Source organism: Opisthocomus hoazin, chromosome 2 (assembly GCF_030867145.1).
Source record: "Opisthocomus hoazin isolate bOpiHoa1 chromosome 2, bOpiHoa1.hap1, whole genome shotgun sequence".
Lineage (NCBI taxonomy): Eukaryota > Metazoa > Chordata > Aves > Opisthocomiformes > Opisthocomidae > Opisthocomus > Opisthocomus hoazin.
In genome coordinates, this window is record NC_134415.1 from 39,240,350 (window position 1) to 39,310,465 (window position 70,116).

Consider the following 70,116-nt stretch of genomic DNA (forward strand, 5'->3'; position numbering starts at 1 on the left):
TATGAGTCACAGTTTTCTACAGACTCTTAGCTACACACTAATAAATGCCATCTTGCATTTCTAACTTCTTTCCGAAGTCAGATATGAAAGAAAAGCCACTTTGACATATTTGCATAACAGAAAAAGGAATTAAAACTTAATTAGCTCATTTTTCTGTTGCATCTAGAGGTTCAAAACTACTAGCACTGACATAACTGTATTACAAGATAAAAATTGTATTTCCATAAATTCTTGGCTGTCTATACCTAGAACTTAAAAAGGTAACAATTAAGGTATTGCATTCCTCATTTCTGTTTATTTTAGTCCCACTACATCATGCAATAGAAATTCTAGCCATATTCAACTTCATTTAGCTGATTTTACTCCTGATTTGCATCTGCTAGATAAGACTGCAGAGGCAGAGATGTAAGCAGCAAGACCATTTTACCTAAGGATTTAGTTTTCTTTTGGAGATCTTACTATTCTTTATTTTTAGGCTAGAATCTAGTCAGTTTAATATTAGTTTTCAGTGAAATCTAGGAAAGTTTTATTCTTACACATCCTAGCAACTAGAATTCCCCCCCCCCCCCAAAAAAAAAAAAAAAAAAAAAAAGAGTTGATCTAGCAACATGTATCTGCTATTAAAAGGCAGGAAATTCCTTCCCTGGATCAGACAATTTTACCACGTATAACCTCTCACTTTGGCCAGGCCCAGGTTCTTACCAGCAAGGCCTTTTTTGCTGATTTGCTATTAACTCAAAGCTTACAGTTATGCATTACTGTTTGTTTTGCTTTCTTCTGGTGCAAATTACCTTTTGTTCACCACCCCTTAGTTTCACTCATCACCATGCTCTTAATTTACATTTTTGCTACCTTTTCCTGTGCAATTGCCCTAATTCACCCTTCATTCTTCAAGTCAAGCTCACCCCTTTCCGCAGATATGAAGGCATGCTGAATATCAGTTTCTGAATAGAACTTTCGCCAGTCATTAACAATTTCTAAGAGCCGCATATTTATTGCCACGCTTTGCTTCAGCCTTTTAGATGAGAACTTCTAATCTGTTCTTGAACTTCACAGTCACCCTTTATTTATCTAGTTTCCTGAGCAGCCTTCTGTATAGAAGATTCCCCAATCCTCTTAGCATTTGATTTCAAGATTCCAGGTTTCTCCAGGAACTAATAAGGTAACCTTTGCTAGCCTTAGATCAGCTCAGACTCCCACAAACAGGGCAATGGTAACAAAGCAGTTCCTCTTCCAGAAGGAGCTGAAGGGAGAGGAAATTACCATGTTAGACTGGGAAGCTCAGGCTCAGCTATGGTCCCAAAAAATTAACCTGGTTTTGAAGTAATAATCCAGTCTTCCCTTCCTCCATTAGGGTGCCATTCACTTTGAACTCCGCAAGATTGATTTGCATTTCCCTGGCAAAGTGTCTAGGCATTGTGAGCCAGATAACAAATACCTGAAAAACAACATCAACATGGTACTGTATCTTCTCTTTGGCAGTATTAACATAGCAATATTTTATATGTAATTACTATTTTCACATCACCACTTCATTTGTCAGTGTTATGCACTGTGTCATGGTGCTCCAAAATAAACACATTCAGGAGAGCGAGCACAGAAAGAAAGGCAAAAACAGCAAAGGGAATAGGAAATAAACCCATCTCCACTCTGTATTTTACTTTACCCTTCACAGAGGTTTGTAAAGGTGCCATCTGGCCTACTTAAAACTTTACAATATGTAAAGATCACTCCCTGAGGGCCAGCTTTACTTACGCAAGTAGTTGCATTGCCCTAAATCTTGCCTCAAAGGGGTTACTAAGACTACATCTTTCATCTTAGTCTGCATTCAACTGTATCAGACATTTTATTTCATAAACTATCCAGGATACAAAGCATTATCTACCGGCATAAACCCCCAAACATACACATAAACACTTTTAAGGATTATAACAGCACAATTCCTTTATATAATATATTCCTTCTGTATAGTTAACTATTAACACTACTGAAACACAATACCCGAAAATCTGTAAAGTACTGAGCACCTTCCAGCCTGGATAGCCTCTTGCAATACAACATATTAAAAACCTAAAGAAAATAACAGCCAGAACATAAGGAGAGCAGGCACCACTCAGAGCTACACCCCTGAAGGCCCACCTGTGCTAAGCTTTCTCCCTCCTTGCAGTTTTTTTTTCTTCTGCAGAGAGCAGAAATTAGCACAAGGAAGGAAGCTGCTGCAGCAGGAAGTGCTCCAGCTGCACATCTTATACAGCGGCTGAGGGAGACCAGCCTAAGCAGAGGGTATGTGAGACAACAAAGACAGCCTCCAGAGCACCTGAGGGAAACCCTCACTGGGCAGAGGCCTAAGGGAGCAAGCACAGGCCTATCTTGTGGCAACACTCAACATCCAAGACCTCGCATAAAGGGACCTCCTGGCAGCAGAGCAACCACCCAGCTGAAGCTCCCACACTCAGACCTCCACCCGCCTCTCAGGGAACGCAGAGGGGCAGCCACAGCCCCTCTCACACCCCTACAGCCCCCCAGCCCTTACCGCCCTCACCCCACCGCCATTTCCTACTCCCCTCGTCTCCCTCCCCCGCCTCGCTGGCTGACGTCACGGCCGCGCCCCGCCCCCCCGCGGGGGCGGTGCTCGGAGCGGCGGGTGCCCGGATGTGGGAGGCTCCGCCCCCGCTGCCGAGCGTTAGCGCCGCTCGCGCCCCCCTCCCCTCGCTCTCTCCGCGGTGTTGCGGGTCGGCGCGAGCCACTGCCGCAGTGAAGGGGGAACCGGAGCCGGCGGTAGCTGCGGGCCTGGGGCGCGGCAGCGGCGGCGCGGCAGCGGCGGCGCCGAGCGCGTACAGCGAGCCCGGGACTCGGTGGATTCTGCTGCGGGGGAGACGCCTGACGCCCACCCACCGCCATGGTGAGGACCCTCCCTCGCTTCCTCTCCCCGCTGAGCCCCCCGCTCCCGCCCAGCCGGAATATTCCAGACCGGGCCGCACCGCGGGGGTGGGGGGGCGAGGCAGCGGCCCCGCGGCCCGGCCCGGCCCGGCCGCCTCGCCGCTGCTGCCCTGCCTCTGACCCGTCTCCTCCGCCTCCCGCCCCCGAGCTGTCCACGTCCTCCTGCGGGCGAGCGCCTCGCCGGGCTTCCCCCTGCTTCCCTCCCTCCCTCCCTCCCGCTCGGCCGTCGCTGTGGCCGCCCCGCGCCTCTCCCCGGGGGCAGGCGCGTCCCCCCGCTTCCCCTCCGCCACCCGCGGCCTCGCCCCCGTGCGCCCCGCTGCCTCCCCGCCCCGGCAGCGCTCATCGGGCTCGGCCTTTCCCTCGCTCCCCGGCACCCCCCTCGCGTCACCGCCGCCCACCCGAGCCCGGGGTTTCACGTCCTCCGGCCTGCGCTTCGTCTGTTTCCCAGTATCGGCAGCGGCGCCCCGAGCAAGCCCGGCAGTGCTGGTAGCGATGTCTTGCGGGGGTTGTTTTGCAATCTCGGTAGGGTGTCGTCCGCCCCCCCCCCCCGCGGTGCAGCGGCGTTTCTCTGTTCATGTGCAGACCGGAAAGCTCTGCTGCACGTCGCCCATGGCCAGGGAGACGGGCTAGGTAACGTGTACTTGAGCTGGTCCGGGTTTAGAGAGCCGGCGCTTCAAAATATGATAGGCATGTGGATTTTGAGACCGCAGGAAGAAGGTGTGCGGTGTGTCCAGGTGTGCGTGTGTTGTAGTTGCTCTGTTTTTTAAGTCATGACGATTTAAATTTCCCTTCCGCCGGCGTAAAATTAACCCAGAGGTACAGTATGGAGGCCTGTAGTATTTTACGTCGACACTAGGGGTGTCTCCTGCGTTTTACCGCTGCCAAGAAATCAACGCCCTTTTTTAATAAACATTTATTTTAGCCTAAATTATCCAGTACACTGACTGCAGGAAGACTTTCGCGATATTTGGTTTTATGGCTGGAGAAATACAAGTGGTCTAAACTTTTTCGTTCGCAACCCTTCAAGAGCAAGGCCAGCTGTTTATCCCGTTTCATGCTGGACCTCTCGGGGCCTGGGAGCCGAAAATGGGTTTGTTTTTAAGCAGGGGATCGCAGTCTTTATTTTTAAAAAAATCAGGTTATAGCAGAAACTGATGTGCCATGCTCCGGTTGTCTTTGCATGTACACTTTAATGTCAGTTCGATGTGCATTTGGAGAAATACTTAGAAACGTGTAAAGGTTTGTCTTCAGTTGGGGACTAAACCATTGTGTTTACTGAATGTCTTCACGCAGTCTGGGACTATGTTAAGACTGTGAGAAAAGAAGGCTTGTATTTTGAGAACAAGGTATTAATGATGTTGAAACTTGAAAAAAGTTATGATTAGAAATTATGCCATGGTTGCAATACTGCTGATTGCTGTGACTATGTAGATGAACAGTGATCCTCTTCCACACAACAGTCATGCTCGTACTGCCCTTAGGTGGGTCTTCTGTGACAATTTTGTTCTGAAAGACTTGCCTGATGAGATATGCCAACATGCAGAAAAGGAAAGAAAATGTTGCTTAACCATGATGCCCGTGTCTGTTGATGACCTGTAATGAACCTAGCTTTCATGTATGATTAACTTTGTTGTTGTTTTTTTCCTCAATTCTGTTGTAACTAAAGCTGTCCTAGCATCTTTGGTGGTGTAATCATGTTACTTTGTGACTTCTTGAACAGTATTTGTGTATGATCAATTGCAATGTGTAAATGCAGATGCTGGGGAAGAAAGGTATGCTGAATTTTATCTCTACCAGTAAAAGTGTTTGTTTGCTCGCATAAGCATTAACACCACCAGGAGAGTTTTCACTGTATCTGTATCAGTATTCTGTTTCTGATAACGCCTGATCTTAGGTGCCTTGTAGTCAGAAAACCAAACTAAAACTAAACAGTTGATAAACATTAAAAAAACCCCATTTAATTTAATTTGTTCTTTTTACTGTCATTACCCTGTAGGTGTTTTCAGTGAAAGAGTTCACTTATAATGCAGAAGTAGAGTAGATCTTGTTTCAACCTTTAGTTTGTTAGGATAGAGCAATTCTTTTTCACAGTTTGGAGTAGCATTTGTTTTGTGTTCTTATAGAACCAGAGAGCTGACAGTTATAGAGAAAAGGTGAACGTATTGTTGTGTTCATAATAGGTAGCTTAAGATAAAACACAAATATATCTAGCGAGTCAAATAATGTAGTTCTGAATGCTTTGGTATAGACAGTTCTAAAATAATCTATCAGGCAGAGCATGAGATGAGTCCATTACATAATGCTAGAAGTAATGTTGATATGCTATTTCTGTTAGAGTTGACCTAGCAAGTTTTTCCTATGAGTAGTATTTTCTAGGAAAAGTTAAATAGCACAGGTAGATGCAGTTAAACAATCTTCGCTTTGGAAAGATAAATTCTGTTTTCTTGGGGTGATTTGTCTTGTGGTTCATATCCAGCTCTTGAGCTTTATAGTTGTAGAACCGAAGACACAGAATTCCACAGGAGTCACCCAAACCATGTTATGTGGTGCACTGATCTTCTTAGCTCGACCCTATGCAGTTGTTTTGACTCACTTGAGTAGTGGTGCTTCTGGTGCATTTTCTCTAGTTGAAGATGATCTAACAGTATTTCCAGATTACTGAAGCCAAGAACCACCAAAACATTTTTTTTTCAATAAAACAAAAAAACCAGAAGACCATCTTGAATCGTTGTTCACTGTTTAGCAGGGAGGGTATTAAATAAGTTTATTCTTAGCTGAAGAAAAAACTAGTTATTCCATTACCAAATCATAATTTCACTGCTATCATTACAAACATCTGAATAGTCAGTTGAGTTTTGTAACAGGTGGCAGGAACTGAGTGGCACTCACTTGATCTGTCTTATGTCTTACAGCCTACTGGGGGTCTTCTGCCACAGGTGGAATAACTGGTTTATGATTCAAACTAGTGAAGCTCATGTGTAGGTCTTAAGAAGTATTTGGTACGCTTATTTAAGCCAGTTTGTTTCATAAAATATTCTATTTTGGAAGTAATTTTCAGAGGCACAGTTTAGAGGCCAATTTGAATATGTAAGTTCACTTAACTCTTATGATCTATTAGGAAGACAGATCCTGTTGATGGAGGAGGAAGGAGACTTTAAAAAGTAGTTACTTTTTCACTCTTCCTGCGGTAGAAGTAGAATTCTTTATATGCTTAAACTATTAATTTAACAGTCGGGAGGAATGAAAATTGAGTAGCTTAAGTGAAGATGATTTGTGGTGGGCATGCCTCAGGAACTTCAGAATATTCATCTTCTAGGATATCTGACTTAGCACTAAAAGGGAAGCTTCAAGGCAATGAGATTAACAACATCTAAATCGTGTTTTTTATTCATATCTTAAAGGAGATGGGACTGCCTTTTGTCAATGAGTGCCAGAAAAGGAGGCCTCAGTAATTCTGGTATTTTTTGGGAAACAAATGAGGCAGAAATGCACATTACTTGGTCAACTTCCTCATTTCCCTTGTTTTTGTGTGTCAGAGACATACAAGAAGTTGTTAAGGTGTAGCCAGGGTCCTGTAAGAAAATAATTGAATTTGATTGACATTATGTATGCTTACAAGAAGAAATGAATCTAGCAATGAAGATCTTACAGCTGTCTTGCAGCTGGGTGTTGTATCGGTGCTTAGCTGGCAGTGTTGCAGAAGGAATATATTTTTTTAATTGTAGGTATGCTTAGTAGTGTAATTCATAAATTATACTTGCATAAGATTTTTCAACATAGCTTTAATTTCCCTGCTAGTAAAAGAGTTCTTTTGCTTTCACTCCCCTTCTTTACTGCCTGTGTTCAGCTGAGTTTTGTTAAAGAAAATTGTATCCTCTCCTAAAATGTTGTCTGAATGGTAGTTGAGTATGAAACTGAAGACTTTTGTTTAGTTATATGAAATGGTGACTGAAAATTGTGTTTGTAGGAAAAACTTCTTTGCAATTTGAGCTAATATATGATTTCTTGAAAGCAATTTGCTCTTGATTTCCTTGCCCCTCCTCTTTCTTCCCAAGCCTGTTCCTCCCTGCTCTGGGTAGTATCATTTGTGAGTTTATAATAGGGAGAAAAATTACACTGCACTGTTGTTGATTAGCAGCCAATTCATTTAGTGACACATTTCCCTATTTTCCATCCTTACCTTCTTCTGGCCTATATGCTTTACTCTTTTCCTAAGCTTGTCTGTTCTTGTGCGTTCCCTACAGAAAGACCACAGGGGCAAAGTTGTTTTGTTCCCATGCTTCCTACATGCTAGTTCTTTGCCAGAATTATAACCAGAAATTGGGAAGATGCTACTGTGTGATGTCCTTGTCATAATAAAACTCCTCTGCTTCTGGAGGAGCGAGCACTGCAAGGATGGGGGAGTAAAGATTGAAGTGATGGGGAAAGAATGATGAGAGGCATGGATCTACATCGGAAGAGAGGAGCGAGTGAAAAGCACTTACGCTTAAAGGTTACGCAGTTGGAACCTTATGAGCAGGATATTTTAGGAAAATAAATATCTTGTTTTACTTGCATGCCCATGTTAATAAAAACAGGAACAAAAAGGTGGGACTTCTGGAAACTAAGAATTTTATTGGCCGACTTGATTGTATAAATTAAAACATGTTGTTTCTTTCCCAAAGACCATAAGAGCTTATCTTGCTGTGCTCTTGTGAAGCTGGTAAATATTGTCCTTGTTCTACAATTTAAAAAGGTTGAGGTCATGGTGGGGTAAAACTTATCCAAGGCCCTTTTTATTGTTAATAAGTTAACTTTAGTATGTGGTGTCGGAAATAGATAATGCATTTGTAGCTCTGAAAATAAATAAGGCTAAATCAAATTAGCTGCTGTGAATTTTGAGGTCCTGGGGCTGATGAATTAGTGGAGTTAGAATGCAGTCACTGTAAAACTTGCTGCACTCTGTTCATTTGGTTTAAGACATGTGGTGGTGCACAGTGGTTGAAAGCTTGGCCACACACACCTTCCTTCAACATCTTTGTAGCATTGTGTTAGCCACTTCAAGTGACTTCTTTTGGAGATTAGGCCTGCAAGTGGGCCTTTTATATCCTATAAAAGCTATTCAGTTTCTTCAGTGGCCTGAAGTAATCTTGACACCAGTGGTTTGAGAAAGATCTGCTACAAAGATTGCCTTAATGTGCTGAATGAAATGGGACAGACTTGGATATGGACCAACATCTTTTAATCTGGAATAGATAGAACTTTCAGTATACCAGTCAAGTATTTTGGGAATGTTTTCACTGCTCTTTCCCTGGATCAATGATCAGGGAGCTTAAATGACTTGAAATTCATGATTACGTAATGATTTAAGTTCGAGACTAGAAGCAATTTATTCTCCTTGATGTATGATGTACCTAGATTATTTTAGTCGCTGTGCGATACTGTATTTCCTTAGGAATATTGAATATCGAGCTATGTTTAACCAGGGTTAAACTTAAACTATGGCTTGTCGTTCTATTCAGGTCTGTGCTATATAATTTGAGTGGCAAAAGTTTGTGTAGAGTTTTTTTTTAAGTTACAGGTGTGTCTGAGAATAAACTCCACGTCTTTCCAGTGAATTAATTCATGGAGTGACAGTTCTTTTAAATAAGAAAATTTAATCTTGACATTTTATGTAGCTTTCTAAATGTGCAACTTGAAAATTGAAAATTGTATTTGGGTAACTATACTTCATTAAGCCTTTTCCACTAACAGAAAGACCATTGAAATGTTTTTTGTATTGTTTTTACATTGTACCTAATGCATCCACAAGAACATTGTTCCTTTAACTGCTTGGGAAAACTGTGTAGATGGTGCAAAAGAAGCTGAAGACTGTATATGACCTGCGTGTAACTTGACAGTCAGTTGGCCCTGCTATTGATACTCCATTCCACAAATAAGGAAGAATCCTTAGTGATATAAGTAATCCCTAACTGCGTTAACGAAGTCTCGGAAACCCTTTAAATGCTTTGGATTAAAGGACAGCGTTGCTCATGAACTGCAAATAAAAATCTTGTCTTCCGAGGTGTAAGCAGGTGGTGCCAGTTAATACACTCAGGTGAGGATTTGTGCAGTCTGTGCTGATGGACAGTTTTAAGCAAACTGTTTAGGCAAAGAAGCAGAACTCCCCCAGCAGTCTGATACTGTGCCTATTTTAAAAAGGTTATGCAGTCAACTTGAAGTTCACAAACACTTTATTTCATTGTCTAAGTTAGGTAAAGTAGGAATTAAAAAATGTGGTAAGACAGTTGTTAGTTAAAGAACTTCTGTCAGAATTTGGGAGGGGCAGGTGATGGAGGGATGGGGTAATGGATAGGAAGCGCAGAAATGAAGGCCAGGGTTAATATGTTTCTGGGAAGTAACCCAGCTGCTGGAAAAGTGGATTCAACAGTGAGTCTCACAAGAATATAATCTTAGGGTCATCTTTAAATGCTGTGGAACTTCTTTTCTTCCTCTGGTATATTTGTGACAAATATAGAGGCTTTCTACCCTTCATTTTAAGCATCTGGAAACTTTGGGAAAGAAGACCTCAGCGACAGCACTCCTCTCTCTACCCCTTCTCCATTGTCACCCTGTGAATAGCTCCTCTGTGTGCATTTATCAGGTGTTTTGTTTTTTTTGTAATAGGTAGTAAAAGACAAAACATCTGTTGTTTCACTGCTGACTGTGTAGGTTCTGAATAGCATCGCTGAAGTTGAAAGAAGTCACTTGAATTCCCTCTGCTCCATGATACTATGGCTAGCAGAGAGGACTTTAAAAGGAGGGTTTTTTTTTGAAATAAACTCCATGGGTATGATGTTAGGCCCGAGCTTATGAAGAACAACTTCTCATGTACTTTAAAAGGAGGGGTTTTTTTTGAAATAAACTCCATGGGTATGATGTTAGGCCCGAGCTTATGAAGAACAACTTCTCATGTACTTTGTAGGCATGATGACAGAACAGCTTTTTCAGTGTTGTGTATGTAATGCTGTTCCCTTGGGGAATTTTCATTCAGTATTGAGCCACTGCTTAACAGGCTTAGCACCTTGGTGTCTGAGCACTTGTGGGTCAATTTTGTTGATAACACTGAAGGAACACCTCACAGATTTCTCAGATAAAAGCCTGATTGCATGTAGATCTGCTAACAAGTCTAGAAAAAAAACCCCATGATAAATAGGAGAACTTTTAAATAGCTACTACAGAAAATGCCATATGAATAAATAGGCTTGATTTTTATATTTGACTGAAGTAGACTATCTTAGCACTCTAATTACCGTTCTTCATCTAGTAAAATATCTGTTCCCTACTTATTCTTAAACTTTTTCTGGGGTTCTTACAAAAATGGTGTTAATTTTCCTGAAGTATTTTATTCAAAACACTATGTTTGGTTACTTTAGTAGTAAGATTAAAGCAGTTGCATTGGGTACTGCTCGTGTTAGGTTTATTTCAGGCAGTGCATTGAAAAATCAGATTAGTGACAAATGTAATTTATAAAAAATGGAAGGTTAGTAAGTTTGAATCTTGTGTAGTCCTGAATGTTAGAGTGCAACTCTGGTGTGGGTGCAGCTGAGTTTGCCAGAGTTCAATTATGGCAAATTCTCTTTTAAGAGGCCTTGAAAAAATGAACAGTGAGCTAGAAGGTGGCCAAATTCCCTTTCTTGGGGAGGACACAAAAATCACCTGAGTAAAAGGGACTAAAATTGAGGGTAAATAGGAGATGCTGGTTTGAGATTTAGGTGTTCTATGTAATAATGTAGTAGCACTGTAATTCTCTATATTAGGAGGCTGAGCAGCTAAAGATTCCAGAAAAATTGGGAAGAGTTGGTTTGAGTGAGAGAGTGGGTGATAGAACTAGCAATAGTTTTATCTTGACTGCTTTCTCAGAGGTATTGTTTAGCAACTGTGCACTGTCGTAGATGTTTTGTGAAGTCAATCCATGTTACCCAGCATCTCACAAGGAGCAGTTAAAATACTTATTTTTAAAATTAGAAGTCTTCTTTGATTTGCAGTTCATATTACAGACTGCTGTACAAGTGTACACATATTATATGCTGCCTTTAAGGTTTGCAAGCAGTACATTTTTGGAAGTGTAGCCTATGAAGAGATAAGATGGGGAGTAGCAGAAAGATGGTAGCCTGTGGTTCTGTGGGCAAATTGTGTATATGTGCATAGTTGTGTCAGTCTTTGGGGGATGGATGTGGGTATTTGTGCCGTGCCTGGGACCGGGATGACTAGATTCTTCATTGTGAGCCTCCAGAGCAACTGGTAATTATAACTGGAAGTCACTGGGGCTCTGCAGGGGTGCATCTACTTATTATGAGACCTGTGGACTCTGTAAATAGCAGTAATTTTTGTAATGCTGCTTTGTGCATACTTTTATGCTTGCTTTTATGTACATTTTCAACTTACAAAAATGTATAGCTCTTCAGGACAGCTGTTCTTGATTGTATTTCTAGTTACAGCAATTAGTAAGCTTTGATTTCTGACAGGACGAAAGAGTCTTTTCTTTAGCAAGTGCTATGAATCTTTACAAAGTAAAGCTGGTATTTATAAGTAAATGAGATTTTGGGTAATTCTTCAAGTATTTGACATGTTTGTTTATAAACTGCTGAAACTGGGTTGGAATTCTAATACAATCTTTTAAGTACCCTTTTATTAGCTTCTATCAAAAGTGCTAGATGTCTCTATTTGATACTGAATGTTAAATGTTTGCATTCTTGTACATAAACGTAGGCAACAAGTCAGTTCGTGCCCTTAAGATCTTAACCTAAAATATTCTATCTCTTTAATTGCATTTGAATATTACTTCATATAACCAATTCCTGAGTGGACATCACCTCAGTGTTATGATTAAAAAAAAAAGTCACTGTTTTCTTCATGACACAGGCCGTAAAGAAAATGATTTAAAGATTTTTGCATATTCCATAGCAGTGAAAACCTTAATTGAAAGAACTGTTGTATTTTTCTGTGTCTTACTATGTTTCATTTTGTTTTCCTTTGATTGGGAAATCTGAGAATGATAATTGAAAGACTTTGGAAATTTGCATCTTTTTCAGAAAGTAAATTCCTATTTGCTGGAAATTCAAGAGTGCTGGAAATTTCAAGTGTTCACTTAAAATGGTAGCTGGTAATGCCAAGATGATGTTTAATGTTTTGTAAAATTCTTGATATTTTAATTACAATGGTTTTGATCCCTGTGTAGTGGATCACAGTGTTGGTAGGGCCTGTTTTCAAACCATATGACTCATCTTTATTCTTTACTGAATTCTTCAGGAGTCCTTGAGTGGCATAAACTAAACCAGAGCTTGTTAAAATGTCTCAATTTAATAGCTGACAGCTGTAAGTTCTGATGAAGTAATTTTCCTTTTGAAAAAAAAAATGGAGCTAAGTATTAAAATTAATGTTAACTATTAGAGATGTTTAAGAATACTGGAATACGATCTCTATTTTGCAGATTCTGTATCTATGCAACAATTACCCTACAGCGTAGTCCGCGTCTTCCTTTGATTTGCACATCATGTCCAGCTCTGCATCTTTTCCTCCTTGATTGTTTTCAGTTCTTTTGAGTTTGTGAAATCAGATCCCATTTTTTAACTCTTTCCTGTTTTCACATATGTGTCCTTTACATGATTCTTTGCAATGTTCTTCAACCTCTTTTTTGATAGATCCTGAAAGACATCTTATTAATTGTCTACTTTCCTTTGTGATCTTTTTTACTACACTGTTTCTATTTTATCTCTTCTTGTTGGGCAGCCATAAGATGCATCTCTCCTTTCAAACAGTTTCCCTTTTTTTGCACTAGGTGGTATTAAACTGTTTATAAGCTGCTTAAATGGGAAGAAAGGTCGGTGACAGCAAGTACTTGCGCGGCCTGTTTCTGTGTTCTTAGACCATTTCATCAAGCACTGTACAGTGACCTGTGTGACTTCCCTGAATCTGTTTGAAGTCCTTGTGGTATAGCCTGTGTGAATTGGCGATATTCTCTGAATTGGCACTTAAACTTCCCTGCTCAAGGACGTTTGACTTAAACTGTTGGTAGACTGTTGTGTGAGTAGAACTGCATCAGCTTTCTTTTTTCCTCCAGGCCTTCAGATCCATTTAAAAATACCTGTGCAACTGTTCCCAAAGCCTTAACCTTTGCAGTTATTAGCTCATTGTTGAATTCACTGATGAAATCTAAAAACTTTAGGTAATCGGTTGGTAGAGAAAGATGTGCTGGTCACCTTGTTCTTGAATATTTCCAACCCGTTTCAGTGAATCGGGAATTACATTCAGCTCTAGGTAGTGTTTTACACCAAGTAGTATGTTACTGTTAATATGATGCAGTATAATCTGTTATCTTCATTTCTTAATGTCTGAATGTATCTTTGCTATTTTGTTTCCCCTTTACAAATACCACTTGCAGTAGTACAGTGAATCTGCTATGTCTACACTGCCTGAAGAAATGAAGCCTAAACTTACTTGGGAACTGATACTGATCTCTCATTCTTCGCTTGCACAAGTCGGTGAAAGGTTTGTGGTGAGGGACCTTTACCAGATATGTTTGGAACAAGTACATTAATTTGTATGTTTGTCAGTTGCTGTCGGAGGATAACGTGCTCCATTTCATGTCCAGCTAGGTTCTCATCTTTCATATTTGCCTCACCCTCATGCGTGTGTGAGATACATCTGATCGGTCACAAGCAGGCCTGTAGCCGTTTGTTGCAGAAGTTAGGGAGGAGGCTTGTTTTCTCTGTTGGGGATTCTGTGACTACTTGTAGCTCCTTTTCTGCTTTGGAAAACCCTCTGCAGAGAGAAGTGTTATTACTCCTTTCTAATGCTTGTAGTGTTGCTGAAGAGTAGTGGTGTGAAACTGATGTAATGATTATGGGCGTTCTTCCTGCCTGTAGAGTTAGGGCTTTCGGTGTTACATCTGATCTCGGTACAAGCAAAATCAGGAAGTTCAGAAACTTAAGACTGGGCCACCCGTAGTTTTACTCACTTTTTTTCTGTTTGGAGTGTCACAGAGCATATTTTTAAGAGGTAGAGTTTTTGATTGCGCAGATGTTGGTAACACTTGCCTTTACCTTCTTGAAAGTTGCTCCAAAATAAGTTTAAATTTGCAAGCATGGTAACAAGTACTATACCTTTAAATGATGGTACTTTCTGCAACATACTAAAGCATGTTTAAAAAACAATGCAGAGAAATGAAAGCCTACTGTTCACTCACACCTTTCATCAATCCAGTGGCAGGAGTGCTTGACTGGAAGTACTACAGAGAATATAACTAATTTTTTGACTGTTTCTGTTAATTGTGGAGGGAAGTATTGAACTACCAATTAACTTGACAGAGTTTTTGCTGGGATTGTTCTAGAGAGCTGCTTGCTGAAGCTTCCTAGTTCTTTTTGGTTTTGTAGTACCTGGAAGTGATGCGAATTAAATTGGTATAATTGAAAGCAGCCTCATGAGAGTATATCTCTATGTAGCAAATTATATTTCAGTATGGCTTTTAGGTCAAGTTAATATCTTCTTGTAAAGTAACTGTTCTGTTCCTGTTTCTATGTAGGTCAGCCAGTGATTAATTCTCAGTTTTGCTGGACCACTGTTTTATTGCTTTGTGTTGGAGTGGAAGTTTTGAACAGTGTCTGTTTTCTGGGCAGGCACTTTGGAGAAAAAAGTGCTTTATTTCCAAAAGAATGTTGCAGAGAAAGGGAGAAGCTGAAACAGCTTTAATTGCCTACTAGATATTTTACCTGTAAAATGGGTGTTTTGGGTCTCTTGGGTAGTTTTGTCTTCGTTTGACAGACTATAAGATGCTAAATAATAGCTTTGGTATAATCTGTTTTAATTACTGGTGATAACTGACTTTGTAGTCCCTCCAGGTTCTCAGTGATGCTTGCATACTTTGGCTTAATGTTTTGAATGAAATTTGGTTTCCTGTGTTCTGTATGTTACTTTACTGTTCCAAATCTGATGCTGCTGTTCTTTCACACAAGCATGACACAGTTCACTGTTTGCAATTGCTTGTAGTTTCTATGTTCATATTCACCAATGAAGGTAAAAAATTAGTTCTTATCATTCTTATTAATGAAGTGATGAAATCGGAGAAGATGGTAAGTGGCTGATATCCAACCAATATCCATCAGTGTCCTGAAGAACAAGATCAACATAATATGCTTTGTTTTTTTGTTTCCCTTTAGTATCACATTGAAGTGTAAGTTGATGTCATTTCTTTGTTATTAAGATGTTGACCCTGAACTCTGATAATCCCCATGACACCTTAGTCACTTGTTATAATCTTCAGTCACATTTTATGCTTTCTCCCATAATGTTTATTGTAAGCTTTTGCACTGTATACTTACAAAACAAAAATGCCTTCTTTGAAATGCTCTGTAAAGCTCTTCAGTTCCACTTTTCTTATGCATAAAGATTTATGTGTATTTAAAAAAATTTGTTGTTATGTCTGTTGCCTTGCAGTCTTCTCTCTATCTCCTACCTTGTTTTGTACTTGGATTATGAATTTTCTGTTTGGACAACATGATCTTGTTTTTGTTTCCACTAGTGTGGTGTTTGTCAGTGTAATAGCACGGTCACAGGGAGGATTGATTGGGAAACCGTATTACAATTATCTTTAAAGTTGAGAAAGAAGACTGCTGTGGTCTCATGTGTAGCTAAGGGAATTGAGTAAGTTTCAGTGAAGAGGCTTGTGTAGTGTACCTAGTAAGAGATTTTGTGGGTGAAACCAGTACGTTAACATAAGTGGAACAGATAATTAGTATCTTGCAAATTTTTTTGTGACTCCTAGAAGCAGTGGAGGCCCAACCTGTCTTATCCCGAAGACTTCTTAATGTGAACTCTTAATTGCATTAGAACTTACTTTGATTTAATGATGGCAGAACTTCATTGTTCCACTACTGAAGGTTGAGTTGCTTCAGAATCTTTCTGGGAAACTCCTTTCCTTGGCTTTTGTAGAGTGCATTATTCATTTATGTACTTAAAATTACCGGGTTCTGAGACTTTTCAAGAGTGGTGCAAGCTTTAGAAATGCCAGCTCTGTAATGGTTGCATAAGTAGACTGGATTGTTGCCTCTAAAGAGTAGTAGCTGGGAACTGCCAAAAGTGAAATTGTCTAATGCCACATGGGGAATCATACCTTACCTCATAAAGTTCACGCTTCTTCCTATGACTGTTTTTGTCTCAAGTTTATTTACAGATTGAAGTTCTTATGCAAGTTTCTGCAGTGAGAGCTTTTATTATTCTGTATGAAAACTTACGGTTTCTCATACGTATGAGGTTTTTCTTTTCTCCTTCAAATAACAAGATTTATTTGTTAGTTTTCTAAATCTGTTCTCTGCCTCACCTTGTTTTAAAAACTGCATAACAGTTGTCTCTAGCACTGTTAATTATGTACGTGATGTACTGCAAACTCTGTCAGGGGGATCATAAAATAGAACAGAAAACTTTCATAGTCACCCATATTACAGATGCAGCAATCTAGTTATGTTAAGTTTCAACCAATCCAGTTATTCTTTAGGTTTCTATTACGTCTACATCAAACTTGTGTGAGATGATTTGTTGGGATAGACACGTATCTATTGAATGGTGTTATCTATGTGTGCTCTGACTTGATCGTTCCTGTTCTCCTCCAACTTCAGGAAGAGGGCTTTGAAGTAAAACCATTTTCCATCTTTGATTGTGCTTTCTTAAGCAGTTTTGCAAACTGTTTTCTTTGTTTCTGCTGGGTCCTTTACGTGGCGTTCTGTCTTGGGTGACAAATTTTTTTCTTGGAGATAGCTTTAGTTTGTCTGCATATGAGTAGATAGTCTTATGTGTAGGTATGTATAAATATGTGATTAAACCAAGTACTTTATCATACCTTCAAGATCATGAAAGTTTAGATTTTTGCTGAAAGCTCTGCAGTTGTAGCTGAATTCACATAGGAAAAGCTATGGCATTTATGTATAGGAATACAAATCATGCAATCCCTGCTATAACTGGACAGACTTTACAGATTGCTTTTTGGTCCTGAACACTTCCCATTCAAAACGTTAAAATTTATAATTTTTATTTTGTTTGTGTATATGCAATTTTTGTTTCTGTTTCCTTTAATATTGATAAAGCCAAATGGCATATTAAAGATAAAGGCTGAATCCTCTTACAAGTACACTCTTGATTCCTTTAGTTTTCCTGTCTAGTAGAGACTTTGACAACAGTAGCTATCTCTAATTTTGGGTTTGCTTCTTGCTTCGTTGGTTTAGGGCTTCCCTGTGATAGCCTAGAATAGCTACCTGACTGTGATGGCCTTAAGCCATTAATATCTCATTTTGGAGGAGACTCATTGACAGTGGAGGGTTTAAATAAAATATAGCAGAAGTGACTGGCCAATTGCCAGCTAGAGGACAAGTGGCTTCCCTTGAAATGACTGACAGAGCTTGAGCAGAGCCATGACTGGATTATAGATGGTGACTAAGGAGTAAAGTGCAGGCTTTTCCTAAGACTTGTTCAGTCTTTTTTGCTTCCTGCATCCTGGGGGGGGTGGGGTGGTAGAACCTGATGTACGTCCGAGAGGGAAGAATATTCTAAAGAATCATCGTTTCTTTTGCTTCTTTTGTTATGAACAAATTGAATAAATGTATCCAAAATAAGGTTTTTGTAATTAGGCTTCTTGTTTAAATGTGGCAAAAGGAATTATAACACTTACTCTGCGTACTTGTAAAGAAGGAGAATGCTAGAACGCTGTAACAGCTTTAACCTGACTTGATCTCTACTGTAATCCCAAATCCGGCAATCCCCTTTGCCTTGGTTCATTATCTCTGATGTCTGCAATTTAAATGCCATGTTGAAGAATTAGGTATTAATCTTTTCTTGAGTTTCTTCAGTACTGAAGGTCACAGTGTTTTCTTTAGAGGCAGGATTAACGAATGTAGGCTACTTTGGGGATAACACATTTAAAAGTTGAAATCTACTCCTTCCAAAGGTAAGTTAAAACAAGCTGTGTTTTTTTTTTTTCCATCAGTGCCCCTTTTTTGACTACAAAATGCTTATAGCCTTCCTTGATGTTTGCTGTTGATTAGCATTCAGGTGAGATAATGAGTTAGAATATTAACAGTTGTAAGACCTGTCCCTTCTACATTTGTGGTTTCTCCTTTGAGTAACATCATACCTAAAACCTGAACACTAATACAAGTTCAGTGGTTTATCAGAGTTCTAGTAAACCTTCCAAGAAGCGTAACTGAAAATGTTGGTCAAAAAGTTACTATGGCTTCAGGGGACAATGATTACATTCCTCGGCACGTATAGCACAGTTTATGCTGTAGTCCCAGAATGGAGACTGTAACCAAAGATGAAGGTGGAATGGAAGAGTGTGTTGGCAGGTTTATGTCGCTGGTCTTAAGCAGCTAGGTGGAACTGTAACAGAGACAATTAGGGGTTGTGGATGTATCATGCTAGATAGTTGTATCCTCTTGAAAATTGTGGCTGCCAGAAAATGGCAAATGCTGCTACCTCTTCAAAGAAAACCATAAATTGCTTGGACAACAATGTGTTAACTAAATTGTAAGATTTTTTTTTTTTTAATCCCAAATGAAACTTGTCTGTTTTCTCTAGCTCTTTTTTTTTTTTTTTTTTTTAAAGAGAAAATATAATTAGACCTTCTAAAGCAGTTAATACTTCAGTTACTACATTATCTGGGCTGTTAAAAGAATGCTTCTCAGTTTTTTCAACTCTTGTAGGATCAGTGTTTGGATAATACTTGTGTATGTGAATGAAAAGTAGAGGAGAACACATTAACAATCCCTTGGCAAATTTAGAGTTGAAAAAAGTATACATTTTTTCATTAACCCTATCAATTAGGTGATAGCAGTTTTCCGTTTCTCTGTTTATTGGACACGTTTGGTTTATTGTCCTCATCATGAGAAGCTTCAAGTACTGGGTTGTAGCTGAGTCAGAGAAGTTAAAAATCATTACAGAAATTGCTAAATAAAATAAACTCTTGTACTAGAATAACTAGCCTTCCTGCAACTTTTTTCCTCATGCTTTATGGGTTTTCCTGATGACCAACAGTTGTGGATGGGAAAGTCGGTGTGTTCCCAAAACACTTGGAATAACTTAAAACCAAGTTCAAATGTGGTTTTCTCTTAATATTAGGGTGCATCTTAAAACTTGGTGGATATCGAATCCATTCCTTGTCTCTGTATAACTAGGGAACTCGACAGCTCGTAGGAAGCCCTAAGACCTAAGGTTGATGCATAAATTTCATAGCTTGCTTCTGTAGATGTATCTTGTGTTCAGAGGTCCAGGAGAAAATAACTATATCGCATTGCTTTAATATGTACCTTGTTTCTGGTTGACGAAAGAATTAAAGAAACAAATGGTGGATACTCTTCCATAAAAACACTGTTTATTTTTTTGCTAGTATGTCATTGCAAGTTATTTGGTAAAGACCATGTTCTATGTTTCTTTCATGACCCATGCCAGTCTGTGAATTCAATATATGATGGCAATTATAGCTGTTGGAGTTAATAAAAATCACCTATTTTAATGGGAAGTTTTACTCAAAGAGCAGGGGAGCACAACTCTGAGGTACCAACTGAATGCCTGAGTCCTTTACTGTCACACTTGTAATCTGTGCTACTTACCTGGTACCATTACTGCTGCTTCTAGGTTTTTCTTTCTTGCCTTTTCTTTCCTTGTGTGTGTGTGTGTATTTTCTGTAATCCCTTTTCTGGATAACCCGTAAGAGTTCCTTGCTTGTTTGTAACCCCTTTAATTCCTTCTGTTGCACGTGTGGACAAATGAATGTTAACACCAAAGGGTAACAAGGTGCCCAGATTTGACAATCCAAATGCCAGAAATGAAATGAGATGGTGTCCAGCTTTCAGGTACTATGCTGGACTTTAGGACAGACAAGATGACGGCTGTGAAGTATGTGGTGGGACTCTTCCACAGCTTTCTTCACAAAAATGAATGAGATGTAAGCAGAGCTGAGGTTGTAAAAATTGTATAATTGTGAAGGTTTAATAAACTGTTGTTGTAACTGGATTCAACTTAGAAGTCTTGCGTCTTAAACTGCTGTCATACTATTTTAGCTTAAGGATTAGAGGGGCAAGGAATTGAGCTGCCTCTCAGAAGAGCGAATGGATTTGTTGATGGCTTGGAAAAATATTGTAAGACTGGGCACTGTAGTACAGCATACTGCTAGAAGATACTTAATTTTGGAACTTACTGAATGTGAGGTGGGTGTCAGGCATTTTTATGTATTTCTCTTTTGTGGATCATGATCTTAGAAACTAGGTTTGAGAATTTGAGGTCAACAGTGAAGCTGTCACTTCTCTTAAGTTGCTCGAACTTCTATGTGTCTTCTAATTTAATGCCCTCTAATTTCTTCCCTTTGCTTAATTCTTCTGCATCACAGTATCTGACTCAACATCAGTATGAACATAAGAACCTCAGAGGTAGATTTATTCTTTTAGTATTTGGGTAGAATTCTTGTGCTAGAGAGCTGCTAATTCTGAGGAGCTAGTATTTGGGGGACTTGCACTCTCTGTGCCTGGAATACTTTTATGCAAAGCAAGTACTTAGTAGTTGCTTTGCATAAAACAATGTAAAAGTCACCAAGTTGTTTTAAATGTTAATTTCCAAATTTTAGCAGTTAGTCTGCATGATTATCATCTCTTAAATTAAGTCCAGTCTTGTTTTCTGGTAACTGTGTTGTGATATCCCAATTTAAAGTAGATTTCTTTTAGTGACTGCAATGAAAAGCCGGAAAGGTGACTTCATTACTTTGAGTCAAATCAAATGCCAGATTCCCTAGCAATCTTATCTATGACATCTCCTTTACAAGTTTCATGTTGTAGTGTACAAATAGATATTCCTATTCAATATACTGAAAGGTGATCTGTAACGTATTTTGCTTGGTTCACAGACTCCTCTCAGGCTAAGACACAACTTCTCTTTATTGAGCAGTTTGTTTGAGGGGGTTTTGGTTTTTCTAATGAGATTTAACAAAAAAAGGCAAAACATAGTCACAGTGTTTGTGAATGGGGTAGATTAACGTATTTGTTGTGTTGCTTTTTCTTCTAGTCAAACCTGTCTGTCTTGTTTTAAGCCGTATTTGTTGTGGTGTCTGCAGAAGCTTTAGGCATGTCTTTCATCTGTGCTCTGGTAAAGTTTTAGGCTTTTAATTGCTGCGGAAAGCTGCATATGAAATGTATGAATTACAGTAGGTGAGATCTTGCTTGTTTTTCTGACCAGCAGTTAATTCAGAAATTCAAATATTTAAGTGGCTTAAAGCCCCTGGGCTTTGTCAGATATTCGTTTTAACAGATATTTAAACTACTGTGGATGTGTCTGTCTGGCATGTTCTATTCATGCAAAAGATTTTGCAGCCTCGGTAACAAATACCATCCTTTTTAGCTTGCCAACTTGCCTGGTGGTTGTTGATGAACAGTACAGTGTGAACCTATGACAGCCAAAGCTCTAGTAACTTGTTAAACAAGGGCCACTAAAAAAAAAAACCAACCCCCAAACTTCTCTTCACTAAGCTGACAGTTCTTCATTGTTGGAGCTTTGTGAAAATGGCAGTGCATGGAAAATGAGCTCGAAGAAGGATGAGGAGAAAGAATTCTTTGCAACAGGTAATTTTTATTAATCATTAATTTTGATGGTATGGAGAAGGATGAGAAAAGATAGAGAAGTGTTTTGTGTGTTTGTGGAAGAGGAGGAAGAAGAGTCTTTTGAGTAGGCTTTTTTTGAATGCTAACTGCCAGCCTCTGCCATCTTTCTTCTTTACACTTCCATTCTTTTCTAGTTACAGCGGTGGGTGGTGATGGAAGACAACTTTTTGTGTAACTTGAGAATTTAAGTTGATTATCTTGGTAATCCCTAGTTCTGACCCACAGCTTACATGGCCTGGTTAACTGTTTCACTTGCACACTGCAAGTTTCTTTCTTGTGACAACAAAGATAATCAGTAATGTAGGAGATGCAGGAAGCACAACATATATAGCGTGTTGGCAACACCCCATGAGGTGCCTACGTATAAAAAACACGAACGCAGAGTAGTAATGTTCCGCTTCTGTGGGAAGCTATGGTGCAGAGGTGTGACAGACAGCTGCAGCATCAAGCCAGTGTGCACGTTTAAGGCCATTTACAACAAGGACGAGCTTGTTACACTTTGTATGTTGCTGCAGAAATTATAGTAAATCTCGGACAACTACTCCTGTACCTGTACTAAACAAATCTGAGGAGACCCCTCTTGCCACTTGTTGAATTAATTTATTGCCTGGCTATGGAAACAAGTCAAAAGCTTGGAAACAATCTCACTTTTAAACTGGTCCAGGAGTTCATTTGTATTTGTAGTCTCTCACACATCACCTTTTTAGAACTAAATTTGAGACGAGTCCTAAGCTGACAGTTGTGACTTGCTGGCATTTAAACACATTTTCTGCTTTTATAAAAGCAGAGAACTAATTGAAGGCAGACACTGTAATTTACGTCTCGGAACTGCTAGGTACTCTGTGTAGAAAAGTAGTGTACAATCAAGCAGACCTTGAAAGTGTATTCTAATGTATGCTGAAGATGTTTTGCTGTCTGTCTTACTGTGTACAAGCTGTTTTCTCTAAACAATTTCAGCTAAGAATTTAGATTCTGTTGCTAATTTTGCTAATTGTGAAATTCCTTTTTTATTTTCTATCCACAGCTCTTCATGTCTGTCAGTAAGAGGAAACTTGTCGTGATAATTGCCCTTAACTCTCCTACCTTGGAGGTGCGCGTACAAAATTGATCTTCAGAAGAGAAAGCGATGAGTATTTGAAGTAACTGCCAAAGAAAGACAAATAAACACATTTTTTATGTATAATCTACAGAAGAGATAAAGACTAAAGTCCATTAATAGGTTACATTTAAGCAGTAAAAAAGGCACAGCTGCTGAAAGGAGAAAAGGAGAATAATTAGTAAAGAATAAAACTGCAAAGAACGTTTTTATTCTTAAAGGAACAAACTGCATGTCATACGAACTTCTGGAATACGTCAGTGACACATTTTGACTTCTGTCTAGTAAAATGGTATTTCTGCATTATTTAGAATTTGGTCAGCCTTCTGTTAGTAGGCTCTAGACTGTTCCTTGTAATTATTTCTGTCTGTGAGTCATGATTTTGCTGCTGCTTAACCAGGAATTAACTTGTAGGTATCTAGCAGCATTCAAGAAAATTTTAAGGCTGGTCTAAACGGATAAGGCTATTCCAAATATCTGTAGTATTCCAGCCTCTTCTTCTGATTGTGTAACTCAAGAGAAAAGAGTTGAACTCCAGCAGTATGGTGGTGATACCCAGATGCAGCTGAGGAAAGCGTCTTTTATACTGGACGTAGGTGCCAAGTGAATCTGTGGAGTGTTGATGCTGTAGAAACTGCATTTCTTAACAAACCAAGTGTCCCTCATTTCTAAATGTGCTAATATGGTGTATATGAGAGGATACTCTCACTTCATGTGAGCTATGCTGACTATATATCTGGCAGGAAATACTAATATCATGAGTTTAAGTTTGCAATCTTACGAGCTGTATCAGAATCTTGTTACTCTGCACAGTTGTACAAATCAGCTTCTCTGTCAGAGATGAAATGACATGCTGTTTGGAGATTTTACAGTGACTTGTCTTTATAGATGTGTATCATTATCTTAAAGCTATAAAATAAATGTCCGTGCAGTCTTGGTTTGAATAAGGTTTATATATATGATGATGTTTTGCAGTTATTGTCAAACTTTCTGTTAATGTGTCCAATCGTAAATTAATATTTTTCAGCATTCTTTAGAGTGCTACATAGTCCTGGTGCTAAACTTTGGTAATTCTTTGCATTAAAATTGTACAGATGAAAATGAGTACCTGATATTTTTTTTTCCTATTCTTAAAAGGTTTGTTTGGTATTTTATGCAGTCTTATGGCTGTGCTTCCTGCCCTGCTTTTTCTCATAACACATTAATGTGGATGTAGCTCTGGACCTTCTGTCTTACTGCCTTACCTGCCTATACTTAAACAGCAAGAAAATATTCAACCTATTTAGCCCTTGTGTTTCAGGGCTTATACTGTGTCTCGCACAGCGTGTACGCATACTGATTGTATTTGGGGACAAATAAGTGACATTTTTGTACTGCTGTTCGGAATATGATGAAAAATGCCTGCCCCCAAGACCAAATCATTAATCTTCATTTCCAAGAATCAAGTGTTCAGTGTGGAGGAACACCTTTGTGTTTGTCCAGGTCACAGCTGTGCGAACAGGAGTCTTGGCATGAGTAGCTTCAACATTTATTTGTACCAAAAAAAAAGGAAGGATTCAAATCTTTAGTAGACTTTTGGATTCTCCTGTGAAGATGAACACTCAGCACATCAATAGCAGGTAACCACTGATTTTAAAATACCTTATTTAAATACTGTGTGGAAAACACTGAATAATCATATAATTTTTACATTGTCACTTACTAGATTTTTCCAATTTTTTGTAGATATCCAAGTTCCAGTCCTGGATAGGTAAGTATTCTTAACACTTCGTTTTAACAGTAACTGCTTCACAGAAAAACTAAGCTGAAGTTTGTTCACTTTGTTCTGCCAGTATTTTTTTAGGCTACTTCATGTACATAACTTGATTATGCTTAGTATGTGCATCTAGATGCATAGTAATACTCTGTACACTTAGTTCATGAACTGAAAGAAGTTGTTCCCATTTTTTAATTATTCCTGCACAATTTACAGAAGCACTCTATGCTTCTTGTGGCAGATTGATTTTCAGTAGCCTGTACTACAAATTAACTTTCTCCCAACACCTGAACAAGGATGTAAGTGCCTAGAACAGTCTTCTAATGTAGTTGTTATTGTGTGTTTTTGTGTGCATGTGCAGAAGTGCACTGGTTTTAACTCAACTTTCTCCTTTAATTTGCAGCCTTCCAGTCTGGTGTTTTTCTTGCCTCTTCATGACCTCGTGTCTTGAGCAGCCTAGCTGGATCCCCTGGTTCCTGTTTCTTCTTGTTTCAAAATTCTGCTCTCCCCCATTTTAAATCCCCTACCCTTTTATATTCATATACGTACACTAGGCTTTTACTACCTGTTTTGGTCTTTACTGTTTTTTTTAAGACTTTGATTGGGTTCCATCCAAGACTTTCCATTTGACACTGTTCTCCCGGCTTCCCTGCCACAGTGGAATAAATTTCTCTTGTAGAATATCTCAGTCATGCTTTTGAGGTTTTAGGGACCTGATGGTCCTCATCTGTGTTTCTGTTCTGCTACTTTTCTTGCTGTAAGTAGACGTTGGGGAACAAGTTAAGGCTGTATCTTTGCTGCTCTACTTATAAAGCAAATGTATTAACTGTTTTAAAGAAGCAAGAGGGCTTGTGGGTTGTGGGGGGATAAGCAAAGGGAATGTGTTCTGGAGGTAAAAAAAGGCAAACCAACCCGCTCCCCCCGATCTTCTCTCAGATCTGTGAGAAGAAGTTTGTTCTGCCACTTTCTGTCCTTATTGGGAAATGCAGTCACATGCTTCCAAGCTAAATGTAGTTCTTCCTTTTAATTTTTTCTTCTGTCAAGTAATCTCTGTATTTCTGTTCAATTTTGTATAATTTTGAGATGTCTTTCTGTGCAAATGCTTAGCTATGTAATCCCTTATGCTCCACACTGCAAGAGAATCACTGCTAAATAGAATGTGTCTTAGACTCATCTGAAATATGGTGTGGTTTTTTTTTTTCTTGTATAAAACACCCTCTTGAAAACAATTTTTTGAAAATACTTGTTGTGAATCTCTTCTGTTACCTGGTCACTCCTTTACTGACTGATTCTGAAAAAATATTAAGCGTGTGTGTTGTGATCTTCTCTGGCTCAAAGTGAGGCACTTGGGGAAAAAAATATCAACTTTTAGTTGTAATGTCTTTTGGCGTTCACGTTGCAGTAGTTGCGGATTTCAGTATGTGCAAGTTCAAAGTAACTGTACACTCAAAGTTGTAATATTTCTTACTGTGACTGTGGTATAGTGCAGCAAGGATTTAAAATCTTAGTTTAACTTTCCATTCTGGTACAAAACAGGAACATATTTACATAGTACACTACAAAAATATTTAAATGTAAAGCTGTTACGTCTGAACTTCTGGTCATGTAAACCACTTTTTTGCATCATTCTTCCTGTGTGAATCTTTTTTGTGGGGAATAGGCAGGTGGCTCTGGGGAGAAAATATGCTGCAGTTTTCCTATGTTAATTGAGTAAGGTTTGTCATGGTAATTCATAAGGACATGTCTGTTTGTGTGTATAGAACAAAATGGTAAAGCAGATTATGTGAAATCTTGAAATTAAACATTATTTTAACTAGGAAAGTAGCATTTGCACAATATGCAAGTAATGAGTTTGATTTTTGGAGTTTAGAATATGGGATTGAAGTTCTCATGTGGACTGCTGATATTTTCATGGGAATTCTCATCAGAAGACGCCTCTCAATGGTTTTATATTTCTTCATATGTTTTGGTAACATAGACCTATCAAAATAAAACACTGTCCATGGTTGTTTAGTTTAAAAAATAACTATATTTTTAAATAACTGTGGAACTTGTACTGCCTGACATCTTTACAGTGCTGAAACGTGAAATAGTTCCTCAGAGCTAACTTGGAAATAATTGCAACTTTGTTCTCTTTGTGTTTCAGGGAAATGAGGCAAGCTACCCTTTGGAAATGTGCTCACACTGTAAGTTTTTTTCATTGCTACATTATATTGTTAGAGAGGTTAATCTTATTTGGAGATCAATATGTACAGCTTTTGTGTGTGAATTTACTGCTTAAACAATTATGCAGTTTATATACTAACCAAAAGGGTAAAATTAAAAGATGAAATATTACCTTTGGAAAAATACAGCTTTTGCTAATAGATTGTAAAATCAAAAATCAGTCCATCTTTAAAAAAAAAAAAAACCCCACAAAGATTTTTTCAATTTTTCTGTTAGAATACGAAACAAACTTATGGTAGATTTGATGTCTGTACAGTGAAGTGTTAGTCCCAGTGCCAGTTCCTCGGAGATGTGGAACAGCCTGTGGTGCTGTATGTGCTATGTTAGGAGCAAAGTGCGTTGTCTAAGCTGTCTTTGTACCCGCAGAGGAAAGAGTTTGAGGCTCAAAGAGCAATTTTTTCCTGTGTATGCTTGCATCTAGGCATCTGGGTGAACAGCCACTCAGTGTTACTGTTGGCCACCTGAGCATGAAATTCATTGCTTCGTCTTGTAGGATTAGTCTACCCTGTAAAAATAACAAAGTACTTCTTGCCTAAAGCTGGCCAAAGAAAGGGGTGTCTTGTACAGTGTTCCTGTGGCGTTATGCTAAGTGTACTTATTTTTGACTGCTTTCTTCCCTGAATGTTTTCTTCAGCACTAAATCCTGTGTAGGCCTATGTGTGCATGGACTGCTTGATAAAATTCCCATTCTTCGGTTAATCAGATCTTGTTCTTAGGATAATAAATTCTGCAAGATAGGGACTATCTTCTAGGCTGCTTTTGTAGTGCTAGTCATAACTGAACTCCAGCTCTTGTAAGTCAAACAGTAATACAAAATAAATAATTATGGAGGAATCTCTTTCTAAATAAATATGCAGAGAAATGAGGCTTTTGCTAGCAATTTGCAAATCCTTTGTGCTTAATATACAGATCCACACGAATTATGCTTTGAGTCATGAGTTTGCAAACACTTGACAATCTTACACACAGCACTGCATCACTGTTTTATGCTCTCAGTGTGTATTTTGTTAAATACGGATATGTTGGTGGAAGTGTCATATGATGAAGACTTCAGTAATCTTTTTCTGGATTATATATGTCAATATGAGGTCATTGCTCCATTGGTTAGTTTTTCCTTAGGGACAAACAGGCTTCTGAAGACTTTTTTTTTTTTAACTATATGCATCTCTGCCAGAGTTGCAAGCAGTGTGTTGCCATGCTTAACTTTTGATTCTAGGACAAGCTATATTCATTGGTAGCTACTGCCAACCCAGAAGTTTATTACTGAGCTTGTTTGCGGCTATTTATTGCAGAGGAAGAAGATTTCTGCATTAAATTCTGCAGTTAAGCTGTGTTTTAGGATATCGTCATGTAAATCTGAGGTTTTGCATGATTAAAGCTTTTTCTGCTTTGATGGCTCCTCTCACAGTAGAGGGAAGGTCAACTGCTGGTCCAGGCAACATAACTGCATACACTGGGGAAGATGCAGTTATCGCAAGCGTCTTGTGCCTAATCACTGGGATGAGAGCGCTGTGCTTAAAGATTCTGCGTGCCTGAGTATCCTGAAAGAGCAGGGTTTTTTTGGGGCACAAATGTGTGCAGTAGCATGTCTGTGGAAAAGTCCACTGAGTAGGCATTCGCCTTGTTCTTCGAATATATGTTCATGCTGCATCCGTGTAGTTGTCAGTCACAGGACAAAAGCTTTTCAGGGTAAGAGCAAACAATGTTTTTGAAGCTCATTTGTTAAGGATTTTGAATGGTTAGACTTCTGGGAGACTGTCAGTTAGCAACAATGTATTTATGCTGTCTGAATGCTGGCATTGCATTATAACCTCTGCCTGGCATTGCAGTCGCTATTTCAGGGTCTCATTTTAAAAGAATAATTTCGTTTTAAAATTGGCAGTTACAGGAAGCAATTTCAGGGTACTATGCATAGGATGCATACCATTAAATAGTCAAGAATATTCTTTTTACCCTTCATTTTAGAACATTAGTTCTTTTCAGTGGATAAATTACTGTTGTTGGATTCTTTAAAACAGTATGGTTTTGTTTTTCAGCTGTGAAATTACTGAAAATCTAGTGCTGTTTTACATAGTGAAAATTTGATGTCAGCCAAACTATGTCAAATTCCTGTAAGAAAATTTTATCATACCAAAAAGCTGTGAAGAAAACTATTTTATAGTATAGCAAGCAACACTTTATAGTATAATATTTTGTAGTATAAACAATATTTTCTAGTATGTTTTGGTTTTAGGATAAGGAGACTAGTATCTCTTTTCTAACTTGGGAAATTGTAATTGACACATCTGAAGTCATGAAAAGGATTAGGCCAGCTGCGTGTAAGCATATACAAGACAAGTGGTTGAATGTGTTCTCAAGGGCGTCATCTTTTTGAAATCTGATCCCCAAGACTGAAATGGCTGTCTTGGTTGCTACTCTGAAACATTATATTCCTGAATCAGACAAGACTGTAGATAGAGGTGAGAGCTTTTGCTGAAAGGTCTGTTTTATTTTGAGATCTTGCAATCCATTCTAATGGAGAAAAATATTTTTTTTTTTTAACCTGGAAACATTTAAAGTAAATTTCAGAACATGTTTTATTTACAAAAGTCTTTTTTTTCCTGATACCTTAGCAATGTTCTCATTTATAATGATCTCATATTTGAAAAATGTGTGGAAACAAGGCTATCCATGACTGCGCTCTGGTCTGTTTTTTGGGTTTTTTTGTTAGTTATAACTTTGAGCCAGTATTTTAAGAGTTATTTGAAAAGCTAACCTTTTAAATAGAAATTTAAACACTCAGGTAAACACTTAAATTTCAGAAGTGCCCAGCACCTCTTTCCTGAGAGATGTACAGTTTTTCTGAGGTTTGTACACTTTGCAGATGCCGGTGTTGTGTGCTCTGCAGCAATGGATATACAGTGTTTCTGTATACATAAGCAATTATCATCTTAAAATATTGCTGAACATAGTGGATTTTAGAGATCTGTATTTTTAAGGCATTCTTTACTTTTAACTCTCATAATTAGCAAACTAGCCATACACCTCTACATTGACTATAGAAAAAAATCATTAAATTTTCTGAATTACGTTTTTCAGCATAGAACACATTGCACTCTTGAAATTTGCTTTTAATGAGAGTTTGAGTTGACACTTGAATGATTTTTACAGTCGTATCTGAGCATCAGTTATGTGAGTAACAGCTTGAAACCGGCAGTTGTTGTAAAACATCATGGAGCATCCTCTGCTATTCTGCGCCAGGGGAAAGGAGCGGGGTGTTCAGCAATATGCATCAACAGATCGGAGAGTGTCGAGGTGGAAGATAAAGCTGCTGTACTAAAGTGGGAGTTATGCGGAACATTTGCATGTGGCTTGTTGGACGCATGGAGTTCTTGTATTTTAACCTGATTCATCACATTTTTAGATGTATGCAAATGAATTGAAGATAGGAAGCAGGTATTGTTGGCTCTAGAATTTCAATACTTGGATGGAAGAGGAATCTTTTGAAAATGCTGATAGTTCTTCAACAAAAATCCTTAATGTTGGACCTGCTTAATAAAACCCACGTTCTTGTGAACAAAATTCAAAATGGCTTATGAAATAAACATAAATAATTCTGTGTGCTTTAAAACGGTGAATAATCTGATGTTCCTACTGGACTACCAGCAAAGCCTTTTAAAGAAAAACATTTAACAGATATTATTGCCAGCCAGTCCAGTTAGTGTGTTAGTGAGCTCAGTCATCAGTGGCAAGCTGGTGGGATACTTTCTGATTCTGCTGAAAAGCATAGGAAGCACAGAGCCTCATGTCAGCTGGTGAGCAAAGCACAAAAACAAAAAAAGGCTAAGTTGCATTTGAGGTTAGGGGAATGCTCACTGTAGCCAGAGCTCAAGGAAGCTCAGACCGCTGCGATGAGTCACAGGCAAACTCTGCCTCAAATGATGTAAACAAAGCTTGATCCTCCTTATTTTGCTCAGTGATGTTATCACCCTGTTTACACTATAGTGCACTTGGACCTCCTTGGATTTGCTAGTGTTTTCATCTCTGTCCTGGTCTCCTGAGCTTGTCTTGCAAAATTCTGCCTGCTACTGCCACCATCAGTCCTTCTGGCTCGGAAACCTTCACTGTATCTGAACTACGCTGTACCTCACGTTTCCAGTGTAGCTTCAGGATGCTTGTGTGGGTGCTAGGTTGCCTGTGAGGAGCCTTTAGAGAAGACAGAAAAGAAGTGTTTAGTTCAGGCTCGGAAAACACTGCTCTTCAGTGATGTGAAATTTTAAGGAAGTCAGGCTGTTGCTAAATACTGAGGAAAAAGCATTCTTGAAAAAGGGGCACATCCATCATAGATGAGAACTGTTGTATATGCGTATTCGCGGAGGGAATCTGAACAAAAAATGAACAGGATATTTTTTAAATTTGCTATTACATGTACATGTTCGCTGTTTTCCTTTAAAAATTCAGAATAAATCAGGCAACAAAAAACCACCCAAACCCAGAAAAGCTACATGTTTTTTAGGTATGCTCAGCCTAAGCAGAGAGTATCAGCAGAATTGATGACTGCGAATTAAAGGAAGACAGACAAAAACTATGCAAATTTAAAATGAGGCTTATACTGTAATGCATTCACCCCTTATTTGTATTTTTATTACTTTATTTTTCTAAAGCTATTTTATGAAGATAAAGATGTTACTGAAATAAGACTTTTTAAATAAGCTTTATGAATTTCAGCTAGTGGAAGGGACTTTAAAGGCGGGTGAGGTGGTTGCATACATTTAAGGAAAAAATAATGGGTCTGATACGAAGTTCTCATATAGTCAGTTATGAAACGCCAATCTGCAGATGATGTTTTTACCGTGTATGTTCATTATGAACAGAGGCTTTTATGCTCATGAACTGTTAAAGGAGATTTTCCTGTTCCTGTAATTACTTTGATTTTTCATTGTTTTCTCCTGTAAGTACTGTCATCCATGGTGTATCCATCGCCAGAAACAAATTTTTGGACGAGATTGAGACTTGGTCAGCTTCTGGCAGAGATACTGACTTCTTCAGTACTGTGCTTTGACTTGTTTTTCTCTCCCAAGAGTAGAACCTCTCTCAGCTCTCTAGTGCAGGCAGACCCTTTTCTCGAATGTTTCAGGGTTAGAAATGGGATTACAGATTTCTCATTTCTAGTAGAAACTGCTGCTAAACATCTGTACCTGGACTGTGTGTTGCAGTTGAACTGGAATTGACTGTATGAGCTATGAAATTGGATATGTGTATATGTGGAGAAAGAGTAATTATCATTTTCTAAGCATGAAGACTGTTCTTTAACTTCATAATTTAGGCAGTTGTTGCTTTGCTACAGTTCAGCAAAACACAAAAACCATTCCTGAGAAATATTCTTACATGCCTCTCCAGCTTCTTCCCTTCCCATCATCTGATTCTTGTCTGTATCATCTATAATCTTAACCTCTTTGACTACGACCTTAAAAAGAAAAAAAGAGGATTTGGTGCTTTATCTTCTCTTAATTTACAAGCCAGCAATGCTTGAAGTATCTGGCTATTTGCAGATATAGATACAAACTTTATAAGTCTGGATAACTGAACAGTGGTTCTGAGGCCCAACAGATGATGGCAGAGCATGTATTTTCAGTGTAGCATTGCTTGTTAACATTGTGTGTGGTGGATCAGTTTCTGAATGTCCCAATAAAATGTTCTTTTTAGATTCATATTGGTAGGTCCTGCCAGACACAGATTAGCTCAAGATAAAATCCCTTTCTGGCAAAAGTTTGTTTTCCTAGCACAGCTTGTGTGGAAGATCTTAGCTTTCTACTTCAGGCCAGTGTGATAGCAGAGTTAGTCTTGCCTGTCTTGCCAGCTGTAATAATTTAAAGCTGTGTAGTAGGGTTTGACTGGCCTGCATACGTAATGAGCTCTGCTTCATTGCAGAACATTGACAGAACTCTGGGTCTCACTTTCAGTGTTTCTTATATATTTGTGAGAAAAAATGTTGTGGATTTCAGCTCCTGAACCAGGAAGTGGACTGGAGTAGTGAAATAAGACTTTGCTTAGTGCTGCTTTGGGGTTCTGAGGAATGGTGCCATCTAATGACTGCTGGTCCTCAGTCCCGGCTCAGGGATCTGTTTGTTTACATTCTGATCTGTAAAAATGGCATTGCTGTGTTCTGATACTTGGGGTTTCCTTAAGTGTAAGTTAGAAGTGTTTCAAAACTTGCGATTCGTGAACTCATCAGTTTGTGTGGTAGGGGAGATAAGATCCAGCAATGTTAATTTCATTTTTCTCCATTGTGATTTTCTGATATTGCAGAATTATGAAGTATTTTGGGTTGCTTAGGAGGCTTTAATCTTTCATTTTTTGTCACTCCTAGTCTTTCTATTAATATTGAAAGTGAGATTTCACTGATTCGGTAACAGGATGACGGTGCATTATATACATTATAGTGAATACATCCAATTTGCTGCTTAGTTGTTTTAAAGTGAAGTTAACGCATGTACCTTTTATTGTTTTTTTCCAGTAGGAAATAGTTCTAATAGTAACAGAACATATTTCAAGGTTTCCCAGCATGAGTTCTAGATGCAATTGCAAACTTCTGATTTGAAAAACAGATCATCTGTGAGGGATTTGTCTTAACAAAATAATGAATTGATACAACGACAAAATAATTGAAAGATGTTGCGATTTCTGAGTGGAGGTAAGGAAGCAGGAGAGTTGTGGTTAGACTAGTACAGCATTTTAAACATGACTAATACAATTAGAGAGACTGATGTCATGGCTGTACAAGACAAGGTATAAATTGTTCATGCATTCATTTTACGTATGTAGTGTGACAAGCCATGCTTAATGTTTTTGTGCCTTTTCAGATGCTAATGCTGTGAGGATTTTTTTTTTTTAGGATATTAACTCTTTCTATGCGAGTTGCAAGTCTGGAGTAGAGCTTGAGGTAGAAATGAGATTCCCATGTTAATAGCTTGCCAAGGTGCTGGCTTTGCATTAAACTGGAGTGCATCTGGTAACCTCAGGGCGGCAGGGCAGGGAGTGAGGGTAGGTAGTGCCTACCATTTCAAAGGCTGACTGACTCCATTTACAGTTTTAAGATTTTGAGGAAAATGGAAACCAAGGAGTTTCTGTGGACAGAAGCAAGAGTTGGCACATACCTTCCGTGTATTGGTGAGAAGAAACATTTTGTGCTGGCAGAACTCATAAGCAACTATTGAGGCTAATTGCCAGTGGAGCTCTGCTTTGCCATTCTCTTTTAACACTGTCTTCTTTTAGAATCATGATTATGTTCTACATATAGCTTACCATATGGTGATGCGGCTCCTTCCGCGTGACGCGGAGGGGTTTCTGTGTAGCTCTGCTGACGGTAATGTGCTCTTGACACTGCACCGCAGCATGGTGCTGTTGAGGGCACACCTTCAACCATATTCTAGGTTTGTGCTTAAACTGGTGGCAAAAGGAATGTGGTGTCATTGCAGTCGAGAGCCTAATTAGCTGAAATACCAAACTGCGTACTGGAAACTGAGGAAACTACTGTAAGTATGTGCCTCGTAGAAGTTAGCAGACAATTTCTTTCACTGCTGCAGCAAACGCGCTAAATGGAGCTAAGAAATGTTGAGGAGACCCTTCATGTTAGGGAAGAAGTGGGTACAGGGAGTTTGAAAGGTTCTGTAAGATGTGTTTGCTGTGGTTTGCTGTGTGCTGGCCACTTTCTAGGACTGCCCAAGAACCTCAGTTCCTCCTTCGTAGCCAAACATGGTGAGCAATTTGTGAACTACTTTGGTCTCATAAATCAAGCTGCTGACAAGGAGTTTTCAGGTTGTTACAGGGAAAAAAATTTAAACCTTTTCAGTGGTAATAGGGCACAGAATTTTTTAGTGGTGTTTATGGATTCACAGACTTAGTCTGTTCCTGGCAAAATCAGAGCGGCAAAGCAGGGACTGAGATTTTCTTTAAATGCTAAGAGGATAGATGAAGTGGTACTGCTGCCAAACCTGAATCTGCTTTTGATTGCTGGGACAAAAAAAAAAAAAAAGTACGCAGTCATGGTTACAGGTATGTCTTATTTTTGGTTTGTGGAGGAGAAAAATTGCCTTAGGTTTGTCTGGGTGATGTTTTGAGTGGGTGAGCAATAATTGGTCAACAGTGGGACTGTGTTAACCTGCTTAACTTGGCCTGTGTCCTAGGAGATCTCACATGTTTGGTGTGCTGAAGAAACACTAGTTTTGCTAATATGTTTACTAATGTAATTGTCTTGCTAACTTGCTGTGTTAGTCTAGTGTGAATGTAATGCTAGCTCCTTCAAAAAAAACCTCGGTCTCTTACAAAAACTCAGTCTCTTATTTAATTTCTTCATACCTGGTATTTGTAAGAGCTGTCTGACTAAGAACTAGTTAAGCACCCTCAATCCTTAAAAATGTTGTGTCAGCATGTGGTATTCAGTGAGTCAGAAAGCTAACTGTATTATGGCTGGTGCAGGGAGGAAAAAAGGTAAGGTTTATTTCTTTTTTTTTTTTAAAAAAAAAAGGCTAGTTTGTCTTCAGAATCTGATGTTATCTTTATAATGTTCTGTAAGTGTTTAATAGTTGTAATAAAGTAGGAGAAATTCAGGTAGGAAAGCAATGAAGTGTGCATTGTATTTAACTGGCAAAGGGTTTACTGAAACATTTCTGAGAACAGATGTGTTTTTTTCTTCCTTTCAGTTGATGCTGATGAGATAAAACGACTAGGAAAGAGATTTAAGAAGCTCGATTTGGACAACTCTGGTTCTTTGAGTGTGGAAGAGTTCATGTCTTTACCTGAATTGCAACAGAACCCGTTAGTACAGCGAGTAATAGATATATTTGACACAGACGGAAATGGAGAAGTGGACTTCAAAGGTAAGCCACGGTGCTTTGTGACAGGTGGTGGTATTTAATCGGGATTCCTGGAGCCTTGGAGTGCAAATTTTGCTTCATCTGAGAAAGGAGAGGTGAAGAAAACTTGTTAATCAAAATAAGCTGCTAATTCCTAGTGAAACTGAATACCAGTAAAACTAGTTTCTCTGGTGCATTAGGGCAAAGCACTCCTGGATGAAATGCTTGAGAGCAGATTGTTTAGTAGTAGCTTTCCAGACTATCTATTAAAGTACACTAATTTGGACTCTTAATTGTGGTGCTACCTGAAGTATATTCTTAGGCTGAAGAGACTGAAAAAGTGGGGTAGATTGTGCAAGTGGTGTGTCTGTGCATAAGTTGTATTTACCTAAATGTTACGAGAGCCGTCTTTTGAAATATTTTGAAAATGGTTTTCTAAGTTGTGAAAGTGGTCCAAATTTCTCTGCTGATGCTTCCTTTACGGTTTTCGCTTTATGGTCGTGAGTAGACACTTCAAGCGAAAAACAAAAGTTTTGAGTTAGTACATTCCTCAAAAAATTAGAATTATTTAAAATATTCATGATTAAAAGGGCCAGCAGGTTAAAAGTCTTTGTTACTAGTTGATGTTAAAACAGTCTCTGATCCTTAGGAGCGATAATATCTGGAACTTCCGTTCAAGGTAATACTTACTATCTCTTGTTGCTTATGACTAGAAAAAGTTAATCAGTTTGTCTTGAGGTTTTTTTAATTGGGTAAAGTTATTAAATACTTTTTATATTGACATGCTAACGTTTTAAATAAGATGTTAACATGCAAAAGCTGCTAACCTTTACAAAATCCCATAAATTTCTATAGGAAGAACAACAGTGTTACTGGAATGTTGAGTTTTTGTGACTTCTTGGCATTAGTTTCGAAAGCAGTAATTGTTATATGCAATTGTTCAAAATCCCCTTGTGAGAAATAAGCAGTGATGAAAGATGATGCTATATATTGCATGTGACATTGAGCTGTGATTAGTACAATTATCAGGAGCCGTTCCTCTTGGGTGGGAACAGGAAGTTGTGAAAATCAGTCTTCCATAGTAAAGTGATGCTGTTGCAAGAAGTGGCAATGAATTCTACTGTTGTCATCTGGCCAAGATGGATTCATTTAACTTATTTATTTCTGTCTCAGAGGGAGGTTCAAAGGAAAGATTTTAAACTGAAAGAGGGTGGATTTAGATGGGATATAAGAAATTTTTTACAGTGAGGGCGGTGAGGCACTGGAGCATGTTGCCCAGAGGAGTTGTGGGTGCTTCATCATTGGGTGTGTTCAAGGTCAGGTTGGACAGGACTTTGAGCAACCTGGTCTAGTGGAAGGTGTCCCTGCCCACGGCAGGGGGGCAGGAACTAGGTGATCTTTAAGGTCGCTTCCAACCCAAACCATTCTATAAAGAGGAAAATTTACTAGTGTGAGGAAACTTGCACTCTTTTGTTGAAAGACCCCAAATTTAGATTAATATTTCATTAACAGAATAGTAGAACTCAGGTTACCGGTCAAGCATTTTGTTGATAAGTAGTGTAGGAATTGGTGACTTAGTTTCAGAAAGCTTTTTGAAACTGTAGTAGGCCTTTCAATCTAACGATACATTGCTGTATCTCTCTCTTCTTCCTATACAGTGTTTTGCTTGCAGTTTTGTACTGTTGTCATTTTTACTACCCACAGTTCTAGGAAGTTGAGTTACGGGATCTCATCCAGACACATCACATCCCAGGGTTTTTTAGGATTTTTTTGGCAACTCGAGAGTTTGTTCCTGGGATAAGAACTTCATTGTTAAACAGGGTAGATTTTCTCTTTACCCTGTTACATAAATTTTTAAGTTGGTTTTTTTTCTAGAGCATTTTTCAATTTCATGTAATTCTTGCGTTGAGAAACAAATCTTGGGAGGAGCTTCACAATGAGAATCCCCACTAGATTTAGAGTAGATCTAGTAGAAATCTCAGTAGAATTTTGTATCAGATTCTGGGGAAAGTCTTGTTCAGAATTACTTAAATACAGATGTGAAGGAGTCTGCTCAGTGAGCGTGGTATTGGGTTTGAAGTACTTCTCACTAAAGAATATTAAAGCGTCAAGGTATGTGGACACTTTGGTGTCATGGGGTAAGCAATATTTTAAAGATTTTAGGATAATTTAGATTCTCTTTCTAATTTCTAAAAGCTTCTAAATGTTGATTTTTTTTCTTAGCTTATTAAAAAATGCACCTTTCTTTAAATGTTTTTCTTTATTGTATTCTTTAGAATTTATAGAAGGAGTCTCCCAGTTCAGTGTCAAAGGAGATAAGGAACAGAAGTTGAGGTGTAAGTATTCTGATTTTCCTTAACAAAAATTTTTTGACCCTCAAAAAATATACTTTTGTTAGTTAACATTGAGAAATCAGCAAATCCAGATTCTTTTTAAAAGTGGGAAATCACGAAGGTAGATTGTAAGCCTTCACACATTGTCATTTGTGTGAAGAACTTGCCAGCGCTCTTTTCTGCAGGGAGGTTGCTTCTGATTATCTGCAGTTGCCTCCCACTTTAAAAAAAAAAAAAAAAAGGAAGTAGAGATACTTAGTTCACAAAACTGTGTAGCAATGTGCTTTGCTTTAAAGGGAGCCTAAGAATACTATTAAATTTTTTGCTACCACAGTAGAACAGCACTAAATTCTTGTTTGAGAACTCCATCTCGGGAACACAATGTGACCCAGGGGGGAAGGGATAGGCTCAGTCATTGGTGCATCTTTCGTTAACTGAAGACATAATACAGGTTTAGGAAAGAAATTTGCCTGACTGGAATGTTTAAAAAGAAATACAGTCTTAATGCCAAATGGTTTGCAGCAAAGTAACTAGGTGGGATTTTGATCAATGTGTTCTCTGGAAGGTTGTAATTTTTTCTGCTTGCAAATGAACTGCTACCTGGGTGCTTTCTGAAGTGAGTTTTTTCTTTCAAATTCGATAGTAGCACCATTCATTGTATTTTTTCTGATGTTTCATTTTTTTCAGAATGAAACTGAAAGCCTGTTCAAAATCTCACTTAAAATGCAGTATTTTTCTCAGTTTGTGCAGGATTGTGTCAGCGCTTATTGCTCATGCAAAGAACATGAATATATATAGCTCTTTTCTGACCACATTTGTTACTGGAAGTTTTACATATATGTGTGTGTATATATATATTTTACTTCTGCAGTTGCTTTTCGCATTTACGATATGGACAAAGACGGTTATATCTCAAATGGAGAGCTCTTCCAGGTGCTGAAGATGATGGTTGGGAACAATCTCAAAGACACTCAGTTACAGCAAATTGTAGATAAAACCATAATTAATGCAGATAAGGATGGTGATGGAAGAATATCCTTTGAAGAATTCTGTGCTGTAAGTAACCTCTAAAGAAAACTTTGATAATTTGGAATTAAAAAAAGGAGGAAACAGTGTAAAGGGTAAGATTATAAAAGCAGAGTGTTTCTTCTGGTCTGGCAACAGTCACCCCCTTTGACACACAGCTTTATTATAGGTGGCATTTTGGTCTTAATGGCTTCCAGTAGAGCAACATGTTTTACGGCCTATGAGCAAGGTGGGAATGGTTCCTTCAGGACGCAGACTTTCCCATTGGATCTAGTGTGCTTGAAGAAGATAGCTTTGTTTGGAGCACAGCAACTTCTACAAATCCGTCTCTGTGTCATTTTATGACATACTAAACAGAAGATCAGTCCTAATTATTTTTGTATATAAAGAAAAATGCTAGCTTGACATGAAGGCATATATTGGATTCCAGTCTCTATGTGGGTAGGAATCAGCGGCTTTAAAGATGAGGTGTGACCACATTGTCACAGGAGGCTGTGTCAACAGTTATGTTTGATTAAAAAAGAAACAGCACTTTCAGTTATTTTAAAAGTCTCTCTAGCTGCTTAATAGATTACACTGAGTGGAAAAAAAAAAACCAAACTCAAAGCGTGGTGGGCAGGCATGTACAGTCTGCCGAGGGGGGAACAAAAATGCGTCAAGACAGCTGAAAGCTGTAAAACCAGAGTAGGTCAGAGCAGATCTCGCTTTCAGAAAGTGTCACTATCCGCCATGGTGTGTGGCGGGGAGAGGTGTGTTCCACAGAGGTGAACTTTAGGTTAATCTCCCAATCTCTAAACTAGGTGTGGGCTCCAAATCGCCCTGTAGAAAGGTTTATCCTCACAGGGTGTGGAGAGATCCCGGGGAGATTATCACTATCTGCAGAACAGAGGGATTTTACAAAGGCCAGGGTGGCTGGATTTGTGTCCCTTACAGGAAGAGTAACCCCTCAAGGGCTGCTCTTGAAAAAGCCCAGTTGAAAGGTGCATTTTAAAAACTCTTTGGGTATTACTGAGCAGAATGCTTGAATGTAGCGCTTGAGGCTTGAAATTGTGGGTTTTCACCCACGTTGTGTACTTGTTTAATTAGTTGACAGCAAGTTTTAAATTCCTTCTTGCTTTAAAAAAAGTGACACACTGAAACTTGAGCATTTGAAAATTGCAATAATGAATGTTTACACATTTATTTCAAATGGGGTATTAATGAACATACACCTGGGTAGCACAGTTTGAGTTGATAGGCATTTGAGCATTGCTTTTGTTTCCTACTCCTTGAATTTACAACTTCAGTTCAGACATAACCTGTTCATACACATGATGAATGCAAGTTCTAAGAAAATTAAAAAAATCTGTCCTCCCCCAAACTAGTAAAGCAAAAAGGTTCTATTGTCTGCATTTTTGTTTCTGTTTAGTAGATTTTCATGGCATCATGTGAAAATGTGTGGCCATCTGTAAAGAACTGAGAATGAGTTGCAGCCTGCAAACACCTAGATTAGTGAAATACCTGTTCATTTCTTGCACTGGGCTGTTGTCTTGCAGCCTTCCATCGAGTACGGTGTTACCCTTTCTTTTCTTTTTTTCCTTGGGCTGCTGCCCAGACTTCCTGTCTTGTATTACTGGTTTATTCCCCCCCCCCGCCCCCCTCCTTCCTTCAGTTTTAGTTGACCTCCTGGCAAGACACCTTTCATCCTTGTGATCTCTTACCCTCTTGTTCTTGCATGGCACCTGCTTTGTGCCTGCATTGTGAATTTTGTGCCATCTATCTACAGAAAATACTTTTTTGTTCGTGGCATTTGGCGATAGCACTTGGCCTTTGAAGTTTGTTTTCACCTTATAAGAAGTTCCTCTGGCATCGCACCTTTGTTTTCTTTCTGTGTGCATGAATCGTACACCTTTGAACTCTGGGAATTCTTTTTTGGGTGCATGCAGTTTTGTCAGAAATCCTGCTGCCTTTCCTAAGGCCCGTTGCCTCTCAGGTCGAGGTGCACAACTTTACAGGGTGTTTTAGAAGTAAAGTTAGTGTTTCCTTTAACATGCCGAAACATGACAGAAAGTCAGAGATGGGAGAGGAGAACAAAATGGTGTAGCTTATGCTGTCTTTCAGGCCTTTCAGTGTGTAAATTGTACAAATATAATTGCCTTGGTTCATATGTAATTCACTCGCACATCACACAGTACTTGTGAAATGTGCATTAGTTTGGAGAGGCTGGGGAAGTACTGGAATTACGATTGACCTGAGTGAGTGCATCTTCTGAACGAAGTGTGTTCTTTATATCCTGCTGACTTTGAATTCTCATCCATTTCTGACCACTTATTTTTCTCCCAGGTTGTAGGAGGCCTAGATATCCACAAAAAGATGGTCGTAGACGTGTGACTCAGTAGGGCACCACCCAACACTTTTGCTTTCTTCTCCATCTCTGAAGATCTGCTCAAGACGTCCAGCAATGCTCTCTGTGTATTTAAATGGAAGTATTTTTCTCTGTGAAGCCACATTTTCCAACACGAGCCTCATGAAGCCAACTAAGTGTTATTGAACTTTTATTCTCTCAATAACTCGGTGTAGCACTTTAAAGTCTGAAGGACAGCAAAGATGGAAAGAGCATATCAGTGTGGTGGAGAAAGGGAAGGGGTTGGCTTTTTAATTTATTTTTCTTCATCTTTTATAACAAGGAAATATCTATCTATATATATGTGTGTGTATTTATATATAGATATATATGTAGCTTTCTATATGTAGTAGTTAGGTGGGCTTTAATTTAATATACTTTGATTCAGAAACAAAACTAGAGTACAAAGTGCCAAGCAGAATATTAACAGTTCAATATATGGATATACATCCTTACTTTTATTTCACACAGTTTTATATATATAGTAGAAGAATGTAAAATTTTAACTGGGTGTTAGGTCAGCTCTTTTCCTTTCCTGTGACTGTTCAGATGTTTCTATATATTGACTGGCTGACAAAGCATTGCTTCTTATTAATTCACCTTAATTACGTTTTTTTGTAACACAGGAGACTAAGTTTATTTATACCTGTTAATATATTACCAGGGACTGTGTCTCTTTGCTAAATAACTTAGTACAGTTCTACTTAATGAGAATATAGTTTAACGCTACTGCCAAGAACTAGCCCTCGTGTGCATGTAGTAACTGTAGAATGCTTCGATGGCTGCTAGATCTCGTCACCTAGGAGCTGGGAGCAGTTACAGCTGTCCTGAAGTTAAGGCAAATCTGCTGTTCTGGATTCATTTTAGATAGAGCTGCTCAAGGTGTTAGATGCATTCATGATTTTCTGTTGTGCTTAGCTTAATGAAATCAGGATCAACGTAACTGTGCAGGATTCCCATCTACTTATTTTATACAGTACTTAGATTATAAAATGTTCTTGCCATTCAAATTCTGTTGTTTGAACCATGATAGTTTCCCCTCTACATTTAAAGAATACTACAGGTAGCATAAATAACTGGTAATATTTTATATATATATGTATATAGGATTCATACAGGGGGAAAATCTTGTTAACCAATGCCATAGAGGAGGAAAACTTCACACTATCTAAATTTATACCTCTTGCGGTTCTCCAGTCCTTTGCCTGGAGATATTTTTTCTTTTCTAGATTTGTCCATATCATAATTTGTAACAGATGGTAACTTGATACATTTGTGTGATATAAAAGTAGTGAGCCATGTTTTACAACTTTATATCATCCCTTCCCTTTTCTGCAATGGTACTATTGGCTGGAAGAAAAACACTCGCTAGATATTTTTAGGACAGTACATCTTTCCTGTATAGTAGTTTTTCTATTAAAAGCATTGTTTTATAATCAGCAGTGGGAAGTGCAGGTTGTCTGAACCTACTTCAGTGGAGCACCTGTCTGCCATAGCTGTTCCTTCAACTGAGTGCTGCACATCATGGGCTCTGTCTGTGAGAGAGAAATCCAGGTGCTTGGTGTCCTTGCATGACATGAAGTTTTGCATGTAGATCAATTTGAAATGTTCCTCTTGTTTACATAATTTGCATAATTTAAAAGATAATGTTGCCAAACTTTGGTAAATGTTAATGTTCAAAACAAAAATCTCCACTACATGTTAACTTTTCTTCCTCTGGATCAGTACGTGGCTTATAATCCCAGCCAGTGGTTGTATCTGTTCCAGTGTCAACTGCCATGTGCTCTGCTTCAAGGGGGAACTAGTCTTTTGTGAATTTTTTGTACATAAGTATTTGTTACAGACATTTTAGCAAATGCTTTCGATTTCTCTTATTTGCTTGTGCATATCTTGGCTGGCATTATAGAAATTAGTGCTAATGTTATTTCCTTAGGGGGAATGGAAGGGGAGGGATGAGGTGGTTTTTTTTAGTTTGTGTGGGGAAAAATGATTTATGTTGAATGTTTAGTTTTTCCTCTGCATGCTACATCATATGTTGTGGGAACTATAAGAACCTTCATACTATATGAATACAAAATAAAATATTTGAACCTTGGCTGGGGTGCTTCAGTACTTACCTTGACCTTTCCTGTTCAGCTTAAGGCAGCTCTGCACCCTGCTCTAAAGAAAAGAGAACTTGCTGTTCATAGTTTTTGTCTCTTTGACTGTAGAGGTTTACTGAAAAACTGTGTGGGGTGCCAACAGTCCCCTGAATATTTCCAGGCTTCATTTCAGTGTTTCAAGACCACTTAGGTGTGGTTTTCCTAAGGGTGCATCTGGTTTAATTTGTTAAATGTCCAGATTGGATAAATCAAAAAAACCCCACCACCCTTGTTTAAAACCTACTAACTTCAGAACGATTGTGGTAAGTGGAAGGTGGTTTTAAAACCAAAACAAGTGACTGAAACCCCCTAACCTTAATGAAGGTTGGGAACGAAAGGCAGCTTCTTCCTGAAGGAAACGTCTGAGAGCTCGGCTTGTGAAAATGGTCCTCCCCATAGCAGGTGTGTCCTTTACAGCTGTTTGCTCTTTGTGTTGCAGTTGTTTGGGCCTTCTGTGTGCTGCCCTCTCCCCTTCTACTGCTTTCGGTCGGTATCGGTATGCACCTGCTTTAGGATAAAGATTAGATTACTTTTGTGTGCCTTTGCCCTCTTACCTTTCAAGCTAATTGAGATAAATGACATAAGCAGCCAATGAACAGAAACTGTGCTAACTGGGTAGGTGTGTGCTGTTACCTTGAGCTGCTCCCAGCGGACACTGTCTGCCCTGTGTAGCTCAGAGTGCTGAGAGCTGTGTGTTCGTGTAACTCGGCAAGTCTTCAATCTTGTAGCAGTTGAAGGCTTGAATGAATTTGGCTGTAATAAGAATCCCATACCATGAAGTGCTGCAACACTGGAAACTCGGACATGGAGAGAAATCTTTACTTAATCTTCTAGTGTTTTTGATAATCACAGTTTTGTTTTTGTTCTCAAACCTAAACTGAATTATTCTGCAAGAGCCTTGTTACCAAGTTTGGCTGGCAGAGGCAGGAGAAAAGGGTGTGCATTTAAGTCAGCTTGGGACTGACTGGTGCCTGTCATCTCTCCATCTGCTCTGCTGCATGCATGCAGCACTACAGTTGTGTGTGCTCTGGCAAGCACTTAACCTGGTGGCTCTTGGCTTCACTGGGCTGCCCTTACAGGTCAGTTGTGAGAGAACAAAAAAATAGTCATGGATATAGGTGCAGATTCTAGGATTAAGTTCAAATACACTATCTGTTTGTCTTTTAACCATTTTTGTGTGGTGCACTGTCCCATCAGCAGCAGAGACCTGCTGGGCAGCCTGCCATTGAACTTTGCATTCCAGTTGACTTTTCCTGGTTCCAGGAAGCTACAGATCTGTGATGTGTGGGTGTGAACACTTCACAATGCTGATTCCTTTAGGCTCAGAGGCTTTCCCAAGTCCTCACAGCAGTCTCTTCATACTTCGATGTTCAGAAAATCAGTAATAAAGCATGGTTTTGTTTGAGGGTAAGTTTAAGTAAAATTAGGCATCCATACTTCTGATCTGGATACAACCAATTTAAAATAACTTTTAATGAATATACAGAAATATTAAGCGTGTTCAAATCAGACAGCATCTCTGAATGAAATCAGACTGCACAAACAGTCATGGTTTTCTTCCAGGCTTCCAGATCAGCTAGAAGACTGAGTGCTTGTGTAGCTCCAGGCCTCTGGTGCATACAGAAACCATGACTCCCAGCCCCAGTCCTGGGTGGTGCAGCCGCCCTGCTGCTCAGAATCTTTCAGCTGCTCTGCTGGCCACTGCCCGAATATTGCCGTAAACTTTTGATGGAGGGCTTCCTGCAGGAGAAAGCACAGATCCAGTCAGCAAACACCACACATCACAGAGATTTCACTCTCGTGTCTGTGTCAGTGGAAATAAGCCCACAGGTGAGAAAGACGGTCAAGGTTAGCCACCCAGTCTGCTGCTGCAAGCACAGAGTTAAGCTGCTGCTGCTGTTAGCGCAGGCTGTGCCCTTGGGCTTTCTAGACTGTGTTCAGAGTAGCCCCAAAGGGGATGCTGCAGCTAAAGCAAAGAGCAGAAAATCTTCCTTCTGCACCATGGAGAGGGTTTTGGAGCCAGAAACCAAGCCCTGGGCTCCCTGCTTCTTCCCCAAACCCTCCTAAGGGCACGAAGGCAACTCCCAGCAAGCTACCTGCTCCAAATGCAGGTGTGGACCCACCAGGAAAGAAGGTAAGACTCCCCAGGAAGCAGTTTTTCAGACTGCAAGATCTATTTATATGTCATGGAGAAAATTAGATAATGGGACTTGCCTAAAATTAGATTGCAGATTGCTGTTCGTGCCATTTTGATGTTCTGAAAAGATCCCAAAATATGAATTTTCCTGTAAAAAGCAGTTGAAGCATTAGTTAACGGGGAAAAAACCTCCCTGTGACTACATAAATAATAGTGCATCTAAGCTGGAGGTGAATGTGGAATTTCAGATGAGCACACTAGTTCCTTTTCCACAGTTCTAATTAAAAAAACCCAAACACTCAGAATCAGAAAACCTACAATGTAGAACGTGTGCTCTTCTAAGTCCTTTATAAAACAAATTTACAAATTTCAAATTTAACAGTGTAGCAGCTGTAGGAGGAAAACATTGTTGCAGGGTTGGTGGGCTCAACTTTGATTATTCATCAGAAGGAATTCTGCTGCTGTGGGGAATCGCTCCATTCTAGGTGTGCTGGTGACATTGCCATTGCTCTTGTGACAAAAGGATAAATACTCAAACAGCATTCATTAAAAACAAGAAACTATTTGTCGTACTACTCTTCTACAACTGTTTCAAAAAATGCGAGTTATCTTTGTTCCAGGAAAAGGACATGGATTAATTTAGGGATTGTGCTCTGCCTAGAAGGAAGGAGGTTCATACTTACGCATCAGCAAGAACTATTCGCGTCCGGGTTACATTTTCTATAGTGAATTTTGTTTTTCCGCCTTTCCCTGCTATTCTCCCTATTGCTCTTGACAGATGATCTCCTTTCAAAGGCTTCACTAAAACGAGAATAACATGCTCCATGTAACAGCAGTGGTGTGTATTTCGGTAATGCTTCCCTTGTTCAAGTTACTGGAAAACAACTCATTTTAAGTAATACCAAAGCAAGTTTGCTGTAGATAGATACATCTATATTCACCTATATGACTAGAAGTGAAAATCGCATCCAGGGGTACGTAACCCCTGGGGTCTCTAGCATGAGAGAGAAATTCTCATACAGAACTGCCCTGGAAGGCATTCTCTTTGTTACTGAGCAGTTAAGGTTGAGCAAGGAAATGGAGCCAGAGCGCACACAATTAACACCACCAGAAATGAAACAGAACACATTTAGATGCTGCTCTCCTTAGAGTCTGCCCCAAGGAGTCTCAGTAATAACATGAAAAAAATGCATGTTTCTGCTGCCTGCTTCCCACCCCTCACTGTCAGGATTGGGGGAGGAACAAAGCCCACTGCAGGAATCTAGTAGGTGTATTCCCCAAAATGCTCCATGCCACCTTTAAGTTTAAAACAATGTTTATGCTTTGACAAGAACAATCCAATCACTGACAAACTGACATGCTTTTAAGGATGAAGGTTTGGAGGGGTTTGTTGGGACATCTTACAAAAATGACAACCCTTTCGAGCCACCTGCACCTAGACAATAATTCTGTGTATTGACATGAAGGTTTTCCTGATCCATGGGGAGAGGTGACAAGTGGAGTGGGGGAAAAATCCCCACAAATAGACTCACAGATGGTACATGCAACTACTTGATACTTCAGCAGAGATTACTTACCATCTGTAACTTCAAATGACTCTAGAAAAAGATCATCTAATCTGATGAGAGCAAGAGCATCCTAAAATATTAAGAGATTTGTTATCAGCCTGGGTGTTACAGTACCATGACAGAGTTGCAAGCTTATGTGTTTTCTTTACACATACGAACAGGTGATGGCAGTAGCGTTTCCCCACTTACTGTATCAAACAAGAGTCAGCTAAAGTTAGATCAGTGTTTTTTTCAGTAGCAACATAAGCGTTTATTTCTGTGTAAAGAACCCTACACCTGTTTAGGCCCCCCACATTCACCACGGACCCACCTACACTAGTGAATTCAGTACAAGTCTGCAGCAACGAGCAGCCTGTACGATACTACAAAAAGTAGTTTTCTCTAAGTCAGTTTGGAGTTTTGAACTGAGTAATGGTTACTGACTTGGACTAAAGCAAAATGAACTATCCCTGCATACGTAGAGCACCTCTGATGCAGACAGAAGATAATTTCCTGCTTGCCTCTCACATACCATTAAATATTTCCCCCATTTCATAATTTTAATGTGCTGCTTGAAGATTACCTTTTTATTCTGCATTAGCTTAAGAAATTAGACTTCCCCTCCAGTCAGTTTCAAACAAATTTATTTCTAGAAAACCACCTAAAGCTTTTTATTTCTTTCTTAACTGTAATTTGCAGAGAGGCCAAAGACTTGATGCAAGCGAATCTGAGCAATCTCACAATCGGGCTGTTGGGAGACTCACCTCTACTTGAAACCCAAGTATAAATGCTTTCACAAAGTCAGCTGCTTTTGTTAGAGCACCGAGATCCTTTGTCTCTTGACAAGTCTGCAAGACAAGGAGTTACGTTTGCAAATTAAGACCATGCAGGTAGGGTCAGGACTGGAAACATCTGGGAGATGCAGTTTAACCCTTAAAAGGTCACATTGGGGTAATGCCCCTGTACTGCGTTGTACTGACAGGCACTGTGCTTTCTTATGATGTTGACCCTCAACCACGAGAACGCACCAACTACCAGAGCCTGTGTTTGGAGGGGAGGGAAGAGAGAAACTGCTGAAAATGCCCAGCCCCAGTGACTGAGGAGAACCCTTTTACGGACCCCCCCCCCCAACTAAGCTGCAACACAGAACAACAGAATAAGAGAGAGAAAGAAGTATGGCAGGAGACAGCTTGAGGAGGGAAAGTTATTCTAATGACAATACCCTAAAGATGTTTTAGCAGGTAATTAGAAAGGTTCAGTAAAATACATGGGACAAGAGAAACAAGATATCTGGAACAGAAACAAATCAACCTGACACATAAGCAAGCATTGGAGTGTGTCAGTTTTATACTTCTCCCCCCACCCCCCCCCCCCAGCAGAGGCCACAGGATTTGCTGCCAGGGGCATTTTTTCAGCTCATGTTCTAAAACTAGGCCAAAGCGTTCCTCTGCTATCAGTGGAAAAGTCTGTGCACATCTGCATTTACAGATCCTAGCAGAGACAGCTTAGAAAAGAGCAGTCTTTGAAGCTGTAAGAAAAGTAAAGCAGGAAACAATAATTAAGGAGGATAATTATGTTAATGTCCGGATCACATCAAAGGTATTGTGAAATGTCATTTACAGCTTCCGCGCCACGTCAAAGAAATGATGGGAACTCATTTCAAAGTTTTCACTCATTTTCTGCTCATAATAGACAGGGACAACACTCAATTAGCTTGATCCAAGAACAAAACCACCTGCTTTGCAACCAGGCCTCACTCCCTGTCAAAAAGCAGTGTTAAATTCTCAGGTTTTTCACCTGTGCAGTCCTTCAGCGGAACTGCCAGAGTCCCTGCTCTGCCCTGCCTCTTCTCTTCCTCCAAGTTCTTTCTGGGAAGTGCACATTAGGGGTAGGTCTGTTACCTGTCCTAGTACACTGGCCAGCTCGTCACCAGCACTAAGATTTTTTCCCCTCTAGTTGTCACCATCAAACCCGTGGTAAGATTTCAAGGCTGGAAAGCAAAACTGCTGTCGGTGTCTGTATTTTCACCGTTACGTTATAAGATCTCATGCATCAGCTTTGCTAACGCAGCGACTTGTACGCCAGAGGCACAGCACGAGCTTTTGATCTGCGCTTACGAACAGCTAGCCCGAGCGCTCCTGAGAAGGACGAAGGCCGAAGAACGAGCCCCTGCGAGACTCAGCGTTATGCGCTGGCATCTGTACCCTGAACTATTTCAGTGCAATCCATGAACAGAAAAATCACAAGCTACTGAACTGCAGGCCCTTGTCCTCTGCCACAAACAAAAAACCCCAGATGATGCGGTGGCCCCCATAAAAGACACCGTTAGCTAAAAATTGCCACGTCAGTACGTAGTAGCCTTCAACAGCTGCAAAATGCTTCATTCCAAAGCCACACCGAAAGCGCGGAGGTTCTTCCTTAGCTCTCAGGAGTAGCATTTTCTCCTATAAAAAAAATTACACCTTCCGGAGGAGACGCGCGCTTCCGAATGTCACTTGTTTGGGGGCAGCACCCGACGGGTTTCACTTTCCAGGGAGAGCGCTCTGGTTTCCCGGTGTCCGAGCCCGGCGGGGGCCGTGGGACGCTGCCCCGGGCTGCGGCCGGTGCCCACCCCTGAGGAGATCCGGGGGGGGGGGGGGCAGTGGAACGAGCGCTCTTTACCTTGATTTCGACGTTTCTCGTTTTCAGATTAAAGCGGATCTGCAGCTGCAGGTGCTCCACGATGGGCGTGAAGATCTTCATCCAGTTCTCCTTCAGCGGCGTGTACCTGTTTGCCGGCACGGGAACCTTCCGCACCTCGCCTCTCCCGACCTGCCGGCGGCAGAGGGGCGTCAGGCGAGGGGAGGCCGAAGACCCGGGACGCCGTCCCTGGGCGGGGGGGGGAGGCTCCTCGGCCTCCCGCCGCTTCCCCTCAGGCCCCCCCGGCGCTCCGTTCCTCCCCGCCCCCGCGTACCCCGAGCGCCTCGGCGGCCACCGGCGGGAAGGCCGGCCTCTTGCTGGGCCGCGGCCCCGCCGTGTCCATGGCGGACCCCGCCGGCGGCTCCTCCTCCCCGCCCGCCGCCGCCCGCCGCTTCCGCCGGCTCCGCCTCGACGAGACGCTGGTGAAGCCGCCCTCGCCCTCCACCGTCTCGGTCTCCATGGCGACGGCCGGGAAAGCCGCGAGAGGGGCAGTGGCGGGGCGACAGCCGGCGCGCCAGCCCACGTGCCTCCCAGCGGCCGCCGCCGGAAGGGGCCTTCACCGCCCACTTCCGCCCGCCCCGCCCCGCTTCCTGCGGTGGCCGCGGCGGTGCCGGAGCCGCGGCGGGAGGCGGCGATGGCGGCGGCGGGGCTGGAGCGGCCGCAGCTGGTGGCGCACGCGCAGCAGGCGCTGCCCTACACCCTCTTCGACTGCAAGTGGGTGCCCCGCAGCGCGCGCCTCCTGTGCCTGGGCAGCGCCGCGCGCGGCACCGGGCTCCTCCAGCTGTATGAGCTGCGCGGCGGGCGCCTGGCGCTGCTGCGGGAGGTGAGGGGCGCGCCGGGGGGGGAGGGGAGAAAATGCCGAGGGCCGACAGCCGGGCGCTTGCCCGCAGCCGGCGGGACGCGCTAGCGGGGAAAAATCGTAGAAAGCCCACGATATTGGGCCCGGTTTGCGCGTTAGATTTGCTGATCGCGTGACTTGGGGTCACTCCGTTTGCTCGCGCTGGTCCGGCACGCCTGCGGCGGGTGGTTGTCATGGCTGGCGGTACCGGGAGAGCCGAGGACGCCGGGCTCCGCCGTGCTGGGGCGCTGGGGGCTTGCTCGCTCCTGTTCTGACTCAGAGGATTTGCTGACGGCCTGGGGCGGGAGCGCCTCGGGCGCTTAAAGTCCCCCCCAGGGCCGCAGGCGGTGCGCTGGCTCAGTCAGCGTAGCTCCGTGGGGACACAGTACTGCGACCGGCCGACCGGCAGGCAGACCGACGGACCGACCGACCGGCAGGCAGACCGACGGACCGACCGACCGGCAGGCAGACCGACGGACCGACCGACCGACAGGCAGGCAGGCAGGCAGACCGACCGACCGACAGGCAGGCAGGCAGACCGACCGACCGACCGACAGGCAGGCAGACCGACCGACCGACCGACAGGCAGACCGACCGACAGGCAGGCAGGAAGGCAGGCCGACCGACTAACTGACTGACGGACCAGCCGACTGACAGACTGACAGACCATCTTCGCTGCCCTTTCCCGGCGCGGTGGCAGGGCGCGGGGCGGAACGGGGGTGCAGTAGCTCGGGGGACAGCAGCCTCTCAGCGTCGTTAGCAAGCTGAGAGGAGAGGTTTGCTTGTTTGGGGTTTGTTTTTTTTTAAAGACCGTTGGACTGGAGTCTCTGCTTTCCCGCGCACAAAGAAATAAAAACGAAGTGTAATTTGGCTTTGAGAGCATTCCAGTTGTATTTTACGCCAAATATCCTATGTACTTTTCGCTGAGATCTGTCACCCGTGGACTCTCAAGACAGTGCTGCCGCAGTCCGCGGTTCTGTTGCTTTTTTCCCATGTGCTGACACAGAATGTATCCTTTTTTAAAAGATTGAAAAGGCTAAACCTATAAAATGTGGAACTTTTGGTGCTACATCTCTGCAGCAAAGATACTTAGCCACAGGAGATTTTGGTGGAAACCTCAACATATGGTAAGCACGCATATGCTTTTGAAGCTTTTTCATTTGATGCTGTACGTGTCTGTTTGAACTGACGTTTCTGTACGGGGCTCGCTCATGCACAAGATGCTCTCTGTGCCATGTGTGGTTGTTATCCAGTCGTGAGCTTCGCTGGCTACTGTAAAAACAGCACAGATTCTGCAAAACTGTTTAATTCAGTGCTGTTTCACTTGCATCTTCTGTGTGCAGCTACAAAAACCTGTTAAAGTTCTGCTAGGTCCTCTTCTGAAAAGAGGCTTTTGAATGGATGCGTGAGTACCACTCACAGGTTGTGTTCAATCTATGTTTGGCGTCTAGATTAAACACATGTTCTTAACCTTGAAGTTTCAGATGTTTTTTCATGTCACTGAATGATTTGTGTAATTAATTTGTGTAGTTAAATTGATTATCAGATAAAGTTGTAGGGTCAAAAACCGGTTGATGATTATTATGTTTCCCTTGCCAAGGAACTATTGTTCTATTTTGGTGGAATAGCAAGAATGACATGGATTAGTCACTAGTTGAAATTTAAAATAAAATTCTGAAGGATTGTCGAAGGATGAGAATCAGTGGGAGAGAACCATGAAACCCACGGCTGGATGCAGCTTTCATTTGAAGAGCAGTAGTCAGAGCTAGGTGGGGATCAGTGAAAAAGGTCATTTTACAGACTTAGTGAAAGTAAAGCTAATTGGAGTATTTCAATCCATAGCGTGATTCATTCTGAGCCCAACATAAAAACTGGTTCTTAAGGGTTGCTGTGGTGAACCCCACAACTGCCTTTACAAACAGGGAATCCCAGAACTGAGCAAAAACCTTCCGACCAGTCTAACGCAGTAGCCAAAGAAGGAATCGAACAAAGACTTGTGGTTCTTAATGGTGATATCCATGTTTTGTTCCTAGTGTTATTCTGAGCTTATGTAATTTGTGCTCAAATTTCCTCTCATTTTCATATGAATCCTGAGCGTCAAGGAAAATGCCATATTATCTGTTTTTTTCTTTCTTGCCTAGGAATTTAGAAGCTCCTGAAATACCAGTGTATTCTGTGAAAGGTCATAAGGAAATCATAAACAGTATAGATGGTGTAGGTGGCTTAGGAATTGGGGAAGGTGCACCAGAAATTGTGACTGGCAGTCGAGATGGTGAGTTAGTGAACTCTGAAAGTCTTTTCAGTTATTCTGAGAAATTAGTCTGCAAGCTTTGATGGCAGGGCACAGTCTGCCATCTGAACTAGTTACAAATCTGCTGCAACTAGTTCTTCATACGCTGCCTTTTGAATCTTGCTTGGGACAAATTTTCTCTAATTCTTTTAGAAGCTGTAGGTAAGCAAAAGATATTGTTGTCACTGAGCGTGGGACAGAAGGAATATGGAGCAGAATAAATGCAAAATATCACCTAGAGAAAACATCCTTAAGAAATGCTTTATTTCTGTGGGGTTTTTTTTTCTATCTGCTAAACGCAGTCTGGCTTTCTGGAATTGGAAGAGGTGCTCCTGTGTGTTGAATGATCAGGCTGAAAGGCAAAGGCCTTCCTTGGGAAGATGAATGCAATGTGATGGTGTATCCATAATACAAAATCCATTGTTCTTCTTTCACAGGAACTGTGAAGGTGTGGGACCCGAGACAGAAAGACACTCCTGTTGCTAATATGGAACCTGTAGAGGGGGAGAGCAAAAGAGACTGCTGGACAGTAGCATTTGGTAATTTATCAGATTATAACCCTTCCTCCCTCTGACATGTCCGTGCTTTGATGGTTATCAAAGTATTTCAGGATGTTATGGAATCATTTATTTGGTATGGACCAATCAGTAGCAGGTTTTGCTTTTCAACATGGTCAAATTTATGTGCTTTTAATGTGTTTTTTCAAAAGAAGCCAGTTTTGTGATGGCTGGGTTTTGGACTCATTCTCTTATCACCTTTGGTCAATCATTTCATAGATAAGCTGTGCAAGCTTTATTTCTTTACCTAGGAATGTAAAAAGAGTATATCCAGCTGCGTTGTCCCGAAGGGATGTAAATGTTGCAGTGCAGAAGGAACCAATCACTGCTGTAGCATAGTTCCAACTATCAAGCATTAAGGCATTAATTTAAGAGACGATCCGTGAAGCTAAGAGCTAATTAAAGACAACAGAGATGCTTGACGTGTGCTCTGTGTTTTTCCTTTGGAGAGAACGAGCTGTTTGTGTTCTACGCAAGCTGGTATTTCTGGATTAGCTCCATTTTTGTCTCTAGAGTCAGGGAGCAGTTTTACAAACTGCTAATAAGTGCATGGATTGTAATAGTAAAATTGATAGTAAGGAGATGACATTTCTTGGCAAGAAGGTGCAATTGTGATGCTCATGGCTATTGACAATCTTTCTCTTCTGCTTTGACAAATGGAGAAAAAAGTGGCCTCATGTTTTCTTCAATTTTCTTCTGAGTTACTGAAGTTTGAGCCAAGGCCAGGTTCATCCTGAACTATGTGTCCTGGGCTAACTTCTTTTGGACTCTTGAACCTGTCAGCGGAGAGATTTTGGAGGCAGTCTTCTGCACCTGTCTGGTGATGGCCACAGTAACACCCAGGGCCTCCCTACGAGCTCATGTCTGCAGAAAAGTCTTCCAGTCCCACTAACATTTCACACTTGAGAGGATGGTTAAGGAACTGCTTTCTGCCCTGGTGCTGTCTGGGGAGCATGGTTTGTAGCAGATGAAGATTTAGGAATGTGTTTGTATAGGTTTACAGGAACAGTGTGCAGTACCCAAGTCTGTGTGGTTTAGGCTGTACTTGGCGGGGGGAATAAGACTTTTGTTCATATTTTTAAAAGACACAGACTGCTAGTTTTGAAGCTATATTTTTCTGTACCCTTTAGGTTTGAAAACCAGCTGGTTCACGAAGTCTTAATATCCCAATAGTAATATTTTTCTGGCGTAAATATAAGTTGAAATTGCAAGCTTAGGTGGTCTGAAATTTACAGAGTAAAGAGGGTTCCTGTATTCTGGTTAATTCTTTCTGTGTCTCCAGGCAATGCTTACAATCAAGAGGAACGTGTTGTATGTGCTGGATATGACAATGGGGACATTAAATTGTTTGACTTAAAAACCATGTCGTTACGATGGGAGACCAACATTAAGAATGGGGTAAGGTACCATGAAAGTATTTTTCATTCCAGCTCCTATGCAGGATGGAAAAATTAGAAGGACTCTATCGACCTGAAATCTACCCAGCACAAATTTCTGCTGAGACTGTACCAAGGAATTGTTTTCTTTAAGTTCACCAAATTGTATCCCTCAAGTTCTTGGTCTGGATAGCATGGGATATTTTTCAGTGGATACATGTTTTCAGATGATTTTGTTATTTCCAAATTGGTGATGTTGTCATTGTAAAAATAACCAATGATTAATATGTATTTTAAAATCACAGAACTCCCTTTTTTTTTTAGCAGTGGCTAAATTTCAATGTTGAATGTATTATTTTATATTTCCAGGTTTGCAGTGTGGAGTTCGACAGAAAAGATGTAAATATGAACAAGCTAGTGGCCACATCGCTCGAGGGAAAATTTCATGTTTTCGATATGAGAACTCAGCATCCAACCAAAGGTTTTGCTTCTGTTTCAGAGAAGGTATGGGGAGGCAGAGAATTTCTTCATAAGAGACAACCTTTTTGAATGTATGCTCTCAAAGTACTACAGGTCTAAAACTATTGCCTTTGCTAGGCAATAGATGCCCAGGTTACTGGGGCAAAAGCTGTGCGGTAGCGTGGGTGGCTTGGCCCCAGCTGCAAGCAGTGAAAGGGCTCCTGTGATTCCAGCTGCCAGCACTCACTCAGGTTTCCTCCCTTTTATAACCTGATATTTGGGCTTGTCTGGTCTTTCGGTCCTGTTGCAGTTGCACCTCTGTGCTCTCAGCTGTGCCCCTGCTCTGGGAGTCATGTTTATTGGAGGCCATATTAAATTGTGATGAGCGTGCAGATTTGAATCGTAAATATATCCCAAAACAAAGTGAGCCCTCTGCAAACACTTTTTGTCCTCCTGTCACCAGACTGCATCTGAGACATAGAAATCATTATTTTCTTCAGAACCAAACATTTTTGGATTGGGATATTGAGAGTGAGTGAAAGGATATATAGGAGAGACCATGTGGCCTGGAGGCTGTTAAATATGCAGAACTCTGATGACCTTTTTTCTTCCACCTCTGACCATTGCGTTGATTAGTCTAAGTTCTTTATACAGCAGGTTGGTTGTGGGTGTTGTTTTTTTTTTTTCTAGTGAACAAAGTCTGATGATAATTAGAGAAAAGGAACTTTAGTGGTGAAGTTCTCCAGGATTGCCTAAATTAGAAAAAGCTGAGTTTCAACTTAATATCTGTAAATTAATATTTTCCATACCACCATTCAAAGCAGATAAGATGTTGGAAGTATTTTAATTAGATAACACAAAAAGTATTTACTGAATTCATGTTTATAATAATCAAAATGTGAAAATGGAATTTCTTATCTTTCATTCACTGCATTTAAGCTTTTCCTTTTGGACATTTGCAGACAGATATGCATTAAGTCAGAGTAAGTGTGTTGAGATTTTCCCCTAAGTGATTTCTGTTGCTGCGTGATCTTGCTGTGCCCTGGCTGAGATTTAAATTTGAACTGTAGATTGTTTGATGTGTTTGTAGTGTATTCCCTTCCAGTAATGATTTTAAGAGATGTCAGACAGTGAAATTAACCTTGTGGTGACCATGTCGCCTAGAAGCCTGGCAATCTTGTCGTTCTGGAGCAGTTCCAGAAGACATGCTCACGCAGCCACTTTACTGCTCTTTAACCTTGCTTGCATGGCTGGCCCTGAAGAAGCTGAAGTACGAGTGAGTGGTAGCCATGGTAGGGCTGCTGCTTATCCCTGTGGAAGAATGGGGTGTGTTGGAGGCCTGACTTGGCTTCTTCTGGATGGGAAGTGGCTGCTCCTGTGGCAGCAGGTCACAAGGCCGGAGGAAGGGAAGGTACCTCATAACGGATGTTCCGATATCCACCTTGAGAAGGCTGGGTTCTCTTCATACAAGTGATTGCCATTCTGCGTCCTTTCTCGTGAAGCTCATCCATAACTGACTTCTATACAATGCTGGTTTTTTTTTATTAGGTGCAAAAATCTACCATATGGCAGGTTCGGCACCTACCACAGAACAGAGATATATTTATGACGAGTGGAGGAGCTGGGAGCCTTCATCTCTGGAAATAGTAAGTGATCACTCTCCAGCCTGCAACAGGGAGAATAAGAAACCAACCATTTAATGTTTTAAGAAAGATTCTTCCTGAAAATGATGACTGGTGGTCCTGCTTCCAACCTCAGAATATCTAGTTAAAATTATTGCTTACAAATGCAGTAGAAAGGGTGATTTCAGTGTCAGTACTAGATCTGGAATCTTGAATTAATCCCTAAAAGAATGTCACAACAGCACAGGTGAATTTTGCCCTTGTCAGTTTTTTTAACATAATCAAGATCTAATTACATCCTTGGTTAACAAGGTGATAAATGGAAGAAAATGGATTTCTTAAAATTCTCATGTGGCAGCAGTTATGTCTGAGAAGAATATTGAAAGCCTGGACTTGTAATGATTCTTGTGTTTACATCTTCTTAGATTACATGGCAAAATAATCATCCTAAATGCAGTGAAGTAGGTGCAATGTTTCAGAGGGATAGCTGAGATGAAATTTTCTTGCCTGTGGCAAAAGCCAAACAGCTAAAAAATGAAGGGTTGTAGGACAGAGGTGTCAGGATGCAAAACTTCCTGCCTCGTGTTTTGTTTCATGAAATATTTGCTAAGTGAGCAGTGTGGATATAGCTGAATATGATTGTTCATTACTTTTAAGACATTTATTTGCCTTATCTTGAGAACAGAGGAAACCCTTCTGTTGAAAATAAAGAGAACAATGATGTGTTTGCATCAGTAAATTCTAAGCGCCTGTTTTACTTTTTTTATTGCCAGTGAATACCCAGCTCAGCGCTCGAAGAAGGATTCTGAAGGAGCTGAGATGGGGGTGGCAGGTTCTGTCAGCCTCTTGCAGAATGTGACTCTGTCAACACAACCGATTTCTAGCCTAGACTGGAGCCCTGACAAAAAAGGACTGTGTGTCTGTGGTGCCTTTGACCAAACTGTGAGGGTGCTGATAGTTACGAAGCTTAACAAAGTTTGACAGGAAAAGTAGAATTTCTGATGAGAAAGCAATATAGTTTGCAGTCTGTAAATACGGGAGGGAGAGCCCTCCTGTTTCTAATTTAACTTCTCCCTTCTTAAAACTGGATTAAAGAAATAGAAACCAGATCTTTCTATTGAAAGTTCAGATACATTCAGGTAGAGTTGTTTGACTGATTGTGCCACAATGACTTGAAGTTGCCCAGGCACAAAACTTTTAGCTTCTAGAAATGTGAATTTACATTGAAAATAAAATGTGCCTTTGTGTTAAAGCAACCTGTAATTTCAGAAATCAGTTTTAAATTGTTTGTGTTCAGTTTAATCACAGTGCAAATCTGTTCACACTTGTTAAATGGTTTGGCTTTTTATAGTATTGTCCATATGCATCCATGCAATGGAAACTACTATAGACTCCCTCACAGAAACTCTTTGTGTTATTGGATGTGTTCATTAGGATGTTCGTTAAAGTGACTTAAGATTCTTTAATACACTATCGAAGCTATAATGAATGCTGAAATATTCAGCCTTAATGGAGTAAGTTTTTTATTGAAGATCATACTAGAATTAAACTATTGAGCAAAATGCACTGTTTTATTATTTTAGTTTGTTTCGTAACAAGTTTTTATGTTGTGTTGGTTTTGTATCCATTTGCAACTTGGTATTCTACAAATAAAACTGTGTGGAGTGTTGTCTTAATATGAACAAAGTATATTATTCAAACATTCAGAGATTTAGAGAAGGAATGTACCTTGTATAGGTTTACAAGAACAATGTGCAGTACTTACATGAAACTTAGCTCATTTTGCAGCAAAAGTCATTAAAAGTTACCTGTTTTGTGGAAAAACTTTATAAGGTAGCCAAAGTACTGTTGTCTTTTTTTTTTTTTTTAAATGGATTCAGTATTTCTTCAAAACCTGATGTGACAGAGTAGCTTTGTTACTGTTGTTTGACCTGAATTTCTCTTTGTAATTCCCCTTTTCTCCAGTGTATTTCTATTCTGATTTTACCAGTGTGTGCTGCTGCTAGTTCCTTTTAGTAGGCACATCCAGTTACTGTCCTCTATTTGTGGATGTATGGTGGGGGCTTTCCTAATTTCAGTAAGCTCTAATGATTTCATTTGTCGCTTCTTTGGTATTAGCTTTCAGCCGACTTATAAGTGCATATGCAAGTTTCAGGTACAAGTATTTAACTATTTCTGAACCCAGACTGTGATGGGAAAATGTTGGCTTTGTCCAGGTTAAGAACCAAAAAGGCCCTGTGTGGCCATTTGCAAAGAACCTCTGTTTTCCTAGGCTTTGGAATGAGGAGTTGGTCTCTGACAAATTCTGATGAGTCACCTGCACCGCATCAAGCCTGACCTTCCAGGGGCTGCTACTGAAAACTAGAGGCTTCTCTGCAGACAGAGAGGTGCTGGGGCCTTATGTCTGTACTGGTCCTGCCACCAACTGGCTCCCAAGCAAGATGCAGGAGGAAGAGGAAACGGCCAAATACTGAAGGTTAAGATAGGGAAAGCATCAAATGGGGGAAGCAGTGTGGAAGCCAGAGACTATTGAAAGCAGAATGGGAAACCAGGTTGAAAGGAGAGGTGAGGAGCTGTAGCAGAAGGGCAACACAAATGCTGCAATCCTGGTACTATGCAGTGTCCTCAGGCTCCCACTTTTTCTCTGATCTAAGATTCCAGCTAAATACAAGTGAGGTAGAATTGTCCTTACTAACTCCTGGGTATGTTAATTGATTAAACCAGCTAAAGAAGAAGAGAGCAGGCACCTGTGAGTAGAAAAGGCTCACAGGCTGTTAAACCTTAAACCCAGTGGAACAGAGAAATCATTAATGCTTTTGTAGTAGAGAGGGGCCAGCAGGAAAACTGCAGTAGACCATAAACCCACTGTGTCTGTGGAAGTCCATTGTTCCGGTAGGTCAGCGATACTTAGTTCTAGCCTGCCTTCAAATTTAGTCTCTTGTGTCTTGGGTTCAGGAAGGGCCAGCAGGGATGAAAACGCAGTAACCAATAGTAACAAACTGGGAGGTATCTGAAACTGTAACAAAAGTTTATTTCCAGTAAAGCAGCCCTTTGGTTTGACCAGCGGGAATCCGTCCCCCTGTGAAGGAGGCATCTTGCTCCGCAGCTTGGCACAGGGAAGGTGCCCCAGCATGGCCAGAACCATGGGGATGCCCTAGCAAGGAAGGTTTCCAGTGCTGTGGGCTGGCACCAGAGCTGCACAGGCTGAGCCCAGAATTTCAAGATCCCTGAGCAAGGGCTAACAAAGTCTGTCCGTCTGTCAAAAATGTGCCATCCTTACCTCTGGTGCAGGTGTACACGCAGGTTTCACTTGGCAAGCAAATGACAAGTTGTGTAGCATGTTAGATGTACGTAGGTCTGCAAGTGCTCTTTCAAGGGATGTAGGCTAAATGTTTGGTGGAAGGCAAAGGTTTATGAGATCCAGCTGTCTTCCCTAAGACCTGATGGTTTGCTTTAAAGTGTAATATTTAGTGTATAATTTTTTTTTGACACAAGTAATTTTGTCTGCTTGTGGGCGTAGCCTAATGCCAAGACCGTATTCTGAAATTATTTTAAATGTCCCTCTTAGGGTGCATCGCAGCAGGAGGGAATAGGGGGAACTACTGCTCTGCAATCTTGGCTACAGCTTGCTTTGAAAAGCTGGGTGTGTGGAGTTCAAAGAATCAATTCGAGTTCTTTGAGTCTAAAATGCACTGCTCAGAGATGGCCTCCATTAGCTTTGTGCTGTAAATAAATAAAATACATTCACTAAAAGGTAAGCTAGGCAGCAGAAATTTGTGGAAATAAGGTTTCTTTCTTTAATAGTAATTCTGAGTCAAGCACAGAGTAACAGGAAAAAAAGCTCTCGGTATAGGTACCTGTGAGGGAAAACAAAGAACTCTGAGTGCAGGACTGGGCTCTTGGTGGTATTTTTATTATGTACTTGGCCTGCAGCACAAATGTCCCTTCATTATACAGACAACTTCAGGCAGAACTCCTAGTGAGCCTGTGTGAGGGTGATGCAAATTAGAGCAAGAACTAATAAACAACACTTCTTAAAGCTCCATGGACCTCCAAAAGATGAAATGTGTGTTACCTCTGGGTACTTAATTTTGGGATTCATTTTATTTATTGTTTTGAAAATGCAGGAATGCATTTCCCTCATGAGTAGCTGGCTTCATGAAAATACATGATGATTTGCATGGCAAGAGTTTGCAAAGAGCGAAGAGAGCTGGGGGGAAGTATAGATGAATGGTAGTGCTGTCCTTGTTCAGGAAAGGTAAGTGGCTGTATCTGTCTATCTAGAAAATGAAAGATAGCTCCTGGCTAGAGAGAAGAGCTGCTGGTAGTGCCTGTACTATGCTGTATCTCCTCAGCAGATTGGATTTCTGCTTCTCCCAGGCTGAACAAGAAACTTAAGCAGACCAAAAGCTGCCTGTGGCAGCCTAGCCTGATCTGTTTATAGTCCTTCCCCCGCTTGCTGAAGACTGGCACCTTGCCTCTGCAGCCTGGAGGATGAAGAACTAAAGTGTGTTCTAAACAAAATCGTAATGCATCAGAGATGACGTGCACAGGGCTAAATCCTCTCTTGACGCAGCACCAAGGAGCACTCTGGAAAACCCCTGCATCGCCCAGGGCATGGAACATGCTACCGAGTTTGATGGATTTACTATGAGTGACCACATTTAACAAGTATATCTGCTTGGTAGCTATTGCTTGTTTCCTGTGCAAACCATCTCTGTATGCTCATGGAAGAGAAAAATTTGTTCATGGGCATGACTGCAGCCAGAATATAGATACCTGTTACACAGGTTGATGTTGGGGTTTTTCTTTCTTTCTTTTTTTTTTTTTAACCAGGTGTTGCCCAAATCCCCAGCTATTGCAAATCAGGTTTTTTTTTCATTTCACATCAGTATTGTTACTTTGACTCTCACCATTTGTCCAGGTCCTTGGAGGTTACGGCCCTGCAAGGTTTCTGTGCAGTTAGTCTATATTTGGCCTACAGTACAGCACAAAAAAACCACAAGTATTTACAGCTTAGCCATGACTTGAATTGAATTTTAAGCAAAGTAAGGCAAGTTATAACTCTGTATGGGAAGCTACAATATGGTGCGCTGTCAAGGTGAGTGAAACATCACCTATTGTCTCCGATTTTCGTAAGTTCAGCTGCAATATAGAAGATATTCTAAACAAGAACCAGTATCAAAAGAGCCATAACAGAAGAAAGGATTGAGGAAAAAGTTAAGTAGCCTGCCAGGATTTGAGAATTTACCCAATGAAGTTAGAACAGCTTATGTGTGAACTGTATTAGTTTATAATTACTTCTTGCTTGTGCCATCCAAGATAGCAACTGTAACTCTGAAGAGCAGAGTTGAAGTGGGGAATAAATAGCAAACCTGTGAGGTTCACAGCATATACTAATATTTGGAAGTGCACGTGCCCTTGCCTCTTCGCAACCACTGATGCTGTTAGGGACATTACGGAACGGGTGCACAGAAGGAAGACAGAGAATTGCGTGGAAAAAGACACCTGTCCTCCAGTGATAACTTCACACACAACAGATACAGCTTGCCAATATAGTTCAGTTCACCTTCCCTAAATTATTGCCATCAAATACATTTGATAGCAAACAGGGATTGTTTGGCTAAGCAGACTGATTTATAACTTGTGGCCTGCATATTCATCACTGTAATAAAGTTATCTAACTGTAAAGCTGGTATCAACAAACTGATAGAGGATATGTTGATTTACTACCTTTTTTCAATTACTAAGCCTGCATTTTCTTGTTTCTGATGCTGTTACTGCTGTATTTGCAGTAGTAGGCCCTATGAACAGAACAACTGCCCACTCCTCAAAGAATCTCCAGATCACAGTCTGTATGTCTAGCATGCATTTAAAGCCTTCGTGCATGCAAGATATTTTGTAGTAGCAAACACAAGTCCCCGTACTTTAGGCAAGGGCAGCTGTTAACTCAGGCAGAAGCTAAGAGCTGAATCCCCTTGTGTGCAGTGTAAAACACGGATATGGGACTGCTTGTGGCAGTGCAGGTTCAGCCCAGAGGAAAGACCAGATGGGCCTTCTGTGGAACTGGGCCAGAGCTGCTTGGTGATGTGGCCAGTTCTAGCCTTGGCTGTAAACGGTTTTCATTCATTGCTGGCCTTTTTGGGAGGATCTGCTTCTTGCCGCACAGTTTGCCCTTGCAGCTGCACAGCATTGTTCACAGAGGACTGGAAGTGGGTCAGTGTTGCTTGGCAGCTGCAGGAGTGTCTAGGGTCTCAAGGGCAGTGAGCAGTTGCCCCATGCTCTGGCCTTCCTCCTCCTCATCCACCAATAAGGCGGTGCCCAGTGAAGAGGCAGAGAAGTTTTGCAGGACCCTGCAGCAAAGAGGATCACAGCAGAGTATCTCTTCCCTATAAAACTCTTCAGTGTTACACTCATAACTAGTTGATGTGGGCCAGCTAGCAACTGGTCCAGTAATTTGCTGGTGTGATTCAGGACTGTCGCATGAGCAGGAGCTGTTGCCAGCAGGCAGCCTGCGTGTGGCAGCCCTGCTTTGGAGACCAGCTCAATTTAACAGTGTGGTCACAAGCTATGCCAGTTGGCCAGAGAACAAGCCTGTTGCTGTTTAGCTTAGCAGTACAGCTACAGCCTCTGAGACAGATGTGTCTGCTCCAGCTTTGTCTACTTCCTTCCCTCCTGCCTTGCACTCCCCTGCCTGCATGATGTTAGTAAATCTTTAGTCACCATCTCTGTGCCTGGAGATGCGCAGAGCGAGCTGAGCTGCAGGACCGTGTGGAGGCACCTGTAAGTTCCCTCCTCTGTAGATCTTGGCAGTAAGAACAGCCTGTGCAGAATGCAAAGATTGTGGTTCCCTTCCCAGACCAACCGCTTCTTCCTCTCATCAATGTGCAAGAGGCCACCCAAGGTTGCCAGCCTCTCAGGGTATTTCCTGATCAGAACATTACATGCTGACCTTCTTAAGCATAGCAGTGAAGCTGTTTTTCATCACTATGCAAAGCCCATCAGCAACATATATAAAACAAGCACAGGCAAGCTCTCCTAGCTTTCTTGGGATTTTAAGGTTATGAAACATTTAAGACATTCTCTGAAGCCAGAGGACGTGTGGGTTGCAGAATGACAGCAAGGCCCGCAGAACTACACAGCAATCAAGACCAGATGGGGCCTTTTCGTGTGGCAGTGATTCAGAACTAGTAGCTCAGCCTGCTTACCAGATTCGTTGTTATCAGTTGCCCCCTTGGACCGACTGTTACAGTCTTGCAGTTGAAACTACTGTTTCTTTCAAGTAAATTACTGGTTGTGTCTCCAAGTCCCTGTTGCTTCCAGTTCCTCCTCTTACAGGCGGGGGCTGCTTACATTAAAACCCACCACTGGCAATATTTGTGTTTCAGCAAATATTGAGGACCTGATTTTTTGTGCAAACATTTTCATCAGCACAGAAATGCTACTTTATCCTCACCTTGCACAGATGTGAATGACTACATGTGGTGCAAAGCCTGAAGTTGTTCTTGTTTGTGGATTTGCTGGGAGGGCTGAGGGAGCAGCACCCTTCTGCCTCCTTCCCCGTGTCACAGAGCGTAGTGGAACCGTGCACGTCTTCTACTGCAGTTGTAGCTTTTTCTGGCTCTGATTACACTGGGATGTTGCTACAGTCTGTCCTGCATCTGTCTGCCAGAAATAATCCAACACTAGCGGTGTCCTCTGTGTACTAAAGGCTTTTTCCTCCTGCTCTCTTCATCTTTTGTCTTTTGCTTATTATTTAAGATTTCTGAGAGAGAGACAATCTTCTTATGAGTATTTCCAGCTTGGAGCACCGTGAGGCTTAGGTTTCTAGGCAGCAACATTGAAAAATAACAATAAATGGCAGGTGCAGCTAATGAAATCTGTTCCATTCAGTTGCACCCCATGCTAAACCCTTCATTTTCTGAGTCATCAATCTTCCTGCAAGGGTGACAGAATCACTCCTTCGTGTTTCTTTCTGGCATAGCTCAACCAGGCAGGACTTTGTGGCCTGTTCAACAGATGTGGGGGACAGACCCTTCCTGCTGCCTTGCAGAAGTACACAGTGGCATGGGCCTCTGGCATCTTCATATCCGGCACTGTTTTCCCTTGCTGACATTCACATTCCCTTCCTCCCACATCCTGCTGTTGCAGAGCGTATGAGAAATAGAACAGCACCCACACTGGGTTAGACCAAAGAGCCTTCCAGTCCTGTATCCTGCTGCTTCAGGGGCCATGTGCAGATAAATAAATATAAATATAAAAAACTCCTTTAAAATTACAACTGCAATTTGGGTCCTAAATTTAATTTACTTCTAAAGTTGTCCTATGCTTCCTGCTAAAATGAAGTTAGATATGAAGTATATGGTTCTACTGAACTTATGCACAGAAGCTAACAAGTGAGAACTGTGGAATGCTAATGCATTTAGAAATCAACCTCAATTTCTAATACAATTTACTTCCACAATCTTAGTGAGATAGACAGCTATAAAAAATTACAGCTTTATGTACTAATTGGACAAAATGTAATCTTAGAACAATATCAGAACAAATACTCTACACATAGTAGATTACTTTGAATTTATTTCTACAGTTTCCATATATAAATGCATATAACCTAATAGATATATCTACATTCAGCAAATAAAGCTTTGTATGTAAAGTAACCAGATATGGTACCCAGCACTTCACCACATCCTGTCATTTAATCTAGCTGGCATGAACACAAGCTCTTTTGATCTGTACTAACTATCTTTATCTCAGTGTAGATCTCATCCTCCCTACCTGTTATGTTAGAAAAGCTTTAATCAGAGGGTTTAAGCTAGTCTTATTGAATTATATTCTTTTTCCTCCCTAAAACAAAACTACATCAAGCTCAGTTTCCTTCTTTCCATGTGCTTTTACATCTGTATTTTGATTAGAAATGTTATGTTTTCAAAAGGGAAAAGAGACTGTGTTTAGTAGGTTTAAAGCCATTCTAATTTAATTTGGGTACAGAAAAAAAGACTTTTCTAAAGCATTTTAACGGAAAGGTGAGTCTAAGTTCACCTAGGCTTAGGTTGCCACATATGCTGTCCCCAAGTCCAGCAAACTGTATCACAACATAGAAAATTTTGGAGGTTACACTTCTTTTCCAGAGTCACTGCTACAGTTTTTCTAGTTCCTGAACATGCGAGACATCCCTATGGGTTAGCATCAAGACTCTGTTCCCCTTCCTTACCCTGTCTGGTGGCTGAGGCACAAACCTGACAGCCAGTTATCTTGGGCTCTCTTCCGGGACTCACCATCCACCTTGTAATAAATCACTGTAAACTCTTCTGTTCCTGCCCTGCCTCCCCACTCCCAGCATATATCTGGTCTCTGTAGAATACAGGCAGAAACACAAGGTAGCATAAACATGCTACTGAGCCAGGCAGGTGCCTGTAACTGTCCTTTTGCAAGTATTTGTCTTCTGATATGCCAGAGGAAATATCAGGTACTCACCCCTCTTTCACTGAGTAGCAAGTGCACATAGGCAGGCAAGTACTGGCGAGCAGGTGGATGTTCATGCTTCAGCTTACTCCTGTGACACCCTCTTCTGGTAACTTGCTGGTCTGCCCACAAAACAAACTGCAAATCCATTAGATTATATTGCAAAGAAACAGGCCTCACAATCATCAAATGTGCACCCCAGAAATGCCAAATGTGGCTTAGGCCCTTCAGACACAAGTGAACTACACATACTAACATCTCCCAAACTGGTCTGCTCATTCCGACCTGGGATTTTAAAAGGTACCATCTCATACTCTGCTTTTTAATGACTTTGGCCGTAACTTGACTTTAAACATGCTAGGCCAGGAGCTGTCACGAAATGGTCTGCAGCTCAGGTAATGCAGGTGCAGACTAACTCACTCTTCAAATAGTTTAAAATGTGATGTTGCACAAGTTTAGATAAACACATTTTAAACGGAAGCTACAGACTGACCACAGGCAACACAGAATTTCTCAGTTTAGTTTCAACACAGCACAGCTGTACTCTCACTGACTTAATCTTAATTAAGGCTGCATTGGTTTAGCATTTTCAGCATGGTTGCTGAATATCTAGAAGTTTAAGACATAGGGTGATAGAATAAATAGGAATGTTCTCTGTGTTTAGATGTATTGGCTTTCCAGAAATTGTTAGAAAGGGCTTATGGTGGACACCTGATAAAAGTGTCTACTTAGAAAGGTTGAATTATTTAATGAAGTATCTCTGCTGCTCTTATTAAGACTCACATTAAAAGATCAAAAAGAGTGATTGGTGTCAGAAGAAGCTGGACTTGCAGACAAAGCAATTCTGTTGCTTTATTTTCTCCCTTAGGATGACTATAGATGCCTATTACAACCACCTTTTGCTTTTTGGTCTGATTTTAGCATCTGTATTTTTATTCTGCCAATGATCCATTAACCCTTTTGCTGCACGTTGCTTCTAGCATCCTTCTTTGTGTCCACACCAGATTCAGAACAGAAGAATCTAGGCTATTTTTTTATTTATCTTGTCTTCTATATGAGCACCTCCAAAAGCTTTCTCAGTGGCATTATTTCTGGGAGTTGAGTTGTCACAGCTGGTCTGTACGTCAGGCTGTGGTGCTTTCCATGACTCAGGCTGTAAGCGTAATGTTTCCAGTGAGGTGAAGACTACAGGATTTGGCCTTTGTCTGCTCTGCAAAGAACATTGACTCCGCAAGAGTCATTATATAGTGTATACAATGAATGAGATACATCATAATAAAGGAGTAATCATGTTAAAGATGCCTGTCACTTTGACTGCTTTGGAGAAAATATTCAGGATTGTTTTCTGTTGTTTTGGGAACAATAAAGGAAAATCAATAATCATTCATAGGCCTTTCAAATGAAATGGCTTCCATTAAGTACTGGATTGGTAGTATAGCTTTTCTTGGATAGATTTTCATATAGATAGCCATATATGAAATCATAATATATTTTCAGAGTGGCACCAGCATAAAACAATTTAATTGTATGAGCTGTAACTCAATCAGATTTTGGCTGGGATAAATGTAACTCCTCGCTCTCTGCTCTCGAAAACCAAACAAGCAACACTGCCATTTTAAGCAGAAAACGAATGCTTATATACCCAGTAATTCTCTGAGTGAACTGCCTCAAGAAATTCCAAGACCTATGGCAGTCAATATAGGAACTTCAGTTAACCGAACAAAAGTATAAATCTGTAGTAGTCTGGAGCCAGTAGCAAATCTATAACAAATGCAGACCACTAGAAGGGGACAGAGAGCCGCACTGCATGATCATGAAATACTCTGAGCCCAACCTGTACTGCATTAATGCTGTATGTGATTACAGTCTTCTACAAACAGAGTTGGTTGAATCTGAACATTGATCAGCATGTGTTGCATTTTCCTTTGATCTTGTAATTGAAACGAAATATTTGGTTTAGGAAATAAGACTCTGGCAGAAACTTCCTACCTAACGATTGGTAAATCAATTAGTCTATCAACCAACTTCCCTCTCTGTATTTCCAAGCCTGTGGCATGTGAATACTGAGGTAAGAATGAACTAAACACGTCAAGTGTTCTGAGGTCATGGAAGTGCAAAGTATTATTTTATTTAGGAGTGCAGGTCTTGCTATTTCTCTGCTACCCATCAGGCTGTTGCATTTCTGAATTTTATAAAAAAAAATTTGTCCTAAATTCCCTTTTACTTACAGTGCACAACTCTGTAGCTGTACTAAAAAATGAACAAGGCAAAATAATTAATATTGTATTTTTTCAAAATAAGAAATGGCTACAAAAATTCAATGAAACATTACTACACTAAAATACTAGCAGACAGTAGGGATACCATTCCCCACCCCAGTGGTTCTACCATTCATATGTGTGTCCCACACACAGCTGAAACACTCTTACAGAATCCTTGTGTTTGCTGCTTTCATAAATACCCTGTTATAAAAAAATATATATATTTGTCTTGATTTTGCAGCCACTTTTGGTTGAAACTGAAAAGCTAAACCTCTAAATCTCCTGCAGGAAAAGCAGAGGACAAGATCTAAACAAGCAACTACTCCATCTGAAGATCTTTAGATATGCTTCCGACTGGGTGTAGGGAGAAAGACTCTCATTTGCAGTTCGTACCAATTTAATTAGAATAGGCATAGTATAGCACTTAGATGTAAGCCAGTTTATCAAAAGGAAGCTCACTTTTGCAGTATTTTAAATCTCATTGAAGGTACAGAGGAGTGCACTGAAGCTAGATAAGACCCCAAACTTCTAGTCCTGTTCCCCCTATGAATACGCTTTTCCACTTTCCCCAGCCTTGACCTTGTCCTTTGTCAGACTGGACTCGTTTTTCTCTCCCTCTGGAAACCCTGATGCGGAGTGAGCCATCTCAGCACACTCCCCTCAGGCAGCCAGCTGCGGCTTCATCAGCCACATACACTCCTGCGCAGCCTGTAGTTGAGAACAGGCCCTCTTCAGCCACGCCGAAGGATTCCAGTGATTCTCTCTCAGTCTGCCTCGCAGGACGCAGGCTGCAGACTTTAGTTACAATAGGAGGCAAAAGAGGTGTTTGGCTGGTGATGCCCATACTGGTGACGCAAACACTGCCTTCTGTTTTGTGATTTCTCAGAATGCGAATCTGCACAATACGGGTCTTATCTCTGGGAGCCACCGATGCGTCTGTACAGTCTCCCCGCCAGGGAGCTCTTGCAGTGAGTGGGGAAATACTAATCCACTGCATCCTGAGCCCAAATTTATTCGCTGAAATCTTGAGGAGAAACACATTGGGAATTTCAAGCAGCAGCGCTGTCAGGAACCAGCCCTAGCTGGAGGCTGACGATGCGTAGCGACAGTCGGGCCCGGCGCAAACCAGGCCTCTCCGGCGCGAAGGGACCCCCTCCCCGGCCGGGCTGTGCCTCCCCGCCTCCAGGGAGCCGCTGGAAGCGCCTGGGAGCAGCGGGAGACACGCTGGCTGTCCACCTCCTCCACCTGAGCCAGCTGGCAGCCGAAACGCGTCTTTTCTGCCCCGAAAGAGCGGCCCCATTCTTCGCGTCACAGGCGGAGACCGCTGTCGTCACCGTAACTGCGACGTCACCGGTATTCCGGCCGCACGCGGTAAACACGCGCCAGCCAGCGGGGGAGAGGGGCGTGCGGGCGCACCACAAGCCGTTACCTGCCGGGAAGCGGCACCACCCCTCCCCCCGCCCGGCCCCGCTACCCGGAGCCGCTGCGTGGCGACCG

General features: G+C 40.9%; 4 protein-coding genes and 1 long non-coding RNA gene across 10 annotated transcripts in view; 4 read left to right on the top strand and 1 right to left on the bottom strand.

Annotated features, from left to right (window-relative positions):
• The first annotated feature begins 2,620 nt into the window (after nucleotides 1-2,620).
• On the top strand, nucleotides 2,621-43,339 carry PPP3R1 (protein phosphatase 3 regulatory subunit B, alpha). The gene is made up of 6 exons (XM_075413297.1): nucleotides 2,621-2,902; nucleotides 26,589-26,628; nucleotides 35,350-35,526; nucleotides 37,779-37,838; nucleotides 38,707-38,891; nucleotides 41,184-43,339. The coding sequence occupies exons 1-6, from the start codon at nucleotides 2,900-2,902 to the stop codon at nucleotides 41,229-41,231; spliced, it is 513 nt and encodes a 170-aa protein (XP_075269412.1). The 5' UTR covers nucleotides 2,621-2,899; the 3' UTR covers nucleotides 41,232-43,339.
• On the top strand, nucleotides 21,292-25,579 carry LOC142365390 (uncharacterized). Its single transcript, XR_012766456.1, has 4 exons — nucleotides 21,292-21,551; nucleotides 22,615-24,305; nucleotides 24,412-24,436; nucleotides 24,846-25,579. It is a non-coding gene; the product is annotated as an uncharacterized LOC142365390 (long non-coding RNA).
• A 1,489-nt stretch (nucleotides 43,340-44,828) lies between the features above and the next one.
• On the bottom strand, nucleotides 44,829-50,313 carry PNO1 (partner of NOB1 homolog). Its single transcript, XM_075413296.1, has 7 exons — nucleotides 50,023-50,313; nucleotides 49,731-49,880; nucleotides 47,834-47,917; nucleotides 47,100-47,160; nucleotides 46,206-46,323; nucleotides 45,600-45,670; nucleotides 44,829-45,125 (listed from the first exon to the last, which is right to left on the bottom strand). Exons 1-7 carry the CDS (start codon nucleotides 50,206-50,208, stop codon nucleotides 45,058-45,060), a joined length of 738 nt encoding a protein of 245 aa, XP_075269411.1. The 5' UTR covers nucleotides 50,209-50,313; the 3' UTR covers nucleotides 44,829-45,057.
• Nucleotides 50,314-50,336: 23 nt separating this feature from the next.
• On the top strand, nucleotides 50,337-58,576 carry DNAAF10 (dynein axonemal assembly factor 10). Its single transcript, XM_075413295.1, has 8 exons — nucleotides 50,337-50,571; nucleotides 51,613-51,713; nucleotides 52,728-52,858; nucleotides 53,314-53,415; nucleotides 54,716-54,831; nucleotides 55,179-55,313; nucleotides 56,817-56,914; nucleotides 57,664-58,576. Exons 1-8 carry the CDS (start codon nucleotides 50,383-50,385, stop codon nucleotides 57,869-57,871), a joined length of 1,080 nt encoding a protein of 359 aa, XP_075269410.1. The 5' UTR covers nucleotides 50,337-50,382; the 3' UTR covers nucleotides 57,872-58,576.
• Nucleotides 58,577-69,999: 11,423 nt separating this feature from the next.
• Nucleotides 70,000-70,116, top strand: part of C1D (C1D nuclear receptor corepressor) — a 23,396-nt gene continuing 23,279 nt past the window's right edge. For 5 of the 6 annotated variants that reach the window (XM_075413298.1, XM_075413299.1, XM_075413302.1 and 2 more), the window contains exon 1: nucleotides 70,000-70,116. This exon is cut by the window's right edge and continues 98 nt beyond it. The gene's annotated coding sequence lies outside the window, so the exon portion shown is untranslated. The other variant, XM_075413301.1, reaches the window with a different exon arrangement.

What these genes read in the sequence shown, in the direction of transcription:
- PPP3R1 (XM_075413297.1), top strand. An exon ending in TGGAGAAGTGGACTTCAAAG is followed by an intron (nt 35,527 to 37,778) that starts GTAAGCCACGGT and finishes TGTATTCTTTAG; the next exon opens with AATTTATAGAAGGAGTCTCC. An exon ending in CCTTTGAAGAATTCTGTGCT is followed by an intron (nt 38,892 to 41,183) that starts GTAAGTAACCTC and finishes TTTTTCTCCCAG; the next exon opens with GTTGTAGGAGGCCTAGATAT.
- PNO1 (XM_075413296.1), bottom strand. Translation starts at nt 50,208, where the DNA reads ATGGAGACCGAGACGGTGGAGGGCGAGGGCGGCTTCACCAGCGTCTCG. An exon ending in TGGCCGCCGAGGCGCTCGGG is followed by an intron (nt 49,881 to 50,022) that starts GTACGCGGGGGC and finishes TGCCGCCGGCAG; the next exon opens with GTCGGGAGAGGCGAGGTGCG. An exon ending in CGAATAGTTCTTGCTGATGC is followed by an intron (nt 45,671 to 46,205) that starts GTAAGTATGAAC and finishes TGCTTTTTACAG; the next exon opens with GAAAATTCATATTTTGGGAT.
- DNAAF10 (XM_075413295.1), top strand. Translation starts at nt 50,383, where the DNA reads ATGGCGGCGGCGGGGCTGGAGCGGCCGCAGCTGGTGGCGCACGCGCAG. An exon ending in TTGCTTCTGTTTCAGAGAAG is followed by an intron (nt 55,314 to 56,816) that starts GTATGGGGAGGC and finishes TTTTTTTATTAG; the next exon opens with GTGCAAAAATCTACCATATG. An exon ending in AGCCTTCATCTCTGGAAATA is followed by an intron (nt 56,915 to 57,663) that starts GTAAGTGATCAC and finishes TTTTATTGCCAG; the next exon opens with TGAATACCCAGCTCAGCGCT.